At 41.7% G+C, this 58974-nt stretch overlaps 1 protein-coding gene across 12 annotated transcripts; it reads left to right on the forward strand.

The window, feature by feature from the left end:
• The first annotated feature begins 1189 nt into the window (after positions 1-1189).
• ZNF557 (zinc finger protein 557) lies at positions 1190-31479 on the forward strand. Of its 12 annotated transcripts, XM_049876632.1 has the most exons (12): positions 1197-1376; positions 4895-5152; positions 5357-5402; positions 6740-6842; positions 7161-7311; positions 10196-10982; positions 11560-11686; positions 15582-15664; positions 16159-16594; positions 27788-27886; positions 28356-28435; positions 28929-31376. In XM_049876632.1, the coding sequence occupies exons 6-12, from the start codon at positions 10779-10781 to the stop codon at positions 29703-29705; spliced, it is 1806 nt and encodes a 601-aa protein (XP_049732589.1). In that variant the 5' UTR covers positions 1197-1376; positions 4895-5152; positions 5357-5402; positions 6740-6842; positions 7161-7311; positions 10196-10778; the 3' UTR covers positions 29706-31376. The 12 variants fall into 12 exon arrangements, with proteins under 12 accessions (XP_049732598.1, XP_049732597.1, XP_049732589.1 ...); XM_049876630.1 differs by lacking the exon at positions 5357-5402; XM_049876635.1 differs by lacking the exons at positions 4895-5152; positions 5357-5402 and having other exon boundaries at positions 1199-1376; positions 10196-10324; positions 10894-10982.
• Positions 31480-58974: the final 27495 nt, after the last annotated feature.

Raw genomic sequence — 58974 nt, forward strand, 5'->3', positions numbered from 1 at the left:
AGTGATGAAGAGCTTCACTGCTAACCAAAAGGTCTGCAGTTCAAATCAACCAGCTGCTGGGCAGGAAAAAGATGTGGCTGCCGGCTTCCCCAAAGATTACCCTAGAAAACGCCTTGGAGCAATTCTAGTGTCCTATATGGTTGCTACCGAAAGGAATCGACTTGATGGCAATGGGTTTGGTTTCTTTTGTTTTACTGTCTGAACAGACTAGGGATCCACGGAAACCTGCGCCTCCAGCCCCGTCCCTAGAACTGATCTCCGCCCACTGCCCCTCCCCATCCAGCTTTATCCCTGCCCACAGGCCTGCCTTCCCACCTAGTGCACACCCACAGCCCCGCCCCTGCAACTGGTCTCCACCCACAGTCCCACCCCTAACTCTAGTCCCCACCCTCCAGGCCTGGTACCTGCTCACAGCCTCGCCCCCCAAGTCCGGTCCCCGCCCACAAGCCCCACCCCCACCGAGCCTTATTACTTCCCACAGACCTGCTCTCCAGACCTAGTACATGCCCATAGCCCCGCCCCTGTAAATGACCCCCCACCACAGCACCACCCCACTCAGCCTTATTACTTTCCACAGACCCACACTCCCAGCCTAGTGCACGCCCATAGCCCGGCCCCTGTGACAGATCTCCACCCTCAGTCCCGCCCCTAGCTCTAGTCCCTGTTCCACAGCCTGGTGCCTGTCTAGGACCCCCAGACCTGGTCCCCGCCTGTAGCTCCACCCACCCAGCATCATCCATGCCCACATCCCACCCACTCACCCAGTGCTCGCCATAGCCCCGCCCCTGTAACTGGTCTCCGCCCACAGTCCCACCCTTAACTCTAGTCCCCTCCCTCCGGGCCTTGTACCTACTCTCAGCCACGCCCCCAAATCTAGTTCCCGCCCACAAGCCCAGCCCACCCAGCCTTATTACTCTCCACAGACCGGCTCTCCCGGTCCATGGCCCCGCCCCATAACTGGTATCCGCCCACAGCCCCGCCCCCAACCCTAGTCCCTGCGCGGCAGGCTCGCCCACAGTCACGCCCCCTGAGCCTGGCCCCGCCCACATCCCTGCCGCTCAGCCTGGTCCCCGCCCCCGGGACTATTTCCGCCCCCCTTTTTTAAAACAGATACAGGCCCACAGTCCAACCTTGTACTAACTAAAGAGGCACTAAAACAGCTCGGCCCCACGCTGGGACACGCGGCCGCAGCCGCCCGCCTCAGCGGGGAGCCCCCACCTCCGCGCCGGAAGCCCAAGCCCAGCAGCGGAAGCTGAGGGTGGGGCGGGGCCTGGGCGGGGCCGCAGGGCGCGCGCCCGGGGCGCCGAGTCCTATTGTCTCCGGCGGCTGAGTCGGCCTGTCTGAGCGCTGGGCCGGATCACACCCGTCAGGACTCGGTGAGTGGCGGGCGGGAACTCGCGTCGGAGCCCGGGGGGGGCGGGAGCCGCAGTTTCCCGCGTCCCTCGGTCCCTCGCCAGAGCCTCGTTTCCTTCCCTGGGGGCCTTAGGCTGCTGTTTCCTCCCAGGTCTGTCCCCGCCTCAGAGAGCCCCTCTCCCATCACATTCATCCCGGTGCTTCTCACTCTGGCTACTCTGCCCCCCTGGGAACTTTTCACAGTGTCTGGAGGCATTTATGGTTGTCACACATGGCGGGGGGGGGGGTGTTGCTACGGGTATCAGAAGCCCTGGTGGCGCAATTGTTAAGTGCGGCTCCGCGAAGGAAAAACTTGGTGACCTGCTTTCTGCTTCAGTAAAGATCACAGCCTAGGAAACCCGATGGGGCAGTTCTACTCTATCATATAGGGTCACTAGGAGTCGGAATCGACTGGAGGGCCCACAACAACAGCTACTGGCATCTAGTGGGTGGAGACCAGGGATGCTGCTCAACAACCTGCAATACACAGGACAGCTCCTACCGCCCCCAACAGAACGTGATTCTTCCCCAGATGTCTATAATGCCGAGGTTGGGAAGCCCTGCTTCTAGGGCCACGGGAACGGACCTTAAAATGTCTGAGTAAACTGTGGAATTATGGAAAATTCAGCTGAGACACTTAGAGGACCACTGAATGACAGGGTATGTTTAAAGTGGCTGGAGTCACCATAAAATCTCTACCCAGCAAGATGAGTTGAGCAAGTCAAATGCACACGGCCTTGAGCTGCTTTTTTTGGGGGGGAGCAGATGGCTGGGTAGGAATCAAGTGAATGCAGCCACAGCCAACATTTATATCGGTAAATACAAACAAAAGGAGCTGGAGCCCCTTCTTCAGTGTTCAAAGCCAGCAGCTTAGCATCCTCAAGACTCTCTTTCTGTCACCCACACCTCAGTTTCCGTTGTCACATCTCTCCTCTCACCATTGGCTGTAATCTTTACGGATGCAAATCACCAGGCCTTCTCTTCTGCGGCACTGCTGGGTGGGTTCGAACTGTCAACCTTCAGGTTAGTGGTCAAGTGCAAACCATTTGTGCCACCCAGGGACCAAAACAAAGGACGATTTTAAATTTTAAGAGCTTAAAAGAAAAAATGAGAAAGGGAATGTATTTATAATAGCCTACATGGAACATCTCTGGGTAAGATTTATATGTTTATAAAATGTTAATCTCCGCTTCTCAAGATTGTTAATCACATCTGCAAAGTCCTTTTAGCCATGTAAGGTGCCATATTCATGGATTCCGGGGATAAGGACATGGACCTCTCTGGTACAGGGGCATTCCATCTACCAGAGACCCAGGAGTCAAAGACACCTGGGTGCTGTGGTGATGGAAGGTGAAGACTGAGGGCCTGCAGATGGGAGTGGAGGAAGCTACAGAAGACCCCTGCGTAGTTCCAAATAGGAGCAAATGGCTGGCCTGTTGGGAATGACTGAGGAGAAGATTGTGCATAAAATGAAAATATTCCCAGGGTGGAGTCAGTTCCCAGGGCTGGGGAGGAACTGGCAGACAGGCACTAATACCTTCTTCCCTTGCCTGTTCTGCATTGACTCCTCCGAGTCCTTCCTTCCCTTTAAATTGGAAAGTTGTGGTCGGGAAGCCAGGATAAATTCCCTGGGTGTATTAATTGCCTAAGGCCGTGTAACAAATTACCACAATCTGGGTGGTTTAACCCAATGGAAATGTATTGTCGCACAGTTCTGGAGACTGTAAATCCGAATTCAGGGTGCAGTAGGGCCAAGCTCCCTCCTTCCTTGTGTCTTCTGGCTTCTGGTAGCCCAGGTGTTCCTCGCCTTGTGACAGCATCACTCCAATCTCTGCTTCCATCATCACATGGCGTTCTTACCTACAACACTAGTCATCAAGAGATTAGGGCCCATCCTAATGACCTCATCTTAACTAATTCCATCTACAAAGGTCCTATTTCCAAGTAAGGTCACATTCACAGGTTCTGGGGGTTAGGGACTTGAACATATCTTTTGGAGTGGGTACTGTTTAACCCAAAACACTGGGCAGGAGATCTAGAAGAGAGATAGGGCCTGGCTATGTTACATATCGGTACCCTAAAACAAAACTCATTGCTGTCAAGTCGATTCCAACTCATAGTGACCCTATAGGACAGAGTAGAACCACCCCATAGGGTTTCCAAGGAGTGGCTGGTGGATTTGAACTATTGAACTTTTGGTTAGCAGTCTGAGCTCTAACCACTGTACCACCAGTGCTCCACATATCAGTACAAATCTCCTGAAAAGATTGTTTTAGCTGCTCTGCCTTTCCTAGGTAGCCGCCTACCCTACACCCCACATCAAAACCAAACTGGTTGCTGTCCAGTTGATTCTGACCCATGTTGACTTCTTGTGTTACAGAGCAGAACTGCTCCATAGGGCTTTCTTGGGTGCAATCTTTATGGAAGCAGATCTCCAGGCCTTTCTTCTGCGGTGCCTGTCCCTCAGCACTCTTATTTTTCACCTAGTCCAAACTCAGTCTTTGTGTCCCGAGTTTCCCTCCCTGCTTGCCTCTCCCACACACACACCCACACACACACACACCCACCCTTTTTATCTTTGGGTGCAGGGAGGACACACATAGATACCCCAAGATGGGAACCAAGCTCGTCCAGAGACTGCAGAGAGGATGAAGTTGGCTTTAGGCTGGCAAATGTCTGTTTAGAGAGTTTTTCCGCACTTGAAGAGGGAATAGAAACAGGGGTGAAAAAAATGAGATTTCAGGCATAGCTTCAGCCCTGACCTACAGAGAAGGACCCTTCTTCTATAGGATAATGACTTTGGAAGTTATTATCTTTGGGGTCCTGGGGAAATAGGAGATCCCGTGGGTGTGTTGTCATTATGGTTGTCTTGTGGCTATTACTAGTTGTTAGGTGGTTTGGGGACCCATCAAATTGGTCAGTTCAGAATGTGTGTGATTTGTGGGAACTGAGGAAATTTCTGTGCCATCAGACTTGGAGGAAGACCCATGTTGTGGGTTGAATCGTGTCCCCCAAAAAGAAAGTTCAAGCCCTAACCTCTGGTACCTGTGAATGTGTCCTTATTTGGAAATAGGATCTTTGCAGATGTAATTAGTTAATGTGAGGACATATTGGAGTAGGGTGGGCCATTAATCCAATATGACTGATATCCCTATATGACAAGGGAAATCTGGACACAAACAGAGAGAGGATACCACGTGAAGACACAAAGGCAGACACATGCAGGGGAAGAATGTCACGTGAAGATGGAGGCAGAGATTGGAGGCATGCACCTACAGGTCAAGAAACACCAAGGATTGCCAGCAACCACCAGAATCTAGGAGAGAGACATGGAACAGATCCTCCCTCAGAGCCTCCAATAGGGACCAACCCTACCAACACCTTGCTTTTGGACATCTGGCCTCCAGAACTGTGAGAGAATAAATTTCTGTTGTTTTAAGCCACCCAGTTTATGGTAATCTGTTAGGGCAGCTACTAATATAAAACTAATACAACCGGTTAGGTTCTGTCCTCCTGGATTGCATTTGATTAGATTGGAACATTCACCTGATTCCACGTGTGAAGTTTCTTCCTCATGGACGTTGAAACTCAGAGGAAATTTTTCTACACTGCAAGTGGGAAGGAGAAGCGTGTGGAGTTCTCAGAGGCAAAATCTGTATGCTAAGCGGGTTGCCTTTCCTTATTATCATGGCATTGCCCTGCCTTGAGGGGTCCAAACCTCAGTGAAGAACCCAAGGACTATTCAGCTTATGGCAGCTGTGTGAGTATGTTTGATGTGTTGTTAATCTTGAAATGATTTTTACCTGGAAAAGTTGACTTTTGAATTAAAAATTAAATTACCCAATTTTCTTGCATACTATTTATTCAAATATTAAAATTTTTTCATTAAAAATATTTTTTTGTTTGACTCAAAAATTAAAATGATACAAAAAGGATTACCTTACAAAGTTTTTCTCCCACCTAGGTCTCCTTCTATCCCGTTCTCTCGCCTAGATAAGGGTCACCTATAGGTAATCACTTTTTTTTGGTTTATCATGCCTTTTTATCCTTCCAGGTTTTCTTTAAGTGAATGGAATGAATATATTTTCACTCCCTTTTTTTTTACACAAAACTTTGTGGTACTATATCTGTATTTTGTGCCTTGCCTTTTTCCCTTAACATTATACTGGAGATTTTTTCATTATTAGTATGTAGAGTACTCAGCTCCTTTGAGTGGTAAATGGTACTTAGAAACCAAGATCTAGGCATTTGGTGTGCTAAGTACTTCTGGAGTATCATTACTCATAGACTCTCTTACTGAATAGAGCTAGGAAATACATATTTTTTCAATTATAAGTTTATAGTCATATTTCTAATTCAAATTTTATTTACAGTGTTTTTCCCCTAAGTTCTTTAACTTCATATTTGTCTCTTTTCTGATGTATTGAAAACATTGGCCCCTAATGACTTCAATTTATTTACTTAACGATATTCTACTTGAGTATATATATATATATATATGTATGTATATATATAGTACTGAGAAGTATTACTGTCCTTACTCAGCAATCCTATTTCTGGAAATATACTTTGAATGTAAACCTCCCAGATACAAAACAGCATATATACACAAGATGATCCATTGTAGCATTATATCTAATGGCAAAAGATGAGAAGCAACTCAAATGCTTATCAATAAGAAAATGGTTCAGTTAGCAATAGATTTTGTCTTAAAGTCATGTGAAATAATTCTTGTTCTTGTGTAGTCATGTTTCCAATTTTATATGCAATTAGGCTCATTTAGTTATTTGTTTTCAATTTTGAGGCTTGCAGTTGTACTTTTGAAATATGGTTCCAAAGTCAAAACTATATGGTAAGGTGTATTCAGAGCTACACCTGTATTATATTTTCAATTCCATTCCTGTCTCCTCTTCCCGATATTCTTCCACCCATCCAAAAAACCCACTGCCATCGAGTCGATTCCGACTCATAGCAACCCTATAGGACGGAGTAGAACTGCCCCATAAAGTTTCCAAGGAGTGCCTGGTGGATTCAAACTGCCAACCTTTTGGTTAGCAGCCGTAGCACTTAACCATTACGCCACCAGGGTCTCCCTTTCACCCATATTGGTTGCCATTTCCATTCATTTGTTTTGTCCTCTTAGCACTTTTGCATATGTAAGCAAATGGTGTGTGTGTGTATTTATATATGTTTATATTCTGCCCTCTTCATTTTCTTTCTTTTTATTTTTTTGTGGTGAAATTTTTTGTATTTGGAACGAGCCAGCTGGATTCAGTTTAGAAGATCCCAATTTTGTAGCAACATCCAAAGCATCATAGTCAAACATATGCCACCTTCTCTCCATCAGGCTTGACGAGAGTGTTGACCTCGGCTGTAGTCACTGTCATGGAGCGTCTTCACAGCCCGTTTGATCTGGTGCTAGTTGGCCTTGACATCCACAGTGAGCACAGGTGTGTGGCTCTCTTCAACCTCGGTGGTCAGCGGTCAGGGGAAACTGATGTTGGCTTCGTGGTCAGGCTTGTTCTCCTGGGGGTGTTCTGAGGATATTTGGGCCGAAAGATGGGTAACATGCAGGTATGCTGTTGCGGGGGCAGGGCCTGTGGACACCTATCAGCACTGCCTTCTTGGCCTTCAAAGCCTTTCCTTTGGTTTCAATTTTGGGAGGGGTAGGAGCTTCCTTGTTTGCTTTTGGTGCCATCTTCATGCAAAGACTCTTGCCTTTTTATAAAAAGAAAACATTCCATATATACTGATTTATCTTTTTCCAGGTGCCATCAAGTCGGATCTGATTCATTGCAACTCGTGTGTCACAGTAGAACTATGCTCCACGGGGTTTTCAATGGCTGATTTTTTCAGGAGTAAATCATCAGGGTTTTCTTTTGAGGCACCTCTGGGTGGACTGAAATCTCCAACCTTTTGGTTAGTAGCTATGTTAGTTGTTTGCCCCACTCAAGGATTCTTTATGACTCTGTGGTTCCCCGTAGTTTATTCAACTATTTCCCTACTGATGAGCATTTTTGTTATTTCTAATCCTTTGGTATTATAAGTAATACCCCAATGAATAATCTTTACGCATGTCTTTTGGTATTTGTGTATCTTTGAAAGAGATTACTGGAAGTGAATTAATGGGGAAAGGGTAAATGTTTTTGCAGCTTTGTTTGACATTGCCAAAATTCTTTTCATAGGAGTTGTACACCTCAGTGTATGAGAACGCAGCCTTGCCAGTTGAGAGTGTGGTCCACTGTATTTTTTGTTGATCTCATAGCTAAGAAATGATATCGTTGTAGTTGTGATGTGCATTTCTGTTACTGTGAATAAGGTTATCGGTGATTCTACCGAGGGTATTGTCCTTCAAGTGGTAGTGGTGGGAACCAGATTGTACTCTGTTGAAGAAGTGAGTAGGACATGAGGAAAGGAGGCATGGAATGAAATACACTTTCCAAAAATTTTGGCTGTGACAAAGGAAAAAGACTGGGCAGTAACCGGAAAGAAAACTGCTCATAAGATAGATTTATTTCACTACTAAAATTCCTGGATCAGGTTTAAATGGTTTGTGGAAGAGTTCAGTAGAGCGGGAGGGATTGAAGGAAAAGGATAGACAATAGATAATCATATACAGCTCCTATAAAAGACAGAAGGGAGAGAACACAGAAGCAAGCCGCGGAGCGTGGCCTCCTAGAGAAGGGGAGACAACTTGTTTGTACAGGAAAGGGAGAAGACGCCAGGGTGCAGATTGTAATTTTGGTGCTAAGACAGGAAAGCAGATTCCTTCTTATGACTACTACTTTGAGAAGTAGGATGCAGAGCACTGCTGAAGGTGATGGTGCATTCGTTACCTATTGACCCCAAAACCTAGGAACTTAAAACAACAATAATCATTTCCCATCGCTCACGGTTTTTGTGGTTCCGGAACTCAGGAGTGGCTTAACTGGGAAGTTCTAACTTGAGACTTTCATGAAGTTGCAGTAGGATGTCAACTGGGACTGCAGTCATCTAAGGGCTCGACTGATGCTGGAGGATTCACTTCCAAAGTGGTTCATTCTTACGGCTGCTAAGCTGTTGCTGGCTGTTGGTGGAGGCTTCAGTTGTTGTCCACACAGGCCTCTCCACAGTGCTGCTTGACTATCTCCACAGCATGGCACCTGGCTTCCTCTAGAGCGAGCAGTCCAAAAAACCAAGGCTGCAGTGCCTTCTGGGATCTTGCCTTAGAGATCACTCACCATCACCTCTGCAGTATTCTGTTAATCACACCGATCAGCCCTAATTCCATGTGCAAGGGGACCTACACAGGGAGTGAAAACAAAAAGGCAAGGGTCATCAAGGGCAGCTTTGGAAGCTGGTTCCCATGAAGGGAAAAGGTGAGGATGTGTGAGATTTAATGAGATTACAGAAGGTTTGAAATGGTATTTGGATGAGGAGGAGGCTACATTGACTGTAGGATTGTCCCCTACAGGGTCGAGGACTCTTCTCATTCTGGCAACCATGATGTTGTAGAGGTGGCAATATTATTGCTCTTAAGCAGGCTGGTCTGCCCAGATGTCGATATGGGGAAGACATACAATTGAAGCTGGGGTTGCGTAAAGGTAGAAAGTAGGCATAAGGGAATTTGCTGAAATGAAGGACAATGAAACCTGAACTGAATAAGTATGAAATGAGAGGAGGCAGTAACTGATGGATCACGAGGAAGTGGGAGAGTGGGTGGAGTGAACCCTTTGTGTGGTAGGAAAACACCACATAGTAGGAGAAAATGAATGAACCAGGTGGAAGTGTAGGAGGTTGGGTTCAGGGAGAGGGAAATTTCTGAACTATTATCCTAAGTGGGGAGCAGTTTCAGTTGGTGACAAAATCTAGGGTGGTACCCATGTGTCTTGGATTGAATTGTGTCCTCCAAAAATATGTGCATTGATTTGGTTAGGCTATGATTCCCAGTATAGTGTGATTGTCCACCATTTTGTCATCTGACATGATTTTCCAGTATTGTAAATCCTACCCCTATGATGTTAATGAGATGGGATAGGCGGCAGTTGTGTTAGTGAGGCAGGACTCAATCTACAAGATTGGATTGTGTTTTGAGGCACTCTCTTTTGAGATATAAAAAGGAGAAGCGAGCAGAGAGACAGGGGACCTCACCACCAAGAAAGCAGCGCCGGGAGCATAGCACATCCTTTGGACCTGGGGTTCCTGCATGGAAAGGCTCCTAGTCCAGGGGAAGATTGATGACAAGGACCTTACTCCAGAGCCAACAGAAAAAGCCTTACTCTGGAGTTGACGACCTGATTTTGGACTTCTAGCCTACTACACTGCGAGAGAATAAACTGTTAAAGCCATCCACTTGTGGTATTTCTGTTACAGCAGCCCTAAATGACTAAGACACCATGAAAATGCGTGGCCAAGGTAGAGTCAGGGTCATCATCATGGACTCCAAAGTCATCTGAATGAGGTGCTGGGACTGGAGGTTGAGAAGGAATAGTGATAATCAGATGCCAAAGTCTCAAGTGAAGGTAGCAGAGAATGTGTTGATGATAACAACTTGGACGGGAAGAACGGGACATGAAACTCAGTGACACTAAGGTTTTAAAAGGAAGTGGAACAGCGATGTACTGGTTGTACCATTGAAGACAGAGGAAGAGAGGTTTTGCCATCACATCACCCTGAATCCATAACCTGCTAAGCAAAATAAAGGCCCAATATCAGAGACAGAACTTACAAGAAGGAGGACATGATGGGACAAGGGAGACTTGTCCGCAGTAATCTGGAGAGGGAGGGAGACTATGAATACTTATTATTTCCCCATTTATTACAGATCCCTGTCCAGAATGCACTGAGTGGGAATAAGAAGCATAGCATCCTGGTTCTACCACTGCCCAGTGGTTCAGGAAAATTTACCATCTGAATCACAGGATGGCAGCCATTGTTCTCTCCCCCACTTGTGGTAAGTCTTTGGGTCAATGCAAACCCTCAGAGTCCAGACTTTAAAGGGATGATAGGAGAAGGGGCTGAGCAGGTAAGAATAGAGCCTCAGGAGCTCCAGAGGTTGCTGGTGTCATATTGTGCAATTCTTGGAATTTGGGACTTGGGTGGTTTGGAAGTCTGTGTATATGTTACCTGTGTGGTAAATGTATGGGAGTTTTTGAATTATGTATCTGTTTTTATAAACTTGATAAAATAACAGTGATGTCCCTGTAAACTGCAGTTTCCTCACCTGTGAAATAGTATTTGGAAATAATATTCTCTTTTTTGAGTAGCGTCAGACCCTTGAGCCCTATTGTCTAGCCCTGGGTTGGACAGGGTTCTGCCCTGGCTTCTTAGGAAAGCTGTGTGTGGATATATTTGTGTATAGGTGTGGATGTGTAGGTACATTGGCGGGGGCGGGGTGGTGCTCATGTATGTGCATTTGTATGGGATATGGTCAATCACAGTTAGGTGGGAAAGCTTCCAGATTTATGAGTGTTAGAACACAGGGCAAGCCTGGATTCTTGTGGCACATTTCTTCTTCTCCAGCTCAGTCTTCCCTATACCCAGCCTCTCATCAAAAAGGATCAACAGAGGAAGAAGGGTTGGTTAAAGGATTCCTGACAAGCTGGTTACAGGTGAGTCAGATATTCCTATTTCCAAATCATTATTCCTTTGACCAGATGTTGGACTTCTTACCTGTCAATAGCCTGGAACCTCACAGCCAAACCAGGTCCCCAAGAATCCCAGGATCTCTGGGCTTCTTGTAGTGGGTGAGGGAATTCCCAGAATACATCAGTGTATCTTGACTTCTACAGCCTTTTTCAAATGAGTGTTTTAAGGAAAAGCCAAGAAAAAGGTGACTGTGTTCTAAACTCAAGAAATTGATGGTCTCCATGGGAAAACAGTTTGTTCATTCACCAAGTATTTTTCTGATTTTTGCCATGTCCCAGGAGACCTGGAGACTGAGGGGAATATGATTACTGGAGCTCTAACACTGGAGAAAAAATTATCGCTGTGTTACAGGTATATTTAACCTTGTGAGTGGGTGTAGGTAGACAGGACACGAGAGCTGAGCCCAGAAGCAGAGGGGCTCAAAATCCTGCCCGTACATCTTGTGTTTTGCGTTCCTCTTCCTCAGTTCTCTCAGTCTTGACTCTGTTCATGTCAAGCAAAGGGTGGTCCTTGGCTGAGCCGTGATGTTTCCAATGGTAGGACTTGGTGACCTTCGAAGATGTGGCTGTGGAGTTCACCCAAGAGGAATGGGCATTGTTGGACCCTTCTCAGAGAAAACTATACAGAGATGTGATGCTGGAAAACAGCAGAAACCTGGCATCACTTGGTAAGGCTGACATTATTCCTGCATTAATTTAGTCCTTTAGGCACTGTCTTAGTTATCTAGTACTGCTATAACAGAAGTACCACAAGTGGATGGCTCTAACAAACAGAAATCTAATCTGTCACAGTTTAGGAAGCTAGAAGTCTGAATTCAGCCTTCCAGCTCCAGGAGAAGGTTTTCTCTCTCTGTCAGCTCCTGGAGAAGGTCCTTGTCATCAATTTTCCCCTGGTATAGGAGCTTCTCAGCACAGCTCTTCCTGCTTGATAGTAATGAGGTCCCTATCTCTCTGCTCACTTTTTTCTCCTTTTATCGCTTGTGAGATAAAAATGTGATGAGGGCCACACCCCAAGGAAACTCCCTTATATCGGATCAGGGCTTTGACCTGAGTAAACGTGTTGCATCCCACCCTAATCGTCTTTAACATAACCTAATCTTGCCTCATTAACCTCAGGCAGAGATTAGGATTTACAACACATAGGAAAATTATATCAGCTCACATAATAGAGGACAGCCATACAATACTGGGAATCACGGCCTAGCCAAGTTGACATATACTTTGGGGAACACAATGTAGTCCATAACAGGCACTAAGTCTTTCTTAAGCACTGTGATCCAGGGTCTGTGGTGGGGATCGAGAATGTACTGGTGATTGAGATAGATATGGCCCCAACCTTCACAGTGTTTACTATCTGTTGTTTTCCCTATGAAGTAAAAATTTATCCTTGACTTTGTATTCACCATGGTTAAATGCTTTGGGACTTGTGAAGTGTGTTTTGACTTGGGCATGAGTTACTAGACCAATTGTCCCCAGTCACCCTGAATACTGAGTGAAGATACTTATGTTTTTGTTCCTTATGAGTGAAATTGTTATGAATTGAATTGTGCCCCTTACCACCACCAAAAATATGTGTTAAATTCCTGGCCTTTGTACCTGTAGTTGTGATACTGTTTAGAAGTAGAGTTTTTCTTTTGTTAAGTTAATAAAATCATACCACCATAGAATGGATCCTAAACGTAATCACTCCTGAGTTATAAAAAGACTAGACACAGACACATGGAGGACAACATATGACATGCGAGGACAACATATGACATGCGAGGACCCATATACAAGCAAAGGAATGCCAACCATCGCCAGCAAACACTAGAAACTAAGAGAGAGGCTTACCAAAGGAATTGACACAGTGACACCCTGATTTGGACTTGTAGCCTCCAGAATTGTGAGGAAATAAATTTCTCTTCCTTAAAGCTACACATTTATGTTATTTCTGATAAAACAGCACTAGGTAACCAAGAAAGAATTTGGTACCAGAGAATGAAGGGTGCTGATCTAACAAATACTAAAATGTGAAAGGTGCTTAGGAATTGGGTAACGGGTAGAGGCTGGAGGAATTTGGATGCACATGATAGTAACAAGCCTAGATTGCCTTGAAGAGACCGCTGGTAGAATTGTGAACATGAAGGGCAATTCTCATGAAGGCGCAGAGAGAATTGAGGGCTGTGAGGAAAGTGCCTATCATCATGAACAAGATGTTGCTAAAAATGAGAACATTAAATGCGCTTCTTTTGAAGGTTTAAAAGGAAATAACGAACATATTGTTGGACGGTGGAGGAAAGGCAATCTGTGTTATAAAGGAACAAAGAACTTGTCTGTATTCTATTCAGGTGTTCTGTGGAAAGTAGAACTTGTAGGTGATGCACTTGGGTATTTGGCTGAAGAAATTTCTAAGCAAGAAGTTAAAGGGGCAGTGTGGTTTCTTCTTGCCATGTACAGTAAAATGTGGCAGGAGAGAGAAACTAGAAATGAACCGTGGGGAAAAAAAAAAAACAGAACTTAAAAGATTTGGAAAATTCTATGGGGAAAAACTAAAAAGGCTTGTCCCGGAAAGGACACCAAGATTATGTGGCTATACAATCTTTTGCTAAAGAGGTTAGGCCTGTGACTGATGGATTTAGTCAGAAATTCTGTTGGCTTAGACTGAAAGGAACAGAAACAGGATGAAATGAAGGAAAGCCATTTGCCTCCTGAAATTCTACAGGCAGGAAACAAGCCACTAGAGCTGTTGTTATTGTGCACCATCAAGTGGATTCCAACTCGAAGCAACCCTATATGACAGAGTAAAACTGCCCCATAGGGTTTCCTATGCTATAATCTTTACAGGAGCAGATTGCCAGTCTTTTCTCCCTCAGAGCCTCTGGGTGGGTTTCAACCGCTGACCTTTTGGTTAGCGGCCAAACACTTAATCATTGTGCCACTGGGGCTCCTTCCAGTGGAGCTACTTAGTTACAAACATCTGTTGTCCTCCAAGAAAAGGAAGGAACAATCCTGGAAGCTGTTTGGAGATCAGCAGGACAGTCAGAAGGCGCACGGGGAGCAGAGCTGCAATTTGCATGGCTTCAAAGGGTGGAGGCACAACCCCCTAGGTTTCAAAATGTGGAGTTATTGTTCCCTAGGTTTCAGAGTGGGACCACCACACCTCAGTTCAGGAGTATGGGGCTGCCATTCCAGTGGGCCAGGAGAATTGTACCACCGCCCAAAGTTAAGGGAACTCGGCTGCCAGACTGGTGGAAGAACGGAGAGAGCCACACAGTTCCAACGGGGCAAGGTCACTGTCCAAGTGCACCTAGAGGACAAGACTAATGCCCAGGGCCGGGGCTTCACCCAGAATCCAGAGAAAGTGGCCATTGCCCAGATATGTATCAAAAAACAGAATTATTTTGAAGCCTTGAGAGCTAATGAGATTTGCCCTGCTCGGTTTTAAACTTTCTTGGTACTCGTGACCCCTTCTTTCCCTCTATTTTCTCCCTTTTGGAATGGAAATGCTACTTGTGCCAGTTCCGTGACTGTAGTTTGGAAGCAGGTAATTTGTATTACAGATTTCACAGGTCCACAGATGAAGAGGAATTTTGTCCCAGGATAGAACACACACAGAGCCTCAAGCATACTTTACTTAGATAATTCAGAAGATGAGGTTTTGGACTTAGAATTGATGCTGAATGGGTTAAGACTTTTGGAATTATGTGATAGGGAAATGAGTTTTGCACATGGGAAGAACATGAATTTTGGAAGACCAAGGGTGGAATGTTATAGATTGAATTGTGTCACCTAAAACTATGTGTTGAGTTCCTGGCCCTTGTGCCTATAGATATGATTCTGTTTGGAAACGGTTTTTTTTTGTTTGTTTGTTATATTAACTGATCATATCAGTGTAGGATGGATCCTAAACCTAATACTTTTAGTTATTAAAAAAAAACTAGGCACACACAAATGGGAGAAAATAGCATGTGAGGACCCATCTGTAAGCAAGAGAATACCAAAGATCACCAGCAAACACCAGAAACTAGAAGAGAAGCTCACAGAAGAAACTGACACAGCCAAGACTTTCATTTGGACTTTTAGCATCCAGATCTGTGAGGAAGTAAATTTCTGTTCCTTAAAGCCACTCACTTGTGGTATCTCTGCAACAACAGCACTAGCTAACTGAGACAGAGATTTACTCTATTCATTAGAATTCAGGCACGATTATTCCATAGCTCCTAAGTCACACTTGCCCATCTTCAGAAGTGTTGGCTTCAGTTTTGTGGCGGGGCTTTTTGTCCCCTGCATGGTCTCCCTACATTTATATCTTTTTCCCAGGACTGAGGAATCAAATTGATAAACCCAGTTTGATCTCTCAGTTGCAGCAAAAAGAACAGAGGATTATAGAAGAGAGAGGAATTCTCCCAGGTACCTGGCCAGGTGAACACCAGGTTCCTCTTGAAATACATAAATCATCCATGCCCATGTCCTCTTTATTGTGAATCTCATCAAAAATTCCTGAAAGCTTGTCTTTACTCACATGTCCACTTCACCATTTCTTTTCTCCACCAACTTAAATTCTTTTTCAATTTGTTTCAGATCCGGAGAGTACACTTAAAGCCAAAGGGCTAACTTCTAAGCAGCCTGTTTTTAGAAAAGAAAAAACTAAACATATGAAAATGGTAAGAATAATAAGGATGGTTCTGGATTTTCCACAATAGGAGAATGCCATAAGTTAGGGGACAAAATAACAGGAGAGTCATTAAAAGCAGTGGCGTATAACCAAGAGAAAGTGATGTCTGGAGAGATACTATGAAACGTGTAGATTTCGAGACAAGTTAAATTAGCTCTAAACTTGTTTCTTCACTGTGCGCTCCCATGAGTAAAAATTTCCATAAATGTGATTCAGTATCGAATGTTTGAAACATAAATTAGCCTTAAATTTATCAGAGAATGTTCTGTGAATGTAACAAAGACTAGTGGCAGAGCATCCATCTTATTGACTTTCTAAGGACCTACACTGGGCAGAAACCATATTTAAGCATAGAAAGTAGTAAAAACTCAACATTACAATAATGTCATGTGTGAGAGAATTCCTAAGGAGAGAATTCCTATGACAGCATTGAATATTAAAAATATTAGAAATTTTAGTCATCGTTTGTCTCTTCATCAACAGGAGAGAAGTCATCTTGGAGTGAAGTTCAATGAATGTAATCAGTGTTTTAAAGTCTTCAGCACAAAATCAAGCCTTACACAGCACAAAAGAATTCACACTGGAGAAAAACCTTATGACTGTAACCAATGTGGAAAATCCTTCAGCAGTAGCTCTTACCTTACTGTTCATAAGAGAGTACATAATGGGGAGAAACCCTATGACTGCAGCGACTGTGGGAAAGCCTTTAGTAACTCCTCATCCTTTAAATCACATGTGAGAATACACACTGGAGAAAAACCCTATGAATGTAATGAGTGTTTTCGTGTCTTCCGCACTAGATATAGCCTCAAAACGCACAAGAGAGTTCATACTGGAGAGAATCACTATGAGTGTAATCGGTGCGGAAGGGCCTTCAGCACGCGTGCCTCCCTTACTGTGCACGATAGAATTCATGCAGGTGAGAAACTTTACGAATGCCATGATTGTGGTAAAACCTTCAGGGAGAGCTCACACCTGACACAGAATGTGAGGACTCGTACTGGGGAAAAACCGCATGAATGTAATCAGTGTGGGAAATCCTTCAGCTGTAAGTTTCCTCTTACTATACATAAGAGAGTACATAATGGTGAGAAACCCTATGAATGTAATGACTGTGTGAAAGCCTTTCATAATTGCTCATATGTTAAGAAACACATAAGAACTCACACTGGAGAAAAACCCTGTGAACGTAATCAATGTGGAAAAGCCTTCCGCAGTAATTATGTTTCTGCATGCATAGGAGGATAGATAATACATAGATATGAATACAGTGACTGTGGGAAAGCATTCTTTGATCTCCTTCAGATAAGAGAACTGACAGTAGATGTATTATCTGTCATTGCATAAAAAATAATCCCTAAAACTTAGCGGCTTAAAACAGCAAACGCACCCACTTCTCACTTACCAACATTGTTAGGTTCCAAAGACCAGGTCGTTATGTGAAAATTGGCATTATGCAAAAATGGAGGATTTTTTTATGTTTTCAGACTATCCATGTGTCCAATTTTTTTCATTTAGAAAATACCATAGAAATAATTATAGCTACGATTTACTGATGTGCTCATCATCAATGATGAGCCTACTTATAGATTATTTCTCTGCAGAGAAGAAGGCTTGGAGGAGACAAAGATGGATAAAGCTAGGCTGTGTGACTGGAGGGCCCACAGCTTAACCACTTCACCTACCTCCTATGCTGGCTCAGAGCTTCCATCACAGCCACCTCCAGGGCTCCACTCCCACTCCTGCAAGCCCTGTGTTCACGATCCTGGAGCTTGGTCTGCACTCTGGGCAGTCACCAAAGCTCAGGGCTCCCTGCGATGGCTCTGGGAGCTGAGGCGGAGGCTCTTTCTTTCCTCCCTTCCAATCCCACAACAATTTTGAGCTGCAAGGCCTAAGGCCCCGTAAGGGCTAGGAACCCAGAGCAGGCACCACTGGCTCAGTGCTGTTTGCGTACCTGCCCAGAGGCCATGCCCATGGAGGGGGCTAGTCCTGCATGCAGCTGGACACAGCACTCTCTCCGGCAGTAGGATGCGAAGGGCACAGGACAGCACAGCTCCTCCTTCCCAGAGGCTGCCTAGGGACCTTCCTTAAGGGAGGGGATGCTGCGCAACCATTGTCGCCATGCCTGCCACCTTGTTGATGTGCGTAATAGTTGAATAGTAGATTTTTTACTGTTGTCACAAATGCAAAATGTCAAATAACGAGATAGTCGGTAAGTGAGGAGGTAGGTATATTGTCTCACAGTTTCTGTAGGTCAGATCTTCAAGAACAGCTTACCTGCGTGGTTCACAATCTGGCTCACAATCTCTGATGACGTTACAGTCAAGATGTTAGCAAGAGTTTCAATTACTTGTAGTCTAGTGCTGAAGGATCCACCTCTACGATGGCTCACTCATATGTCTGCCATAGTGGAGCTTGTTGTTGGTAGAAAACCTTCAGTTCCTTGCAATATAGGCCTCTCCACAGGGCTAAGCATCTTCATGATATGGCAGCAGGTTTCCTACCAAAGCGAATAATTTTAAAGAGAGCAAAACAGAAGCCACAATGTCTTTTTAATTGTTTTTGTTTGTGTACTCATGAAAATATATACAACAAAACCTTCACTGATTCAACGATTATATTCTTCATGCTTTGAAACTTTTCTCACTTTCCTTTTCCAAATTATTTCACCACCACTAGCATAAACTGAATGCCCATTAAAACTCCCTCTTCTCCCTCCCTCCCACCCTTGGTATCCATTAATCTTTGGTTTATATATGTTTGTTTATTTCATATAAGTGAGATCATACAGTATTTGTCCTTTTACAACTGACGTACTTCACTCAGTGTGATGTTTTCTAGGTTATTCCACATTGTGGCATGCATCTAGACCTCATTTCTCTTTATCACTGAGTAATATTCCATTGTATATACGTACGTATATATACACACACCACATATTGTTTGTCCATTCATCTGGTGATGGACATTTTGGTTGTTTCCACCTTTTGGTTATTATGAAAAAGTGCTTCAACAAACACTGGTATACAGCCATATATCACTTAATGTCCACAGTAAATTCTGTGAAATAAGACGTTATGTGGTTTGGACATTGTGTGAACACCTGGGTCTCTGGGGCCCCCAAGTGTACGGGCCCAGGGGCTGCTGTACAGCACATGGCCCAGGAAGCTCCCGCTGTAGACATCTTAGGTGAATGCTTAGCTGGGTCCCACCCAGTGCATGAAGGTCACAGCATGGAGGCTTCAGGCAGCAGGGGAGCAGTCTTGGTGACCTGGCATCCCTGTCCTGGCCAAGCTCCACAGTGCCTGCCTGCCTCAGGCACTCAGGAACAGGATCGGGTGCCAACTCTTCACAGTGGCAGGGGCATATATTCCCATGGGTGGGGAGTGACTGGGCAGGCTCACTGCCAAGCCGGGCTGTGGAGGACACACAGTGGACCGTGGACATATATTTGGTTGGACATTGCCCAAACAGACGTTATGCAGCACAGGACTATGCAAGTTTCTGTTTTCGTTCCTGCTTTCACTTACGGGTATACACCTAGGATTGGGATTGCTAGGTCATATGGTAGTTCTGTGTTCCACTTTTTGAAGAACCACCAAACTTCTTTGCAGTGGCTGTACCATTTTACATTCCCACCAGCAATGGATGTGGGTTCCAGTTTCTCCACAACCTTGCCAACACCTGTTTTCTGTTTTTCTGATCATGGTCATTCTAATGAGGGTGAAGTGGTATCTCATTGTGGTTTTGATTTGCATCTCCCTAATGACTAATGAGGAAACCTGTTGGCGTAGTCATTGAGAGCCATGGCTGCTAACCAGAAGGTCGGCAGTTCAGATCTACCAGGTGCTCCTTGGAAACCCTGTGGGGCAGTTCTCCTCTGTCCTACAGGGTTGCTATGAGTTGGAATTGACTCGACGGCAATGGGTTTAATGACTAATGAAGGAGCCCTGGTGGAGCATACTGTTAAGCACTTGGCTACTAACTGAAAGGTTGGTGGTTTGAACCCACCCAGTAGCTATGTGGAAGAAAGACCTAGTGATCTGCTTCCATAAAGGTTACGGCCAAAACCCTATGGGGCAGTTTTACTGTGTCACATGGGGTCATTATGGGTTGGAATCAACTCGACGGCAACTAACAACAATGGCTAATGACACTGAACATCTTTTCATGTGCGTGTTGCCCATTTGAGTATCTTTGGTGAAATGTTCAAGTCATCTGCACATTTTTTGAGTTGATTGTTTGTCTCTTTGTTGTTAAGTTGTAGAAGTTTTGTGTGTGTGTGTCTGTGTGTGTATAATGGATATTAAACCCTTACTGGATATATGGTTCCCAGAAATTTACCCCCAATCTGTAGGTCTCCTCACTTTGTTGATAAAATCTTTTGATGAACAAAAGTATTTAATTTTTATGATGTCCCTTTATCTATTTTGTCTTTCGTTCATATTTTTGTTGTCATATCTGATAGTCTGTTCTTCAAGTCTAGGTACCACAACCTCTCCCCTAAATTTTCTTCTAAGAATTTTATGATTTTAACGTTCACATTTAGGTCCTTGTGCTGAAATGAGTTCTTTTATGTGGCCTTTTGCCTTGATCTTTGGAAAAACAGCTTGAGAGATTTTCCCCCAAGCCCTAGTTTCCTACCTTATAGGGTCTGTTACTTTTGCCAGGTGGATTGACATTTCCTGGGTAAGCTGTAAATAACTTGGTTTGATACTTTTTGTCCGGTCCTGGGCTGCAGCCTGCCCTGTGATTGATATGCATCTTGCAGAGATTGGTCAATAGCTATGCAAATTAGGTGAGTTGTACCCTACTATGCAAATGAAGTGTCTGTGGCCTATTGAGAGGGGATTGGTCAGTTCATGGCCCTGTTCAGCGGGCCCATGCCTTGAAGTTGATGAGGAGTTTTGTGTGTGTGTGGCCAACCCCACAGAAGTAGACAAGACAGAAAGGAGCAGGAAGAAAAAAGAAGCAGAGAGAGCGAAGGCAGGGAACCTTCTAAAAATCTGAAACAAAGATTAAGGGCTATAACACTGAAGGCAGCGACAGGCCCTGAAAGAGCCCAGCAGCAGAGCTGGTGGCAACAGACCCAGAAGGGGACCTGCAGCAGAGTTGGTGGTGACAGACAGCTGGGCCAAGAGGAGCCTGTCCTCGGGGCTGAGAGGAGGCCCAAACCATTAAGAGGAGCTGAGAGAGCTGTCCTGCACTGAAGAAGGGAGACTTTGCCTACATGCTTCCTGATCCTGATCCTGGGTTGTAGCCTGTTGATCCTGATCCTGAGTTGTACCCTGTTCCTTAATAAACCACTTAATTTTAAGTATGGTCTGTGAGTTCTGTATAGCCTTTGCAACAGATTATCAAACCCAGAAGAGAAAAGAGAGTGCCATGGGAGGGACAGCTGATGTCAGAATTGGTAAGGTTAGAGAGTGGAGGTATGTCTGACCTCCATCTCATAGGAATCAGCCTTGGGTTGATCGTAATTTGCATGAAGTTAGACAGGTAACTGATGATGCTATTACTCTTCATGTTTTATAGTCCTTGATCCATTTTGAATTGGTTTTTATGTATGTTGTGAGACATGGATCATGGCTCATTCTTCTGCATGTGGAAATCCAATTTTCACAGTACCATTTGTTCAAGAGACTCTTCCTTCCCCCTTGAATAGACTTAGCACCCTTGTCACAAATCAGTTGACCATAGATATATGAGCTTTTGTTTCAATTTTTTTTTTAATTCTATTCCATTGGGCTGTATATCTATTATTATACCAGTACCATGCTGTTTTAATTACTGTAGCTTTATAGCATGTTTTGAAATCATGAAGTATGGGTCCTCTTACTTTTTCTTCTTCTTTGCTGTAGCTTTGGCTATTCAAGGTCCCTTGCCCTTCCATATAAATTTGAGAATTGGCTTTTCTGTTTCTGCAAAGAAAGCTATTGGAATTTTGATGGGAATTACATTGAATTTGTACATTGCCTTGAGTAGTATTCAGAATTGACTCGACAGCAATGGGTTTGGGTTTTGGTTTGGGTAGCACTGACATCTTAACTATATGAAGCCTTCCAATCCATGAACATGGAATTTCCTTCCATTTATTTAGATCTTTTTAAAATTCTTTTAGTAATATTTTGTACTTCTTGTGTGCAAGTCTTGCACCTTCCTGGTTATATTTATGCCTAGGTACGTTATTCTTTTAGATTTTACTGTAAATGATAATGCTTCCTTAATTTTCTTCAGCTTGCTCATTGTTGATGTATAGAAATGCAACTGATTTTTATGTGTTGACCTTGGTGTGGCGTAGTGGTTAAGTGCTACAGCTGCTAACCAAGAGGTCGGCAGTTCAAATCCACCAGGCGCTCCTTGGAAACTCTATGGGGCAGTTCTACTCTGTCCTATAGGGTCGCTATGAGTCGGAATCAACTCAATGGCAGTGGGTTGGGTTTTTCTTGTACTCTGCCACTTTGCAAATTTATTTATTCTAGTATCTTTCTTGTAGAATCTTTAGGGTTTTCTATGTATTGGATCATGCCACCTGCAAAAAGGGATAGTTTTACTTCCTTCTTCCTAATTTGGATACTTTTTTTTTTCCTAGCCTAAGTGCCCTGGCCGTGACTTCCAGAATGTTATTCAATAAATAGCAGTGGTGAGAGTGGGCATCCTTGTCTTGTTCCTATCTTAATGAGGAAGCTCTCACTCTTTCTCCATTGACTGTGATTTTAACTGTAGGTTTTTCATAAATGCCCTTCATGATGTTGGGGCATTTCCCTTCTATTGCTACATTATTGAGTGTTTTATCATGATTGTGTGTTTCATTTTATGAAATGGCTTTTCTGCATCAATTGAGATGATCATCATGGTGTCCTTTATGGCCTAGCCTCAGACATGATGTCCTTTATGGCCTAGCCTCAGACACGATGTCCTTTATGGCCTAGCCTCAGAAGTGACAGTCTATCACTTCTTGCATATTGTATTGATTACACAGACCAACTCTTGTAGAATGGGAGGGAACTACACCAGGTGTAAATACCAGGAGATGGAGATCATTGGAAACCATGTTGGAGACTGGTCACAAAAGCACAGAAAAAGACTTCAGCAAGACCATCACCATTTTAATCTGACTAATGTGGAATAGCTTTAAATAACTCACACATTAACTCACTCTGGAGAGAAACCTTATGAGTGCACTATCTCTGGTAAAGCCTTCAGTTCAAATGCTCACCCTGTACTGCACAAAAGATGACTTGCTTGGAAAAGACCCAAAGGATGTAATAGCTATAGGAAAGACTTCTTCCGTCTCATATCCAGGGAGTTATGTGATAATTTACTCTGTAAATGATATAAGAATGGAAAAGCATTTAAGGGATACTCATCCTTTGAAAAACTTGAGATATCATATAACAGAGAAATACTCTGGATATAAGAAATGTGGAAAAGCCTACAGCTCGAGCATTCACATTCCTGCGCACAAGACAGTAGTTTGGTGAGATACCCTTGAGTGCAAGAACTTTTGGGAAGCTTTGAATATTCTCATTTTATAAAAAAGGTGAGGATTCACACTGGAAAGTCCTACTGAATGTTGTCAGTATTGGAAGGCCTTCCATTTTCTTAGTTTCCTAAGGAAGCTTGTGAGAACTCATTCTGGCAAGTAACTTGTGAATATAAAGAATAAGGGAACATTTCCAAAGATGCCCCTTACATTAAGAAAAATATAAAAACCTTCCCTGGATATAAAACCTATGGGTGTATTAATTATGGGAAAGCTTTCAGTAATTCCTGTCTTGGTTTTATATGTGAGTTTGGAGAACTTATACTGGAGGGAATCTCTAGATATATATTTGATGTAAGGATGCTCTAGCTTCAACTCTTCACTGAGTGGCCACAAAGTAATTTATACTGAGAATGAAAAGTATAAATAGTATAATTGTGGTCTTACCTTTATCAGTGTCTCAGCTTGGGCCACTAGCTTGTTAATTTTCAGTGTTTTTGTTTTAATGTAAACATAATATCCCTTCAAATAAACCTTAAATTACATTACATAACTTTGTATGCAATATATTAAAATGAACTCTGAAAATATCAGTGCATTGCACATTCAGAAATGTGTTTCTGTATATCTTCTGAGTGATTTAGTTATATGGAAATAAGACAAACTTTACAATATACCTCTTTTCTAATAGAATTTTTCTCAGACTGCATGGACTTTATGGTATTGATTCTTTTTTGTCGTTCTTAGTATGGCAAATACCATTTTCCCTTACTTCATTACTTAAATAGGAAAAAAACAAAAAACATTTTGTTCAAGTCATCAATAAGCAGTATTGAAGATACTCAATGTACCAAACTTTCCCAAAGCCTGGAGAGTCTTTGTTCCACTATGCTGTTCATGACAAGTATGTAAAAGTCACTGAGGGTAACACCACTGGGCTTTTACTTCTCACCTATTTTGATCTTACCAGTTCTTTCTGGGTGAACACAAGGCCTGGAGTTGAAAGAGCCATATTTTGACCATGATGACAAAAACCACAATGCAGCAAAAAAAAAAAAAAAAAAAAAAAAAATCACAATGATTCAGGCTCCACAAAACCTCTGATTGGTTGCATCAACTCTTGACTGTTTTATTTCTAGAGTTAGAGTAAACCCTAACTGATTAATATGTGAAGAATGCAGAATCAGGATTGGAGGAAGACTTATTAACAACCTGTGTTATGCAGATGACACAACCTTGCTAGCTGAAAGTGAAGAGAACTTGAAGCACTTACTGATGATCAAAGATTACAGCCTTCAGTATGGATTATACCTCAACATGAAACAAAAATTCTTAGAACTGGACCAATAAGCAACATCATGATAAAAGGAGAAAAGATTGAAGTTGTCAAGGATTTCATTTTACTTGGATCTACAACCCACACCCGTGGAAGCAGCAGTCAAGAAATCAAACGACGTACTGTATTAGGCAAATCTGCTGAAAAAGAACTCATCAAAGTGTTAAAAAGCATGGATGTCACTTTGAGGACTAAGGTGCACCTGACCCAAGTCATGCCATTTTCAATCACCTCATGCGCATGTGAAAGCTGGACAATGAATAAGGAGGATGAAGAATTGATACTTTTGAATTACGGTGTTGGCAAAGAATATTGGGTATGCCATGGACTGCCAAAAGAATGAACAAATCTGTCTTGGAAGAACAGCCATGATGCTCCTTAGAAGCAAGAATGGCAAGACTTTGTCTCATGTACTTTGGACATGTTATCAGGAGGGACCATTCCCTAGAGAAAGACATCATGCTTGGTAGAGGGTTGACAAAAGATAGGAAGACCCTCAACAAGGTGGATTGACATGGTGGTTGCAACAGTGGGCTCAAACATAACAATTGTGAGAATGGTGAAGGACCAGGCAGTGTTTCATTCTGTTGTACATAAGGTCACTATGAGTGGGAACTGATTCGATTGCACCTAACAATAACACAACTGATTAAAGCCAAAGTCATTTTTTTTTTTAAATTTTTTTGTTTTTGAGGTCGTTTTCTGTTAACCAGCTGAATGCAATAGCTAGCTGATAAACTGATTAGTTGGTCAATTGTTGTAAATAACTCCATGTTTCTTTGGAAACAATATTTTCTAATTTGGGGATACAGTGTATATGTCCATTAACTCAAGCTAATTGTGTTTTCAAACGTAGTATGTACTTTATTTTTTTCTCTTTACCTGATTTAGTTACAGAGGTGTATTAAAATCTTCCACTATGATTGTGAATTTAAAAATTCTTCCCGTAATTGTCATTTTTGCTATATACATGTTGATGCAATGTAACTAGTTGCATACATGTTTAGAAATTTTCTTCTGAATCATTCCTTTTGTATAGAGACCATTTTTTTATAACAAAGAATTGTGATGCATTAATAACCAAAGATCAAATATTTATATAGCACTTCCCAAAGACAAGACACTCTTCTGTTTTGTGAATATTGACTAATTGAGTATTCATTATAAGCTCCGAAGTATGTAGTGTTTAACCCCATTTTACAGATGAGTAAACTGACACAGTACATTTGAGTTACTTGCCATAGTTCACTGGCTAGTAAGTTATAGAGCCCAGTTTCAAACCTAGACAGTCCATGCTGTTAACCACTAGCCTGTTTACTGAGTAAATTACATGTGCCAGGCACTCTTTGAGACCCTATGTCTGTAGCACTGAATGATACTAAAGTTCTGTCATTGAGGCACTTATATCCTAACAGAGGAAGGACAGATTATAGAAAAATCAAGAAAATGTGTGATTGTGTTATACGGAAATACAAAACTTGGCATATTGGTTTCCTAGGGCTTCTGTACCAAAGTACCTAAGAGTGAATGGCTTTAAAGAACGGAAATTTATTCTCTTACAGTTCTAGAGCTTAGAAGCCTCAGTTCAGGGTATCAGCAGAGTCATGCTCTCTCCACAGGCTCTACGGGAAGATCCTTTCTTGTCTCTCTTGGATCCTGGTAGCCCAAAATATTTTGTGGTGTTTCTTGGCTTATCGGGAGCAAGATACATCTTCACGTGGCCATCTTCCCCCTGCTTGTCTTTCTGTGTCTGTTTTTTATAAGGACAGCACTCAGATTGAGTTAGAACCCACCCTATCCTGTATGACCTTATGTTAACTGATAACATCTTCAAAGATCCTATTTCCACACAAGGTTATGGTCACAGCTACTGGGGATTAGGACTTCAACATAACTTTTGGGGGGCATAACATTTGTCATGGACTGAATTATGTCCCCCAAGAAATGTACGTATCAACTTGGTTAGGCCATGATTCCCACTATTCTGAGATTATCCTCCATTTTGTGATTGTAATTTTATATTAAAGAAGATTAGGGTGGGATTGCATAACACCATTACCAGGTCACATCCCTGATCCAATGTAAAGGGAGTTCCCCTGGAGGGTGGCCTGCACCCCTGAAGAGATAAAGGGAAGCTAGCAGAGAGGGGGGACCTCATACCACCAAGAAACAAGCATCAGGAGCAGAGCGTGTCCTTTGGACCCGGGGCTTCTGCATGGAGAAGCTTCTACTTCAGGGGAAGATTGACAAGAAAGACCTTTCTCCAGAACCAACAGAGAGAGAGAAACTTCCCCTTGAGCTGACACCCTGAATTTGGACTTTTAGCCTATTTTACTGTGAAGAAATACACTTCTCTTTGTTAAAGCCATCCACTTGTGGTATTTCTGTTAGAGCAGCACTAGATGACTAAGACACCGTTCAATCCATAATACACTGTAGGAGAGATAAGGGGGATTGAAGACTTGCTGATTTATATAGAATAGGAAGGCAAAGTGTGTCATTTTAGCGGCATTTGAGCAGAGTCCTAAACAAGTTGTGACAGTCACATGAATTTGTGACAAGAACATTTGTCTGGCGTACATTTTGTGCTTTGGATTCCCCTTTTCCAGTTCTGTCAGCCATGACCCTTTTCCTATGACATTGGTGGGTGTGCTTTTTGGCTGAGCATGATGTTTCCAATGGTAGGACTTGGTGACCTTTGAAGATGTGGCTGTGGAGTTCACCTAGGAGGAGTGGGTATTGCTGGACCCTTCTCAGAGAAAACTATACAGAGATGTGAAGCTAGGGAACAGCAGGAACCTGGCATCACTTGATAAGACCAACAGGATTCCTACATCTATTTAATCCTTTGGGCACGAAATCTTTATAAAGCACTTGCTATGTTCCAGCATCGGTGCTGGGAATTGAGAATATACCGGTGAACAAGACAGACATGACATCTACCTTCATGGGCTTTGCTATCTATTGCCTTCTCTATGGACTGAAGATCTGTCCTTTGCCCTGACTGATTCTCCGTGGTTAAATGCTTTGGGGCTTCTGAAGTCTGTATTAGGACTTGGACATGAGCTCCTGGGACCAATTATCCCCAGTTACCCTGCATATTGAGGTAGTATACTTGGGGCTTTTGTTCCTTATGAAAGTACATCTACTCTGTTCATTAGAATTTAGAAATGATTATTCCACTGTTCCTAAGGTCACGTTTGCCCATCATCAGAAATGTTGGCTTCAGTCTCATGGAGGGGCTTGTTGTGCCTTGCACAGTCCCCCTACATCATGTCTCTCTTCTCTAGGGATAGAGAATCAAGTGGAAAAACCCAGTTTGATCTCCCAGTTGGAGCAAGAGCAGATGATGACAGAAAATAGAAGAATTCTCCCAGGTTCTTGTCCAGGTGAGCACCAGGTTCCTCATGAGAAAGAGCTCTGGCCAGTGAATGCAGGGTGTAAGCATTTTATTAGGAAATGTCAGTCAGAGAACTTTGTAAAATGCCCTTTATTCTGACAAGAAGGCTGAGAACAGTCATCTTTAACTTACCATTCATTATCTCATACTTTAACCTTAAGAGGGAGAAAAAATAATCTGTCCATATAAGGTCTTTGTCTTTTTTCCATTCTTCCCAATTGCATTCTTGATCATTCCTTTCTGTCAGCATCCATCTCAATCTTTGTATATTTCTATCAACATCAATATCAGTCTTTCTAGAATGCTTTTTTAATAAATACCTAAATCTTCCATGCCCATGTCCCTTTCATTGTGAAATTCCACATAAACCTTAATTTCTGAGAGCTTGTCTTTACTCAGGTGTCCATTTTATCATTTCTTTTCTCTACCAATTTAAATTAATTTTCCATTTGTTTCAGATGTGGAGACTGTACTTAAAGCCAAAGAACTAATTTCTACGCAGCCTATTTTTAGAAAAAAATCTAAATGTGTGAAAATGGTAAGATCTACATGAATGACTTCTGGTTTTCCACAATAGAAGAGTTCCATAAATTAGAAGTACCACAAAATAACCAGCAGGGTCATTAAAGGCAAGTGGCATTTAACCAAGAGAAAGTGGTGTCTGGAGAGATACTATGAAACTTATAAATTTGGAGACAAGTTTAAATAGCTCCAAACTTTTATCTCACTGAGAGCTCTCCTGAGTAAAAATTTCCATAAATATGACTCATATACTGAGTGTTTGAAACATACATTGACCTTAAATTTACCAGAGAAACTCTGAATTTAATAAAGACTTGTGGCAGAGCATCTATTTAAGTTCTTATTTAATTTCTAAGAACTTAAACCATATATGAACATTGAATGTAGTAAAGACATCAATATTACAATAATGTTATATGTAACAATTCCTAGGAGAAAAAAATTCCTGTGACAGCACTGAATATTAAAAATATTACAAATTTTAGTCATCATTTGTCTCTTATCAACAGGAGAGAAGTCATCTTGGAGTGAGCCTCAATGAATGTAATCAGTGTTTTAAAGTCTTCAGCACAAAATCAAACCTTACTCAGCACAAGAGAATTCATACTGGAGAAAAGCCCTTTGATTGTAACCAGTGTGGAAAATTCTTCAGCAGTAGCTCTTACCTTACTGTTCATAAGAGAATACATAATGGGGAGAAACCCTATGAATGCAGTGATTGTGGGAAAGCCTTCAGTAATCTCTCATCCCTTAGACTGCATGCAAGAATTCACACTGGTGAAAAACCCTATGAATGTAATCAGTGTTTTCATGTCTTCCGCACTAGATGTAGCCTCAAAACACACAAGAGAGTTCATACTGGGGAGAATCATTATCTGTGCAATCAGTGTGGAAAGGCCTTCAGCACAAGCTCCTCCCTTACTGTGCACAATAGAATTCATACAGGTGAGAAACCGTATGAATGCCATGATTGTGGAAAAACCTTCAGGAAGCGCTCACATCTAACACAGCATGTAAGAACTCATACTGGAGAAAAACCTTATGAATGTAATCAGTGTGGGAAATCCTTCAGCAGTAGCTTTTCTCTTACTGTGCACAAAAGAATACATAATGGAGAGAAACCCTATGAATGCAATGACTGTGGGAAAGCATTTAATAATCTCTCATCTGTTAAGAAACACGTGAGAACTCACACGGGAGAAAAACCCTATGGATGTAATCAATGTGGAAAAGCCTTCAGCAGTAACTCTTACCTTTCTGTGCATAAGAAGATACATGATCAGTAGATATGAATGCAGTAAGTGGGAAAGCATTCATTGATCACTTTTTGGAAAGCTTGAGAGAACTCACACTAGATGTATTGGTTATCTGTTGCTGTATAACAAACTTCTCCCAAAACTTAGTCTTAAAACATATTATCTCACAGTGTCTGCAGGTCAGGTATTCAAGTGCGGGTTTTCTGTGTGGTTCTGACTCAGAATCTTTCATGAGGTTGCAATCAGTATGTCAACCGGAGTTGCGGTAATCTATAGCCTTTAGGGCTGATAGGTCCACTTCCGGGAAGTCTCACTAACATGCCTACCAATGCACTACCAATTGTTGTCAGAAGACCTTCAGTGTCTCACCACATGGGCCTCTCCACAGGACTGTGTGTCTTCATGATATGGCACCAGGTTTCCTACTAAAGAAAGTGATTTAAAAGAGAGCAAGGCAGTAACCACAATGTCTTTTATGACCAATTCTTTTTTTTATTATTGTGACATATGACCAGTTCTTTTTATTATTATTATTTGTGGGGGGGGGTAAATATGTATGTTACAAAATATTTGCCATTTCAACATTCTTGTATAATTTATTGACATTTTATTGATCATATTGTGCAACCATCAACATAACTGTTTCCAGATTTTTCCATCAACCTTCATAGAACCTCTGTGTCCCCTAAGCAGTAGGCTACCCTTTCTCCCTCCCTCCTGTGTGCCCTGGATAACCACTAATACACTTAGCTCTCTTTATATACTTGATTATTTTGGATATTTCATATAATGGAATGATACAGTATTTGTTCTTTTGTGACTTATTTCACTCAGCATGATATTCTCAAGGTCCATGTATCTTGTAGCATGTATCAGGACTTCGTTTCTCTTTATGGCTGAGCAATATTCACATTTTGTTGATCCATTCATCTGTTGGTGGACACTTGGGTTGTTCCTATCTTTTGGGTATTATGAATATTGGTGTACGAATTTCTGCTTGTTTTCCTGCTTTCAGTTGTTTTGGGTATATACCTAGAAGCTGAATTGCTGGATTGTATGGAGGACATCATGCTTGGTAAAGTACAGGGTCAGCAGAAAAGAGGAAGACCCTCAACGAGATGGATTGACACAGTGGCTGCGACAATGGGCTCAAGCATAATGATTGTAAGGATGGTGCAAGACCGAGCAATGTTTTGTTCTGTTGTGCATAAGGTCGCTATGAGTTGGAACCAACTTGACAGCACCTAACAATAACAACAAATGGTAATTCCGGAGCCCTGCAGTGGTTAAGAGCTCGGCTGCAAACCTGAAGGTCAGCAGTTCGAAACCACTGGCCACTCCTTGGAACCCCTGTGTGGCAGTAGTTCTACTCTGTCCTACAGAGTCACTGTAAGTCCGAATCAACTCAACGGCAGTGGGTTTTGTTTTTTAATGGTAATTCTATGTTCAACTTCCTGAGGAGCCACCGGAATGTTTTCCACAGTGGCTGTACCATTTTACAATCCCACTAGCAATGCATGAGGGTTTCTGTTTTTCCACATCTTCACCAATACCTGTTTTCTGTTGTTTTAGTCACAACCATTTTATGGACATGAAGTGATATGTCATTGTGGTTTTTATTTGCCTTTCCCTGACCATTTTTTGTATGTATGCTTATCGGCCATTTGTATTTCTTTCTTTGGTAAAATGTTCAAGCTCTTTGCCCATTTTTTGTTTGGGTTATTTGTATTTTGTTGTTAAGTTGTAGGAGTTCTTTGTATATTCTGGATATTAAACCCTTATCAGATACATAGTTCCAAAAATTTTCTCCCAATATAGAGCTTGTCTCTTCACTTTGTTAATAATGTTCTTTGATGATCACAAGTTTTAATTTTGATGAGGTCTTATTTATTTTGTCTTATGTGTCTCATGTTTCAATGTGATATCTATGAATCTGTTGTTGAAACCTAGATTCCAAAATATAACCTCTGGGCTTCCTTCTAAGAATGTTATAGTTTTAGTTCTTACATTCGCTCTTTGATACATTTTGAGTTAGTTTTTGATATGGTGTGAGGTATGGGTCCAGGTTTATTCTTTTGTTTGTGAAAATCTAGTTGTCTCAGTACCACTCATTAAAGAGACTGTTCTTTCTCCATTGGATGGATTTAGCACCCCTGTCAAAGATAATTGACCATAAATGTGCAGGTGTATTTCTGCTCTCTCAATTATTTTCCATTGGTCTGTGTCTGTCATTATATCAGTACTAGACTCTTGATAACTGTAACTTTATAGTATGTTCTGAGATTGGCAGGTGTGAGTCCTTTTATATTGTTCATCTTTTAAGATTTTTTTTGGCTATTTAGGGCCCATTGAAGTTCCATATAAACTTGAGAATTGGCTTTTCTATTTTTTTTATTTCTATATAGAAGGCGGTTGGGTATTGCAGTGAATCTCTAGATTGCTTTATCTAGTATTGCCTTCATGACAATAGTAAGTCTTCCAATCCATGAGCATGGAATGTCCTTCCATTTATTTAGATCTTCTGTAATTTCTTTCAGTGGTGCAAATGTTTAAACACTCAACTGCTAGCCAAAACATTGGTGGTTCAAACCCACACAGCATCTCAGAAGACAGGCCTGGTGATATGCTCCATGAGGTCACAGCCTTGAAAACACTATGGAGCAGTTCTCTGCACACGTGGGGTCCCTATGAGTCACAGTTGACTAGATGGCAACTAACAACAACAACGTTTTATAGTTTCCAGTGTACAAGTCTTTTACCTCCCTGTTTATTTCTAGGTATTGGTCTTAGTTATCTAGTGCTGCTATAACAGATATACCACAAGTGGGTCACTTTAACGAACACAGATTTATTTTCTCACTGTTTAGAAGGCTAAACATCCAAATTCAGAGTGCCAGGTCTAGAGGAAGGCCATCTCTCTCTGTTGGCTCCAGAGGAAGGTCATTGTCTCTTTGAGCTTCTGCTCCTGGCTTAGCATCTCTCTTCCCCCGTCTCTGCTTTTCCCATGTTTGTTTAATCTCTCTTATATCTCAGAAGAAATTTACTCAAAACACACCCTACACTAACCCTGTCTCATTAGCATAACAAAGACAACTAATTCCAAAATGGGATTATAACCACAGGCATATGGTTAGGTGCCATGGAGTCAGTTCCAACTCAACAGAACAAAACATTGCCCAGTCCTGTGTCATCCTCAGAGTCATTGCTATGTTTGAGCCCACTGTTGCAGCCACTGTGTCAGTGCATCTTGTTGAGGGTCTTCCTCTTTTTTGCTGACCCTCTGCTTTACTAAGCATGATGTCTTTGATGGTTAAGATTGTGTGTCAACTTGGCTGGGCCATGATTCTCAGTGTTTCTATGTGATCACTCCCATGATGGGATCTGCCGTGAGTAGCCAATCAGTTGAAAGGGATTTTCCTCGAGGGTGTGGCCTGCATCCAAATATAAGCAGACGTTCTGGCTTTTTGCTTGTTCTGGATCCTGCAGCTGCTTCCTGTTCTTCTGACCTCTGGTTCTTGGGACTTGAGCTATCAGCTTATTTGCCATTCTTGGAATTCGTCAATCTTCACAGCCTGTGAGTGGATCCCTGCTCTCTGACCTGCCAATCTTGGGTTCGCCAGCCCCTGCAGCTATGTGAATCAGGAGAAGCCTCTGTCCTAATCCATGGATTTGGGGCGTTCCAGCCTCTACAATCATGTGAGCTGTTTCTTTGCTATAAATCTCTCTGTGTATTTATACACTTTACTGGTTTTGCCTCTCTAGAAAACCCAGCCTAAGACAATGTCCTTCTCCAGGGCCTGGTCCCCCCTGAAGTACATTAGATGAAGTCTTGCCATCCTCCCTTCTAAAAAGTATTCTGGCTGTACTTCTTCCAAGACAGAACTGTTTGTTCTCTGGCAGTCTGTAGTATATTCAATATTCTTCGCCAACACCATAATTCAAAGGCATGAATTCTTCAGTCTTCATTATTCATTGTCCAGCTTTTGAATGCATATGAGGTGATTGAAAATACCATGGCTTGGGTCAGGCACACCTTGTCCTCAAGGTGACATCTTTGCTTTTTAACACTTTAAAGAAGTCTTTTGCAGCAGATTTGCCCAATTCAATACATTGTTTGATTTCATGACTGCTAACCAGGGGGAAATACTGGTGGCGTAGTGGTTAAGAGCAATGACTGCTAACCCAAAGATCAGCAGTTTGAACCCACCAGGTGCCCCTTGGAAACCCTATGGGGCAGTTCTACTCTGTCCCATAGGATCACTGTGAGTCAGAATTGACTGGACAACAACAGGTTTGTTTTTGTTTTTTTGGTTCCATGGGTATTGGTCTGTGAAGCCAAATAAAATGAAATCCTTGACAACTTGAGTATTTTCTGTTTATCTTGTTGCTCTAGTTATGCAGATTCATCACAAATTCTACCTTTCACCAAACGTTTGAACATAATTCAGACATACATAAACATAATTTACTATGAGCACCTTAAAACTCTTCCAGCCTCCACCCATTACCTAATTAGAAAAACACTTCAACATTGTAGGTGTTTGTTAGAGCAGCACCCCCACTTCACAGTACCAAATTCTGTCTTAGTTATCTACTGCTGCTTTAACTGAAATACCATAAGTGGGTGGCTTTAACAAACATTTTCTCACAGTTTAGGAGGTCAGAAGTCTGAATTCAGGGTGCCAGCTCTAAGTGAAGGCCTTCTGTCTGTCAACTCTGGAGGAAGGTACTTGTCTCTGTTTGATATTCTGCTCTTGGGTGATCTTCGTGTGGCTTCACACCTGTCTTCCCCCATCTCTGCTTTTCACGTGCTTGTTTAATCTCTTTTATATTTCAAAAGAGAATGACTCAAGACACACCCTACACTAATTCTGTCTCATAAACATATCAAAGACAACACATTCCCAAATGGAATAGAGGTTAGGATTTACAACATTTGGGGGAGGACACAATTCAAACTGTAGCAATAATCTTTTAGATGCTATTGTAAATGGAATTGTTTCCTTAATTCCTTTTCACATGGCTCATTGCTGATGTATTTTTGAGTGTTAATCTTATATCCTGCCTGATATACTGATTTTCGTGTGTTGATCTTGTATCCTGCCACTTTGCTGAAGTCATTTCTTAGCTGGAATACCTTTCTTGTGGGTTCTTTGGGGCTTTCTATGTATAGAATCATATATTCTGAAAAAAGGGATAGTTTTCTTTCCTGATTTGCAATCATTTTATTTTTTTCTTACCTAATTGCTCTGGCATAACAAATTATAGATAACATTGCAAAGAATAGGAATTCATGAGGTACCTGTACGTAGACCAAGAGGCAGTCATTCCAACAGAACAAGGGGACACTTAATGTTTTTAAGTCAGAAAAGGTGTGTGTCAGGGTTGTATCCTTTCACCATACCTATTCAGCCTGTATGCTAAGCAAATAATCTGAAAAGCTGGACTATATGAAGAACAGGACATCAGGATTGGAGGAAGCTTCAATAAAAACCTGTGATATGCAGATGACACAACCTTGATTGCTGAAAGTGAAGAGGATATGAAGCAATTATTGATGAAAGTAGCTTTTAGTATGGATTACACTTCAACATAAAAAAAAAATCCTCACATCTGGACCAGTAAGAAACGTCATGATAAATGGAGAAAATATTGACATTGTACGGGATTTCATTTTACTCTGATCTACAATCAACCCCCATGGAAACAGCAGTCAAGAAATTATATGACACACTGCATTGGGAGAATCTGCTACAGAAGACCACTTTAAAAGTGTTTAAAAACAAAGATATCACTTGAAGGACTAAGGCATGCCTAACCCAAGCCAGTGAATAAGGAAGACCGAAGAAGAATTGACCCCTTTGAATTGTGGTGTTGGCAAAGAATATTGAATATTCATCCCTCAACGAGATAGATTGACACAGTGGCTGCAACAACGGACTCAAGCATAACAGTGATTGTGAGGACAGCACAGGACCAGGAAGTGTTTCATTCTGTTGTACCTACAGTCACTGTGAGTCAGTACCAACTCGAGGGAACCTAACAACAACTCGAGCCATGATATTTTCAGTTGCCTCACATGCATGCGAAAGCTGGAAAATGAATAAGGAAGACCGAAGAAGAATTGATGCCTTTGAATTAAGATGGTGAAGAATTTTGAATCTACCATGAAATGCCAGAAGAATGAACAAGTCTCACTTGGAAGAAGCACAAGCAGAATACTCCTTAGAAGTAAGAATGGTGAGATTTGGTCTCACATACTTTGAACATGTTATCAGGGGTGTCCAGTCCCTGGAGAAGGACATCATGCTTGGTAAAATAGAGGGTCAGTGAAAAAGAGGAAGACCCTCAATGAGATGGAGTGATACAGTGGCTGCAACAGTGGTCTCAAACATAACGATTATGACGATGGCGCAGCACCAGGCGGAGTTTCATTCTGTTGTACATAGGGTCTCTATGAGTCCAAACTGGCTCGACAGCACCTAACAACAATTACTGTGGCTAGGACTTGCAGTGCAATATTGAATAGCAGTTGTGCCAGTGGGCATTTTTGTCTTGTCTTGATCTGAAGGAGAAAATTCTCAGTCTTTCTCCCATGAGTATTATGTTAGCTGTGTTTTTATAAATGCCCTTTATCAGATTGAGGAATTTCCCTTCTATTCCTAGCTGGTTGAGTATTTTTATCATGGTAGGGAGCTGGAGTCTGTCAAATGCCTTCTCCGTGTCAATTGAGATCATCATGTGCTTTTCTTCCTTTGTTCTACTAATGTGTATTACAGTGATTGATTTTCTAATATTGAACCACCCTTTCATTCCTGGGAGAATCCCACTTGATCATGGATCAAGTATCCTTTGTATACTTGATCACATATAATCCTTTGAATATGCTTTTGTATTTGGTTTGCTAGTATTTTTTGAAGATTTTTGTATCTGCATTCATAAGGGATATTGGTCTGTAGTTTTCTTGTGGTATCTTTGGATTTGGTATCAGGGTATTGGTAACCTCATAAAAATGAGTTAGGATGTGTTCCCTCTGTTTATATTTTTTTGGAAAAGTTTAAGAAGGATTGGCGACACTTCTTTAAATGATTTTTACAATTCTGCAGAGAAGCCATCTGATCCAAGACTTTTCTTTTGTTGGGAGGTTTTTGATTACTGACTCAATCTCTTCACTTGTTACGGGTCTGTTGAAATCCTTTATTTTGGAGTCAGTGTAGAAAGTTTGTGTTTCTAGGAATTTGTCCATCTCATTAGATTATCTAATTCGTCAGTATACAGTTGTTCATTGTATTATATTATGATCCTTTTTATTTCTGTGGGGTTAGCTATAATGTCCCCACCTTCATTTCTGATTTTACCTATTTGCATCTTCTGTTCTTTCTTCTATGTCAGCCTAGGAACAGGTTTGTCCATATTACTGATTTTTGCAAAAAAGCAACTTATGGTTTTATTGTCTCTTGTTTTTCTGAGTTTTTGTTTTTGTTGTTCTCGATTTCATTTATTTCTGTTTTGATTTTTGTTATCTACTTCTGGTTCCTTTAGGTTTGACTTGCTCTTCTTTTTCTAGTTCTTCGAGATGTACAGTTAGGATATTGATTTACTTTTTTAATGTATGCATTTATAGCTATAAATTTCCCTTTGAGCACTGCTTTCACTGTGTCTCTGTTTTTATATGTTTTATATTTAACTCTAAATATTTTCTGATTTGTCTTTTCTCTTTTGATTTCTTCCTTGACCTATTGGTTGTTTAATAGTGCTTTGTTTAATTTCTGCATGTTTATATATTTTCCATTTTCTTCTGTTATTAATTTCTAACTTCACACCATTTGTGCTTAATACTTTATATTATCTCAGTCTTTTTAAATTTATTGAGACTTTCTGACCTTATATGTGGTCTATCCTTGTAATATGAACACAAATGAGCACAAATCCTTGTGCTCATGCAGAACATGTACATAGACCAAGAGGCAGTCAGTCATTCAAACAGAACAAGGGGATAGTGAGTGGTTTAAAACCCAAAAAGGTGTGTGTCAAGATTGCATCCTTTCACCATTTTTATTCAATCTCTACGCTGAGGAAATAATTTGAGATGTCGAACTACACGAAGAAGAATGTGGCATCATGATTAGAGGAAGATTCATTGACAACATGTGATATATAGACAACACAATCTATAAACAACACCCATGGAAGCAGCAGTCAAAAACAATGTATTGCATTGGGCAAATCTCCTGCAAAAGACTTTTTTAAAGTGTGAAAAAAGCAAAGATGTCACCCTGAAGACTAAGAGGCACATGACCCAAGCAGGAGTATTTTCAGTCAGCTCATGTGCATACAGAAGCTGGACAGTGAATAAGGAAGACTGAAGGGGAATTGATGTCTTCAAATTCTGGTGTTGACAACGGATACTGACTATGCCGTGGGCCGCCAGAAGAACGAACAGATCCGTCATGGAAGAAGCACAGCCAGAATGCTCCACAGAAGCAAGAATGGCAAGACTTATCTCACATACTTTGGACATGTTATCAGGAGGGACCAGTCCCTGGAAAAGGACATCATGCTTTGTAAAATAGAGGGTCATTGAAAAATAGGAAGACCCTCAACGACATGGAGTGACACAGTGGCTGCAACATTGGCCTTAAGTATGACAACAATTGGAAGGATGGCACAAGAACGGGCAGTGTTTCATCCTGTTGTACGTGGGGTCGCTGAGTCAGAACAGACTTGACAGCACCTGACAACAACACATCTTCCTTCAGTTCTTTTGGTATTTGCTTTGTGTATTTAGGTGCTTTGATGTTAGATGAATGCATAATTGTCTTCTTGATGAATTGATGGTTTCATCTTATTATGTCCTTTCTTGTAACAGATTTTGACTTAAAGTCTTTCGTCTGATAATAAGATCACCGCTTCTATTCTCTTGGTTATTATTTGCATGGAATATTATTTTTCAAAATTCCATTTTCACCATTTTGTGTCCTTGGGCCTAAGAAGTGTCTCTTGTACACAGCATATAGTTGGATATGGTTTTTCCCTATTCTCTCACTCTCTGCCGTTTGATTAAAGCATTTAGTCCATTTACATTGGCTGTAGTTACCAATAAGGAAGACATATTACTGCCATCTTGTTGTTTTTTGTGTGTCTTCTACTTTCTACCCTTATTACCTCTAATGCTTCCAACTTTTGTATTTTGTTGATTTTAGCAGTGGCTATTTTGATTCCCTTCTCCTTTCTTTTTTTTTTGTATTTTTCTTTGTCATTATCATGAATATTACATTTAACACCTTTCATTTATAACAACCTGGGTTAAATTTATACCAACCTCTGGAAGAAAAAATAGGGACAATGCTAGGGTCCCTGATAAATGGCATACAGTACAAACCATAGCTAAGAATGCACAACACCAGAAGAAAAGCTAGGTAACTGGGAGCTACTAAATATTAAAAATTTATGCTCATCAAAAGACTTCACCAAAAGAGTAAAAAGAGAACCTACAGACAGAAAAAAATTTTGTCTATGACATACCCAACAAAGGTCGAATTTCTAAAATCTATAAAGTATGAAAATACTTTAACAACAAAAGGACCAATAATCTGGTTAAAAAATGGTCAAAGGATATGAGCAGACACTTCATCAAAGAAGCTAACAGACACATGAGGAAATGCTCACCATCATTAACCATTAGAGAAATGCAAATTAAAACTACAATGAGATACCATTTCACCCCAATTTTATTGGCACTATCCAAAAAAAACTTAGAAAATAACAAATAGTGGAGAGGTTACAGAGAGATTGGAACTCTTATGCACTGCTGGTGGGAATGTAAAGTGGTACAACCACTATTGAAAATGATACGGCTCCTCCTTAAAAAGCTAGAAATAGAAATACCATATGATTCAGCAATCCCACTCCTAGGAATATATCCTAGAGACATAAGAGAGCCGTCACACAAATGGACACATGCACACCCGTGTTCATTGCAGCATTATTCACAATAGCAAAAAAAACGGAAATAACCTAAGTGCCCATCAAAGAATGGAGAAACAAATTATGGTACATACACACAATGGAATACTACACAATAAAGAACAATGATGAACCTGTGAAACATCTCATAACATGGATGAATCTGGAAGGCATTATACTGAGTGAAATAAGTCAATCACCAAAGGATAAATATTGTATGAAACCACTATTATAAAAACTCAAGAAAAGTTTTAAACACCAGAAAAATAATCTTTGATGGTTATTAGGATGGGGGAGGGAAATCACGATTGAGATAGTAGACAAGAGTTAACTTTGGTGAAGGGAAAGACAACACAATAAGGTGAAGTCAGCACAACATGACCAAGGCAGAGCCATAGAAGCTTCCTAGATACATCCAAACACCTTGAGGGACTGAGTTACTGGGGCTGAGGGCTGGGGACCATGGTCTTGGGGGTCATCTAGGGCAATGACAGAACATAGCTCATAAAGAAAATGTTCTCCATCCTACTTTGGTGAGTAGCATCTGGGGTATCAAGTGACCATGTAAGAGACATCTGTTTTTTCCCATCCAGTCTGGAGCAAAGGACTATGAAGAAAACTAAAGATACAAAGGACTAATTAGCCACATGAACCACAGCCTCCACCAGCCTAAGCCCAGAAGAACTAGATGGTGCCTGACTACCACTACCACTCTGACAGGGATCAGGATAGAGGTTCCTGCACAAAGCAGGAGAAAAATGTAGAGCAAAATTCAAATTCACAAAAAAGGAAAGACTCACTGGCCTGGCAGAGATGGGAAGGACCCCTGAGATTATGGCCGCTGGACATCCTAGTAACTCAGAACTGAAGCCACTCCCAAGGTCCATGTCTTAGTCATCTAGTGCTGTCGTAACAGAAATACCACAAGTGGATGGCTTTAACAAAGAGAAAGTTGTTTCCTCACAGTAAAGCAGGCTAAAAGTCCAAATTCAAGGCATCAGCTCCAGGGGAAGGCTTTCTCTCTCTGTCAGCTCTGGAAGAAGGTCCTTGTCCTCAATCTTCGCCTAGTCAAGGGGCTTCTCAGGCGCAGGGACCCTGGGTCCAAAGGGCACACTCTGCTACTCATGCTGCTTTCTTGGTGATACAAGGTCCCCAACTCTCTGCATGCTTCCTTTTCCTTTTCTCTCTCGAGAGGTAAAAGGTGGTGCAGGCCACACCCAGGGAAACTCCTTTTACCTTGGATCAGGGGGGTGACCTGAGTAAGTGTGGTGTTACATTCCCACCCTAATCCTCTCAACATAAAATTACAATCACAAAATGGAGGACAACCACACAATACTGGGAATCATGGCCTAACCAAGTTGATAGATATATTTTTGGGGGTACATAATTCAATCCATGACAGTCCACTTTTAGCCAATAATTAGACAGGTCTATAAAACGAACAGTGAGACACGTGAGGAACAGCTTCTTAGTTAATCAAGTATATAAGACCAAATGGGCAACACCTGCCCAAAAGCAAAAATGAGAAGGCAGGAAGGGACAGGAAAACTGGACGGATGGACATGGGGAACCCAGAGTGGAAGGGGGGAAGAGTACTGACACATTGTGGGCATTGCAATCAATTTCACAAAACAATCTGTATATAAATTTTTGAATGAGAAACTAGTTTGTGCTGTAAACTTGCACCTAAAGCACGTTTTTTAAAACTTATACCAACTTCAGTAACATAAAAAAAGTCCTTGCCCGTACAGTCCCCCCACCAAGTTTATATTGTCGTTATCACCAAGTATATCTTTATACATCATGTGGCCTGTAATATAAACTTATACTTAGGTTTTTGCATTTGTCATTATAAAGCTTAAAGGACATAACAATTAGACTTACCGAGTAAGAATACCTTAAAACTTGTCCGTAGACTTGCCTTTATAATTACTTTCAATGGAGATCTTTCTATAAACAGTTTGGAGTTATTTTCTAATGTCCTTTGTTTTCCATTTGAAGGACTTCCTTTAGCATTTCGTATTGGGCCAGTCTAGTGGACATGAACTTTCTCAGCTTTGTTTATCTAGAAATGTTTTAATTTCACCCTCATTAATTTTGCTGGTTATAGTATTCTTGATTGACAGTTCTGTTCTTTCAGCACTTTGAGCATGTCATTCCATTGCCTTCTGGTCTCAAAGGTTTCTGGGAGGTTGGCACTGACCCTTATTGGGGGTCTTTTGCACATGACCATTCACTCTGTCTTGCTATTTTCAGGATTCTCTTTTTACCTTTAGTTTTTGAGAGCCTGACCATAAAGTGTCTCGGTGTGGATCTCTTGGTTTATCCTTCTTGGCGCTTGTTGAGCTTGGGTTTTGTAGGTTTGTGTTCTTTGTCAGGTTTGGTTAAGTTTTCTGCCATTATTTCTTCAAATATTCTTTCTGTCTCTTTCTCTCATCTCCTTAGGGGATTCCCGATGCATACATTGTTTGACTTAATGTTGTTCCATAGTTTCATTAAAATGTGCTCAGCAGTCTTGAATCTTCTCCCTTGTTGCTCTTCAGCCTCCATAATTTTGATTCCCTTGTCTTCTAGTTCACTGATTCTTCTGCGTGCTCAAATGTGTTGTTAATTCTTCCAATGAGTTTCTCGTTTCACTTATTGTCTCAGATCCACCATTTCTGTTTGGTTTATATATATATATATAGTGTTTGTCTATTTAAATTCTCATCTTGTTCTTGCACCTTTTTCCTGATTTCCTTTAGTTCTTTCTCTGTGTTTTTCTTTAGTTCTTTGGACTTGTATAATACTGTTGTCTTATATTCTTCCAATCTGTTTGTTATTCAGGCTTTCATACATATGATTTTCCTCCCTTCTTGCTTATTTGGATGAGCTATCATTTCAGTATTGTGTGTGTTGTGACTTTTTTTTAGTTATTGTTGAAGGCAGGACATTAGAATTTTACAAGATGTTAGTTTTCTCAATTCTCCCCACTATTTGGTGTTTTTGAAAGCACTACTTTCTGCAAGAAACCCTTGGGCAGGGCCTTCATACTTTGCATATTGCTCCTTCTCCTCATGGTTGGAAAACTCCAAACCAAAGTTTCAGTCTTTCAGTGACTCCCAATCAGGACAGGGACATGACTTATCAGTCTGTCCACCAGGAGACACAGCCTTCATTCTTTTATTATACCTTTCTCCCCTACTCTAGTGCTTTTATGTCTTTTTGTGACTCTCGAAACTGATCAGGAATTGCTGGCAAGTTTGGTTGCCGTCCTCCATCCTAGTTCACAGCTCTCTACCCACTCTGTGAGGGCCCACTTACACCCTTTCCCATGCTCAAGCACGCCAGTGGGTCAACTAGAATTGCAGCAACCATCTGTAGGTGGAGCGAGGAGAGGGAGGGGCAGCTACACCCTAAACAGATCACAGAGACATCTGTCCTGTTAATTTTGGCCAGAGCTGTGGACCTTTCTCTGTGCACAGACAAGCTGTGTATTTGCTGGGGAACCAGTCTCTGCTGGAGCTGTCAGTATGCTTGCCCCACTGTAGCCCTCTATAAGTCCATGGCACTGGGAGGGGGAGTTGGCCGTGGATGAAACACTTCTTTTACAAAGTATGGGACTTTGTTGTTGATTTGGTCCATGTGTAGGTCCTTGCTACTGTCCTTTTCCCACCAACTCAGAGTTCTTCTGGGCTGGGCACAGATTTCGTGTTGTATTTCTTAGTATTCTTATGGGAAGAGCAGTGGGTTTTTTGTTTGTTTTTTGGGTGGGAGATCATCAGGAACCACCTTGGAGGCTGGCCATAAAAGCAGTGAAGGAAAGACTTTAATAGACCCTCATCCTCTTAATCTAATTAATATGAAATAGCTTTCAGTTACCCACATATTAACTCACTCTGGGGAGAAACCTTATGACTGCATTACCTGTGGTAAAATTCTCACCCTACTATACACAAAAGGTTACCTACTTAGGAGAAACCTAAGCCATGCAATAACTATAGGAAAGCCTCCACTGATATCTTATTTCCAGGGAGTGAAATGACAACTCAGTAAGGGAAAAACCCCTTAAATGTCATCAGGATGGAAAATCATTCAAGGAACAATCATCCTTTAAGACACACATGAGAAATCATACGACAGAGAAATACTCTGTATATAAATGTGAAAAAGCCTGCAGCTCAAGGATTCACATCACTCAGCCCAAAAGACAGCACAGTTACTCTGAAGGCAGTGATTTGGGAAAGACTTGAATATTCTCACATTTTTTAAGAGACATGTGGGTACTCACCGGAGAGAAAGATAGTTATGGGTTGAATTGTGTCCCCCAAAAAATGTGTTGCAATTCTAGGCTCTGTTCAGTAAATTTGGCCCTTTTGTAAATAGGGGTTTCTGCTGTGTCAATGAGTCATTCCAGACTAGGGTGGGTCCTAAACGTAATCACTGCTGAGTTATAATAAGAGCAGAATGGACAAACACAGGAAAGAGCAAGACATAAGATATAGATGCATTTACAAGCCCAGGAATTCCAAGGATTGCTGGTGGGTACTAGAAGCTGTAATAGACAAGGACTTCCTAGGGCTGACTCCCTGCATTTGAACTTCTACCCCCTGAACTGTGAGAAAATAAATTTCTGTTCTTTAAAACTACCCCGTTGTGCTATTTCTGTTACACAAGCATTAGCTAGCTAAGACCGAATTTGATACCAGATAGTGAGGGTGCGTCTCTAACAAATACCTAAAACAGGGAAGAGGGTTTGGATTAGTTACTGGGTAGAGACTGCAGGAACTTTGATGTGCTTGATAACAAGGCCCTAGCATGTTTTGAAGAGACTCTTGGAGGAATTATGGAAATTAAGGGCTCAGAAAGAATTGCAAGCTATGGGGAAAGCTGTCGTCATGAACAGAATGTGGCTAGAAATGTGGATGTTTAATGTGCTGGGGAGGTTTGAAAAAGAAATGAATGTGTTATTGGACAAGGGAAGAAGGGCAATTCTTGGTATAAAGTGGCAAATAACTTATCTGATTATGTTCAGTTCTGTGAATGCAATGACTGTGGGAAAGCCTTGAATGCTCTCTCAGTTTTTGGTTTTTGTTTTTGAGACAAGTGAGTGCTCACACAGAAGAAAAACACCTACTGAATGTTATCAGTATTATAAAGCCTTACATTTTCCCACATTTCTTAGGAAAGCTGTGAGAACACACTGCAAAGATAGCTGTGAATATGGAGAATGAAGGGAAGCCTCCAAAGATGCCTCCTATACTGGAAAAAATATGAAAACACGCCCTGTGTGCAAAACTTATGAGTGTATTAGTTGTGGGGGAGCTCTCAGTGATTCTTCCCTTGGTGGCGCATGGGATTTTGGAGAACTTATACTAAAGGGAATCCTTGGGAATATAATCGATAGAAGGATGCTTCAGCCACAGCTCTTCACTGAGTGGCCACAATGTAGTTTATACTGAGAATAAAAAGTATAAAACTGTGGATCATAACGAACTATGGATAACATTGCAAAGAATGGGAATTCCAGAACACTTAATTGTGCTCATGAGGAACCTGTATATAGATCAAGAGGCAGTTCTTCGGACAGAACAAGGGACTAGTGCATGGTTTAAAATCAAGAAAGGTGTACGTCAGGGTTGTATCCTTTCACCATACTTATTCAATCTGTATGCTGAGCAAATAATCCAAGAAGCTGGACTATATGAAGAAGAACAAGACATCAGAACTAGAAGAAGACTCATTAACAACCTACAATATGCAGATGACACAACCTTGCTTGCTGAAAATGAAGAGGACTTGAAGCACTTACTGATGAAGATCGAAGACCACAGCCTTCAGTATGGATTACACCTCGACATAAAGAAAACAAAAATCCTTACAACTGGACCAATAAGCAACATCATGACAAACAGAGAAAAGACTGAGGTTGTCAAGGATTTCATTTTACTTGGATCCGCAATCAAAACCCATGGAAGCAGGAGTCAAGAAATCAAATGACACATTACTTTGGGAAAATCTGCTGCCAAAGACCTCTTTAAAGTGTTAAAAAGCAAAAGTGTCACCTTGAATACAAAGGTACACCTGAGCCAAGCCATGGTGTTTTCAGTCGCCTCATATGCATGTGAAAGCTGGACAAGGAATAAGGAACACCAAAGAAGAATCGACACCTTTGAATTATGGTGTTGGTGAAGAATATTGAATATACCATGGACTGCCAGAAGAACCAACAAATCTGTCTTGGAAGAAGTACAGCCAGAATGCTCCTTAGAAGCAAGGATGGTGAGACTTTGTCTCACATACTTTGAACATGTCATCAGGAGGGACCAGTCCCTGGAGAAGGACATCATGCTTGGTTGAGGGTCAGTGAAAAAGAGGAAGACCCTCAATGAGATGGATTGACACAGTGGCTGCACCAGTGGGCTTAAGCATAACAACGATTGTGAGAATGGCACTGGACTGAGCAGTGTTTCTTTCTGTTGTACATAGTGTTGCTATGAGTCAGAACCGAGTCAATGGCACCTAACAACAACAACATCCTTAGCTTGGGCCACTGGCTCATTAATTTTCAGTATTTTTATTTTAACATAAACATTTATGGCTATAAATATCCCCTCAAATAAACCTTAAGTTACATAACTTTGTATACAATAAGTTTATTATAACGAATGCTTAAAAAAAATCAATACATTGCATATACAAAAGCATATTTCTGAATATCAATGGAGCAATTTAGTTTGTCATAGTGGAAATAAGACAATACTTATACGCTTTTTTTCCTAATTCAATGGTATTTTTATCAGAATATGTGGACTTCATGGTATTGGCTCTTTTTTATCTTTCTATCCCAGTATGGCAAATATTGTTCTTTTCTTTCCCAGTGTCCATTCTCCCCTTATTTACTTACAGGAAAAAAAAAAAAAATTTGTGTGTGTGTTCAAGTTGCCCACGAACAGTGTTGACAGTACTGAGGTGTACCAAACTTTCTTGAAGCCTGGAGAGTCTTTGTCCCACTCTGCTGTCCATGAAGACTAGGTAGAAGTCACTGGAGGAACACCATCTAGCTTGTTCTCACCTATTTTCTTTTGATACCAATTCTTTCTGTGTGAACACAAGGTCTAGAGTGGAAAGAGCCATATTTTGACCATGACGATGAAAACCACAGTGCAGCAAAAAATCACAATGGTTATGGCTCCCCCAAAACCTCTGATTGGCTGCATCAAATTTGGTTATTTGCTTATTCCTAGAATTCTCCCTTCATGATTAAAAGTAACCCCTAAGTGATTAAAGTCAAAATATTCTGTTTTTGAGGGTATGTTCTCTTAACTTCCAGCTGAATGCCATATCTAGCTGATAAAGCGTTAATTATTAAATTGTTATAAATACCCCATGTCTCTTTAAAAGCAATGTTTATTCTCTGATTTGGGGGTACAGCACATATGTCCATTAACTCAAACTAATTAATTGTGTTTCAAATGTACTACGTACTTTCAGATTTTTTCTCTTGACCTGGTTTAGTGAGAGAGATGTATTAAAACTATGATTGTGGATTGACAAATTCTTCCTGTCACTCTATCATTTTTGCTTTATATACTTTGCTGCAACGTAACTAGGCTGATACAGGTTTAGATATTTTCTTGTGAATCTTTCATGTAGGGACCGTATTTTTTCATAGCAAAGAATTGTAATACATTAATAATTAAAGATCATATATATATATAAACAGTCAGCAGTTCGAATCTACCAGGTGCTCTTTGGAAACTCTGTGGGGCAGTTCTACCCTGTCCTATAGGGTCGATATGAGTCGGAATTGACTCGATGGCACTGGGTTTGGTTTTTAGTTTATACATACATATATCACTTCCCCAAAACGAGGCACTCTTCTAAGTGCTTTGTGAATAATAACGGGGTACTCACTATAAGCTTATGAAGTATGTACTGTTATTAACCCCATTTTACAGATGAGTGACCAGGCACAGAATGAGTTAGTTGCCTGAGTTCACTGGCTAGTAAGTAGTAGAGCCCAGTTTTGAAACCTAGGCTTTTGGCCACTAACCTGTTTATTGAGTAAATTCCATGCACCAAGCACTATTTGAGACACTATATCTATAGCAATGAATGAAATTAAACTTTGCCATTGCAGCACTTAAATTCTAAAAGAGGAGGGACAGATTGTAGAAAAACCAAGAAAATGTGATTGTAAGTGCTGTGCGGAAATATAAAGCATTGTATATTGGTTTTCTAAGACTGCTGTAACAAAATACTTCAAAATGAGTGGCTTTAAAGAACAGAAATTTATTGTCTCAGAGTTCTGGAGGCTTGGAGTCTGAGTTCAGGGTGCCACAGGATCATGTTCTCTCTGAAGGCCCTAGGGGAGGATCCTTTCTTGTCTCTACCAGCTTCTCGTAGCCCCAGACAATTCGTGGTGTTCCTGGGCTGGTAGATGGACCCTCACTTAGTCATCTTCAGTGAGTGTCTCTTTGTATCTCTTCCCCTCTTTTATAAGGACAGCACTCAGATTGGATTAAGATTCAGTCAGCTCTGGATGACCTTATGTTAACTGATAACATCTTCAAAGACCCTATTTCCAAACAAGGTTATGTTCACAGGTACTTGGGGTTAGAACTTTAACAGATCTTTTGGGGGTACGCCATTTGTCTTAGTCCTTTTGATGTTTTTAGGTGCCGTAGAATCAGTTCCGACTCATAGCAACCCTGCGTACAACAGAAACACTGCCTGGTCCTGCGCCATCCTCATGACCTTTGTTATGCTTGAGCCCATTGTTGCAGCCACTGTGTCAATCCATCTCATTGAGGATCTTCCCCTTATTTGCTGACCCTCCACTTTACCAAGGATGATGTCCTTCTCCAGGGACTGATCCCTCCTGATAACATATTCAAAGTATGTGAGACATAGTCTCGCTATCTTTGCTTCTAAGGAGCATTCTGGCTGTATTCCTTCTAAGACAGCTCTGTTGATTCTTCTGGCAGTCAATGGTATATTCAATATTTTTTGCCATCACCATATTTCAAAGGTATCAATTCTTTGGTCTTCCTTATGCATTGTCCAGTTTTCACATGCATATGAGGCAATTGAAAACACCATGGCTTGGGTCAGGCACACCTTAGTCATTAAAGTGACAGTACAATTAAGTGTTCTGGAATTCCCATTCTTTGCAATGTTAGCCATAATTTGTTACGATTCACACAGTCAAATACCTTTGCATAGTCAACAAAACATAGGTAAACATCTTTCTGGTATCCTCTGCTTTCAGCCAAGATCCATTTGATGTCAGCAATGATATGCCTCATTCCAGGTCCTCTTCTGAATCCAGCTTGAATTTCTGGCAGTTCCCTGTAGATGTACTGCTGCAAATGCTTTTGAATGATCCTCAGCAAAATTTTAGTGTGTGATATTAATTAATGGTATTGTTCAATTATTTCTCCCTTCTGTTGGATCACCTTTCTTTGGAATGGGTACAAATATGGACCTCGTCCAGTCAGTTAGCTGTCTTCCAAATTTCGTGGCATAAACAAGTGAGCGCTTTCAGTGCTGCATCTGTTTGTTGAAACATTTCAATTGATATTCCATTAATTCCTGGACCCCTGGTTTTCACCAACATCTTCAGTGGAGCTTGGACCTCTTCCTTCAGTTCTTGATCATATCCTACCTCCTGAAATGTTGAATGTTGACCAGTTCTTTTTAGTAACATGACTCTGTGCACTCCTTCCATCTTCTTTTGATTCTTCCTGCATCGTTTAATATTTTCCCGATAGAATCTTTGAACATTGCAACTGGAGGCTTAAATTTTTTCTTCAGTTCTTCCAGCTTCAGAAATGCTGAACGTGTCCTTTCCTTTTGGTTTCCTAACTCCGGCTCTTTGCACATTTCCTTATAATTCTTTACTTTGTCTTCTCGAGCCGCCCTTTGAAATCTTCTGTTCAGCTGTTTTACTTCATCATTTCTTCCATTAGATTAGCTACTCGATGTTCAATATCAAGTTTTGGAGTCTCTTCTGACATCCACTTTTCTCTTTTCTTTCTTTCCTGTCTTTTTAAGGACCTTTTGCTTTCTTCACGTATGATGCCCTTGATGTCATTCCACAACTCGTCTGGTCTTTGATCATTAGTGTTCAATGTGTCAAATCTATTCTTGAAATGGTCTCTAAATTCAGGTGGGATATACTCAAGGTCATACTTTGGCTCTTGTGGGCTTGTTCTAATTTTCTTCAGCTTCAGTTTGCATATAAGCAATTGATGGTACATTCCACAGTTGGGCTCTGGCCTTGTTCTGACTGATGATATTGAGCTTTTCCATTGTCTCTGTCCACAGATGTAGCCGATTTGATTCCTGCGTATTCCATCTGGCGAGGTCCACGTGTATAGTCGCCATTTATATTGTCGAAAAAAGGTATTTGCAATGAAGAATTTGTTGGTCTTGCAGAATTCTATATGCAATCTCTGGGGTCATTTCTGTCACCAAGACCATATTTTCCAACTACCAATCCTTCTCCTTTGTTTCCAACTTTCAAATTCCAATCACCAGTAATAATCAATGCATCTTGATTTCATGTTTGATCAATTTCAGACTGTAGATGTTAGTAAAAATCTTCAATTTCTTCATCTTTGGCCTTAGTGGTTGGTGCATAAATTTGAATAATAGTCATATTAACTGGTCTTCCTTGTAGGCTCATGGATATTATCCTATCACTGACAGCATTGTACTTCAGGATAAATCTTGAAATGTTCTTTTTGATGATGAACGTGACATCACTACTCTTCAATTTGTCATTCCCAGCATAATAGACCACATGACTGTCCAATTCAAAATGGCCAGTACCAGTCCTTTTCAGCTCACTAATGCCTAGAATATCAATCTTTATGCCTGCCATTTCGTTTTTGACGACTCCAATTTTCCTAGATTCATACTTAGTACAGTCCACATTCCAATTATTAATGGATGTTTGCAGCTGTTTTTTCTCATTTTGAGTTATGCCACATTAGCAAATGAAGGTCCCGTAAGCTTGACTACATCCATGTCATTAAGGTCGACTCGACTTTGAGGAGGCCGCTCTTCCCCAGTCATATTTTGAGTGCCTTCTAACCTGCGGAGCTCATCTTCTGGCACTATATCAGAAAATATTCCACTGCTATTCATAAAGTTTTCACTGGCCAATTTTTTCAAAAGTAGACTGCTAGGCCCTTCTTCCTAATTTGTCTTTTTCTGTAAGATCTGCTGAAACCTGTCCACCATGGATGACCCTGATGGTACTTGGAATACCAGTAGCAAAGCTTCCAGTATAACAGCAACATGCAAGCCACCACAGTACAACAAACTGACAGACACGTGGTGGCTGCCGGCTCTAGGGGAAGGCTTTGTCTCTCTGTCAGCTCTGGGAGAAGGTCCTTGTCTATTCTGAGCTTCTGTTCCTCAGCGATCTTCATGTGGCTTGGCATCTATCTTCCCCCATCTCTGCTTGCTTATTCTGCTCTCTTTATATCTCAAAACAGATTGACTCGAGATACTCCCTACACTAATGTTTCCTCATTAACATAACAAAAAAAAAACATTCCAAAATGGGTTTATAACCACAGGTATGTTGTTGTCAGGTGGTGTTGAGTTAGTTCCAACTCACAATGACCCTATGTACAACAGAATGATATGCTGCCAAGTCCTGCACCACCCTCACAATCATTGTTCTGCTTGAGCCCATTATTGTAGCAACCGTGTCAATCCATCTCGTTGAGGATCTTCCTCTTTTCTGATGACCCTCTACTTTACCAAGCATGATGTCCTTCTCCAAACACTGGTCCCTCCTGATAGCACATCTAAAAGTACGTGAGGCCAAGTTTCGCCATCCTTGCTTATAAGGAGCATTCTGGCTGTACTTCTGCCAACACAGATTTTTTCGTTTTTCTGGCAGTCAATGCTGTATTTAATATTCTTCACAAATACCGTAATTCAAAGGCATCAATGCTTCTTTGGTCTTCCTTTTCATTGTCCAGCTTTCACACGCATATGAGCTGATTGAAAATACCATGGCTTGGGTCAGACACATCCTACTCCTCCAGGTGACATCTTTGCTTTTCAACACTTTAAAGAGGTCACCACAGGTATATGGGTTAGGATTTAAAACACATTTTTGGGAGACATCGTTAAATCCATAGTACATTGTAGGAGAGATAAGGAAGATTGGAGACTTGCTGTTTCATATAGATTAGGAAGGGAAAGCCTCTCAGTGAAGGGGCGTTTGAGCAGAGACCTAAATGAGTTGCAACACTGAGGCATGTGAATGAATATGTGTTGTAAGGGTAGCCTGGCATGCAAGGCCCCACAACATAAGAGGCCAGTGTGGCTGGAGTAGAACAAGTTGGGGAGAAGGTAGTGGTAGAAGCTGATACGGTTGGAGATATGATGGATCCTGATCCTTTGGGCTTTTATAGACCATCGTTATGACTTCCTCATACTTTCAGTGAATTAGTACATCAGTTAGAGTTCCAGCAGGTAATAGGTGGCTACAGCCACTGCTGAGTGCCCAATCTGCCAGCAGCCTGAAATGGCACTATCCCTCAAGGTGATCAGCCAGCAACCTAGTGGCAAGTTGATTACATTGGACCACTTCCATCATGGAAAGGGCAGCATTTTGTTCTTACTGGAATAGACACTATGGATATGGATTTGCCTTCCCTACATGCAATGCTTCTGCCAAAACCACCATCTGCGGACTTACAGAATGCCTTATTCACCATTATGGTGTCCCACAGAGCATTGCCTCAGATCAAGGGACTCACTTCACAGCAAATGAAGTGCAGCAGTGGGCTCATGCTCATGGAATTCACTTTGTCTTACCATGTTCCCCATCATCCTGAAGCAGCTGGCTTGATAGGAAGATGAAACGACCTTCTAAAGACACAATTATGGCACTAGCTAGGTGGCAATACCTTGCAGAGCTGGGGCAATGTTTTCCAGGAGGCTGTACATGCTCTAAACCAGAGTCTGATACATGGTGCTGTTTCTCCCATAGCCAGGATTCATGGGTCCAGGAATCAAGTGGTGGAAATGTGCATGGCACCACTCACTATTACCCCTAGTGACCCACTTGCAAGATTTTTGCTTCCTGTCTCTGGGTGACCTTATGCTCTGTAGGTCTAGAGGTCTTAGTTCCAAAGGAGGAGTGCTCCAACCTGGAGACACATTACTGATTCCACTGAACTAGAAGCTAAGAATGCCACCTGACCACTTTGGGCTCCTTATGCCTCTGAATCAACAGGCAAAGAAAGGAGTTATCATACTGGCTGGTGTGATTTATCCTGATTATCAAGAGGAAATAGGATTGATATTACATAATGGAGGTAAAGAAGAGTATGTCTGGAATGCAGGCCATCCTTTAGGGCATCTATTAGTGCTACCATGTCCTGTGATTAAAGTCAATGGAAAACTAAAAGCTCGTTGGCATCGAGTCAATTCCAACTCATACATGACTACTAATGACCCAGACCCTTCAGGAATGAAGGTTTGGTTCACTCCACCAGGCAAAGAACTACAACCAGCTGAGGTACTTGCTGAGGGCAAAGAGAATATGGAATGGGTGGTGGAAGAAGGAAGTTCTAAATACAGTTACAGCCACGTGACCAGTTGCAGAAATGAGGACTGTAATTGTTATGAGTCTGCTTTTTATGTGTGCATCAAATATTTTTGTTTTCTTCACTTATAAAATATAAGATGTAAATGGGGCTAGTGCGTTTTTGGTCATACCCATGTTAGTTGTATCACATTAGGCACAAGTATGATTTTATAATTGTCTCTATTCAGAGATTACGTATGATTTAAGGAGATGTGTACATGTGCCAAGTTGACAAGGGATGGACTGTGATGGTTAAGATTGTGTGTCAACTTGGCTAGGCCATGATTCTCAGTGTTTATATGTGATCACTCTCATAATGGGATCTGCTGTAAGTAGCCAATCAGTTGAGAGGGCATTTCCTTGGGATTGTGGACTGCATCCGAATATAAATAGATGTTCTGGCTTTTTGCTCTCTCTGGATCCTGCAGCTGCCTCCTGTTCATCTGACCTCTGGTTCATGAAACTTGAGCTATCAGCTTATCTGCTGATCTTGGGATTCATCGATCTTCACAGCCTATGAGCAGAGCTCTGCTCTCTGACTTGCCGGTCTTGAGTTTTCCAGCCCCGGCACCTACATGAATCAGGAGAAGCCCTGCGGTCTTGCCTTCCAGTCTTGGGATTCATCAATATTCCCAGCATGTAAGCAAAAGCCCTGCTTTCCAACCTACCAATCTTGGGTTCTCCAGCCCCTGCAGCTACGTGAATCGGGGAGAAGCCTCTACCCTAATTCATGGACTTGGGATGTTCCAGCCCCTACAATTGCATGAGCTTTTTTTTTATATATAAATCCCTCTCTATATATATTTATACACTTTACTGGTTTTGCTTCTCTAGAGAACCCAGTCTAAGACACCAAGTGTTCAGATCCTTCAGGAATCAGAGTCTGAATCATCTCTCTAGGTAAGCTACTTAGGTGAGCTGAGGTGCTAGCCAAGGGTGAAGGGAATCTAGAATAGTAGAGGAGTGTGATAATAAGTACCAGTTGCAGCTCTCAGACACGCTTCTGTAGGGGCAGGGTGAGAGCCTATAACTTGTCCCACTAATCTTCCTATAGTTAAGTTTCTTCAGGTAACAAGACCAAGCAGAATCCTAGATGAAGCAATTGGATCTGAGCAGCACAAGAAGTGGATGTAGTGGATAGAGTGGTGTGTTGTCCAAATTCTTCCTTCACAACTAAAGCACTCACTCCCCCACCTGCTGGAAGTGTTGGCCACTGACAGCTCACAGATGCCATCCCATGGCAATTTCTTTAACCCAAAGGAAAGTGCCACACCTAAGATTATGGCCTCTCTCCCGGGGTAGCCCACATCCAATTGATGTAGAGGGTAGAAAGGCCCAATTCCTTTGCTTCAATTTGGGACACCCCTGAAGGGCTACCCTAGCTCCAGAGCACCCCTTGGGATTAACTGAATCCTCAGTTGTGACTGACAGTTTAGCTTCTTCTGCCCAACCATGCTTCCTTCCTTTAGTGATGTTCTTTCCAACGGTTCTCCCCACTAAACTCCACTAAACAAAAATCCCCACATCAGAGTAAAATTGACTCTATCAGGTTAAAGGATCCCATTCAGATTAGGGGCTGACAGAAAGGAAGAGGAACATGGAATGAGTTGTGGCAGAATACAACTCAGGCCTCAAGACCAGCTGCAAAAGCAGGAACAGATGAACAGATGTCAGCTGTTTTTGGTTATCTGTTAATTTTTCCCATTCTTCTCTTCATTCCCCCTCCACCCCAGTGTGCCCAACCACCACTACCATCTTATATGAAGAACACTGGTTGTGGGAAAAGTTTTAGGTTTCTGTTAGCAGTGTGACCAAATTGACATCACCCTAGGATAATATGGTAGCTGGTGGACTTCGTTTGTATCTTGTATGGGGATATGAACTTATCACTTAGATAAACGGCAAGAGTTGACGTCAAGAAGCGAAAGAAGAATGGACAATGTTTAATATCTTCCATTTGTCCTCCTAGACCTACTCTTCTCTACCTTTCTCTGTGCCTAGGGAGGTTACCCTTCATGGGCTACATCAATGGGCTCATTTGCCTTAGGCCTTCTGGTTGGGGCTGGCCAACAGGGAGTTCAGGCAGGAGATCAGAGTAATGGAGGAGAGTGAGGTCATTGTCTTAAGCTGGGTTCTGTAAAAAAAAAAAAAAAAAAAAAAATTTTTTTTTTTTTTAGAGAAGCAAAACCAGTAATGCATATAGAGAGAAAGATTTATATTAAGGAAACAGCTCACGTGATTGTAGGGGTTGGACATCCCAAGTCCCTGGATCCGGATAGAGTCCTTTCCCAATTCACGGAGCCACAGAAGCTGGTAAACTCAAGACGAGCAGGTTGGAGAGCAGGGCTCCTGCTCACAGGTTGTGGTGGTCAAGGAACTCCCAAGGTCGGCACGCAAGACCACAAGGTTTCTCCTAAGTCACTTAGCTGCAGAGGCTGTCTAACGCAAGATAGGCAGATTGGGGAGCAGGACTCTCATTCGCAGGCCATGAAGATCTGTGAATCCCAAGATGGACAGGTAAGCTGCTAGCTCAAGTCCCAAGAACCAGAGGTCAGACAAGAGACAGCTACTGGATCCAGAACAAGCCAACAACCTTTGCAAGGCGAGCAGGAAGGAAGTAAATGGTGGAAGGCCAAGAGATGAAGGCTGAGGGGGCGGTGAGCCACCACAGGCTGCACCCCTGCTGGTACCACTCAGCAGATTCCATCATGGGGGTGATCACATATCAAATTTCAACAGGAAATTGATCATAACATTAAACAACTGCCAAAACACTGAGAATCATGGCCCAGCCAAGTTGACACACAATCTTAACCATCACAGTCACCTCCTGGGTATTTACCTGTGTATCTGAAACTCCCTTAACTAAAATAACTTGAATTGTTATGGTCTGGGTGTGCCATATATTTCCTGCTGGGACCCTAACGGGTACACCAATGCACTGAAAGTATAGGAAAAAGTCCTTTCTGTTTCTTACAAGGTCCCAGATGTTCAGTACCCACTACGTTACTGACCTAATCGACTCCCTTCTTTGCTTCCTCCACTACAGTCACTGATGTCCTTGCTGTTTCTGTCACCCAGCCCAGTTATTCCTCTGGTCTCTGTGCTGCCTAAACTGGTATTACCCCCACATAACCACGTGGCTCACTCTCCCAATTCACTTAGGTCTCTGCTGAAACGCCCTGATGAAGTGGGAAGCTTCACTTCTCATTCCAGATAAATGAGCGAGTCTTCAATTCCTACACTCCTTGTTGCATTTATTGGGAGTGATTTTTCTCCATAATATTTATTACCATCTGAGTGAATCTCTCTTTTTTTTTATTTGGCTAACATTTATTCCCCATTTCAATTCTCACTAGGCTGTAAGCACCATGATGGCAAGGACTACATTGTCATCGTTGTAGATCCTGTGCTTCAAACCATGCCTGGTACAAAGGCAGTGCTCAATAGCACAGAGCTTCTGTAAGAGAGATTGGGTTCACGTCCAGACTCTACCACTTAATAGCCTGGTTACCTCAGACAAGTAACAAACTTTTGGGGCATAAGTGTCTTCATCCATAAAATGAGAACAATTAGAGTACCTACCTTTTCTTATGAATTAAAATTCATTGTTAGGATTATGCAAAAGAAACCAGACACATAAAAAAAAGTAAATACTCTATGATTCTATTTATATGAATTTATTTTTTTATAGACTAGGCAAAAAATGTTTTGTAGAAGGAAACAAATCAGAACAGTTATTGAATATGGGTGGGAGATAGGGGAGCAGGGATTGACTAATAAGGGACACGAAGGAACTTTCTGGGGTGAGGAAAATGTTTTATATCTCAATTTGAATATGAAATTAATTTTGCTAAGTGAAAAAAGCCAGAGCCAAAAAGTCTTATATGGTATGGTGTGATTCCATTATATGACATTCCGGAAAAGGCAAAACTGTAGATAAGGACAAAATAATCAGTATTTGTCAGACATAAGGAATGGGGAGAGGGTATGACTACAAAGGGGCAACACAAGGGAATTTAGGGGTGATGCAACTGTTCTGTATCAAAACCGTAAAAATTTTTAACTCAACCAAGTTGTAGTGGTAACCAAAAATGAAATACAAACTATAACAATTGAACCTAACTATGAGTAACATAACCACACTGAAGCGGGTGAGGAAGAAACCTACTTACTTTGGAAAACCATATTTGGACTAGATACTGTAAGTCCACAGACAAAAAAAACTGCACACAAATACTGTATTTGAGTTAGTAAATTTGTTTCTCACAGTGCATGGGTTAGCAATTCTGAAACTGTGTGTTTACTAGGTTGAACAACTAAGTAAATATATTGTAGGTAATGAGAGCCAGCTTCTCATTATCAAAGGAAGGAGGGTTAGCTACAATAAACCTTATAGTGGTGGATTGGAATCCAAGGTATCAGTATAAATTGTGTGGGGGGTGTATGTCTCCAGACAGATGATTGATTGATGATAGATAGATGACAGACAGACAGATAGATGTGTATGCGTGGGTCGGTATACATACATATATTTCCAAGCTGCGCTGGCTGAGGAGGCCTAGAAGCAATGGCACCCCAGTAGCAATGAGACACCTAACACCCAGATCTTGGTTTTTAAGTACCATCCTTCAGAAAAGGAACCAGGCTTCCTTGGAGAAGTGGTTGATTGTTGTTGGGGGAGGGAAGGTACAAGGTGATCTTGGACTATCTTATGGTGCAGGAAGAGGGGCAAAGAACAAAGTCTTTTTAAGTATGGCATAAAGCAAGAAGCCACACATGAAAGAATAATGAGATTGACTTCATTTAAAAAAAAAAAAACTCACCACGAGAGGCCAGAAATTCATTAGAGAAATGGGTAAATGTCATTTCAAGCAAAACACAAACAACTCTCAGTCATAAGAGATACTCAACTGCACCCATAAAAAGAAAAACGGAAAGTAAGACTACACCGAGATTCCTTGGGGACAATATTACATTGCAAAGGAAGGTGCAGAGTCTCCTACTGGGCTCCCCAAAAATTCCTTTTTCATTTATCAGATTGGGTACAATTTTTTGTAAGTTTAATAATGTATTGGCTAGGAAGTGGGGAAAGTGGCGCTCCCATACTTTAATGATGGGAGGTGAATTAGTACACCCTTCACATAACTGAAAAATAATAATAATAAAATAAAAATTTTTTTTTTTTTCACATAACTAAGAGACACTTCTCGGGTCCAGAGAGCCGAGCCAGCAAGCGAAGAGCAGGGACTGACTGGGGGAGCCGAACTGAGACTGAGAAGCCGAGAAAGCCAAAGCCCGCGGAGAGAGCCGAGCTGAGAAGGGCCCGAACACCGAAGGGAGCCGAGACTAGGCGGAGACTGCCGAGACAAGCCGAAGACCGGCGGAGAGCCGAGGCCAGGCGGAGAGAGCCGAGCAGAGTCGGGGAGAGGCGAAGGGAGCCGAAGTCAGGCGGAGATTACCGAGACGAGCCGGGGAGTGACGGGGAAAACCGAGCTCAGCCGAGGAGGGACGGAGAGAGCCGAGCCTAGAAGGGGCTATGGGAGGAGCACCCTAACTCCGCCGGGGAAGAAGTGGGGTCCTGGCGGGTTGGCGGGAGTGGAGAGCGGCGGGTAGAGCCGCGGCGGGATGGGGAGGCGAGGACGAGAAGGGCTCCCCATATCCCTGCTTCCCTAGCCCTGCCGCTGCCCGAGGGGGGTTTGGGTGGTGGTCTGACCAGGACAGCAG

Source organism: Elephas maximus, chromosome 3 (assembly GCF_024166365.1).
Source record: "Elephas maximus indicus isolate mEleMax1 chromosome 3, mEleMax1 primary haplotype, whole genome shotgun sequence".
Lineage (NCBI taxonomy): Eukaryota > Metazoa > Chordata > Mammalia > Proboscidea > Elephantidae > Elephas > Elephas maximus.

Bases quoted from the DNA above. Each gene is read 5' to 3' on its own strand.
- ZNF557 (XM_049876632.1), top strand. From the start codon at position 10,779: ATGTGCATTTGTATGGGATATGGTCAATCACAGTTAGGTGGGAAAGCT. The intron at 15,665-16,158 runs GTAAGAATAATA...CTTCATCAACAG, and splicing joins AAACTAAACATATGAAAATG to GAGAGAAGTCATCTTGGAGT. The intron at 27,887-28,355 runs GTGAGCACCAGG...CATTTGTTTCAG, and splicing joins TCTCCCAGGTTCTTGTCCAG to ATGTGGAGACTGTACTTAAA.